The 68,821-nt window shown below is 46.3% G+C and overlaps 1 protein-coding gene and 1 long non-coding RNA gene across 2 annotated transcripts in view; both read right to left on the bottom strand.

Moving 5' to 3' along the window:
• LOC139272979 (deubiquitinase DESI2) overlaps positions 1-14,874 on the bottom strand; it is a 74,753-nt gene extending 59,879 nt beyond the window's left edge. The window contains exon 1 of the mRNA XM_070889195.1: positions 14,755-14,874. Coding sequence (XP_070745296.1) covers positions 14,755-14,793 — 39 coding nt within the window. The 5' untranslated portion in view covers positions 14,794-14,874. The remainder of the gene's footprint in view (positions 1-14,754) is intronic.
• Positions 14,875-36,360: 21,486 nt separating this feature from the next.
• On the bottom strand, positions 36,361-57,117 carry LOC139272978 (uncharacterized). The gene is made up of 3 exons (XR_011594984.1): positions 57,029-57,117; positions 50,078-50,143; positions 36,361-36,536 (listed from the first exon to the last, which is right to left on the bottom strand). It is a non-coding gene; the product is annotated as an uncharacterized lncRNA (long non-coding RNA).
• Between the last annotated feature and the right edge of the window lie 11,704 nt (positions 57,118-68,821).

The raw sequence follows: 68,821 nt of genomic DNA, 5'->3' as shown, positions 1-68,821 counted from the left end.
TTCTCGTTATCTGTGCACACTCTTTTTGTCTCTTGTTCTGTCATTGTTTCTGTGACCCGTTTTCTCCCCTTTCACTTCTGGGAGGTAAGGGCACTAACTGGGGGAGGAAAGGATGATAAGTTGGCAGAAGGCTCTGGCCAGAGCTGTAGGAAAGTTTTTGGTGGCAGGTGGGGTGCAGGATGGCTTTTTAATTTGTATTTGTTTTCTTCCCCCAAGGCCTTTGCTCTCAACATCTGGTCCATCACTTCTGCGTTCCATCAGCAGCTCATGCCTGCACACTTCTCTCCTCTTTCAAGTCCCTCACTTCCCATCCTCTCGCCCTACTTCCTCATCTGCTTCTCTTGTTTCCAGGTGCTTTTTTGGCCCATCCCCAATTCGCTTCCCCCACCATGCACCCAAAGATCTCTTGCCCCTTAGTCACTGCAGAATTTACCTGCCTTTGTTGTTTTCGTCTTTAAGGCTTAGAGGGAATTCCAAAGAGTAGGATCGAAGATGCTGAAGGCTCTACCGTTGAAGGTGGAGCAGTAATTGAATGTTGACATATTTTCTGCTAAACTACTAACCCTTGGAATTACTTCCACAGCTGCACAACTCGAGTGGTTTATGAACTTTATCTGAACCTCACGATGAAATATTGCCTTGTAATTCACAGCTTATTAGTTTGGTTTTTAAAACAAGTTTGTATAACATAGAAACATAGAAAATAGGTGCAGGAGTAGGCCATTCGGCCCTTCGAGCCTGCACCGCCATTCAATGAGTTCATGGCTGAACATGCAACTTCAGTACCCCGTTCCTGCTTTCTTCCCATACCCCTTGATCCCCCGAGTAGTAAGGACTACATCTAACTCCTTTTTGAATATATTTAGGTGAATTTCTTACCAAGGAATAGAGGGACTGCTGCATTGCCACAGGACAGCCATGCAATATCAACAGGGTGCTACACACTAGCACCTCACAAGATGGTTTCACTCCCCCATGCTAGGAAGCAGTCTAAGCTCCAGCCTACATTTGCCAGATTGTTGGTCTGCATGGCCTTTCCCCGTAAGAAAGGTCCACGGTGTAACATGTGTCTTTTGCGCAACTACACATGTGCAAGATAGTGCATTTGCACCCAACATCTGTTCCATCACTTCTTCGTTCCGTCAGTAACTCATGCCTGCACCCTCCTCTCCTCTTTCAAGTCTTGAACAATTTGTGGGACTGGAGTCATAAATAGGACAAATCAGTTCATAAAAGTACTTTCGATCCAACACTACCATCCTTGAATTCCCTCAACACCACTACCAGTTAGCACCCAGCTAAATCCAACACGCTCAAAGACATGTGGCTCGAGATTTGAAGAATCACACAACAGATATGAGGTAGTGCAGTCTTACAGAGCAGCCCAAAGCTCCCTCTGTTCTATTATAGCTCCTGGATGTTTAAACCTTCTTAGATTACTATCACAAAACTATTTATGTACAATATAACCACAGCAAAGCTTTGGTGGCGTATAGTCATCTGTCCACACCTCAGGTTTGTTCATGGCAGTGTAAGAAATTGTAAATTGGAAGAAATAACTTGAGACCAAAAAGTCTCTTCAGACTGATGTTAGAATGAATGATTCATACCATGATACAATAGCTAAAGCTACTTGAACAGCATTAACATAAATAACTGATAACAGGCAGCTCCAACATCTGAAGGCCAAGAATGGCATGGCTGACTTGGGAGGATGTGAAGGAGGGTTTCACCTATGAGTTACAAAGAACTCGACATATTATAGATTAAATGGTCCTGTCCACATCCTACACCAGGCCCACCTCTAAAAAAAGAGAATAAAAGAAAGACCTAGAAGGCGTTTCAGGGCAGACAGTGAAGATAAGAACTGTTCGTGCCACCAGCCGTCTGTCCGATCGGGACTAATAACAGCTACTTGTCAAGGTCGCATGTCTACCATGTCTATCCTGACTGTGTTTTGTGTTTGACTATATTTGAACTATCACTCTTAATAAAACGCCTTATAACTCTTAAGACCCTTCGGGTATCTGTGTGACCCCTATGATCCTAATCTTACAGCAGTTCCTACCAGACCTTTCTTTCCTCATCAATATTTCTGTAATTATCAGCTATGTGTGTGTGCAGACAAGCCACCATCATCATCATAGGCAGTCCCTCGAAATCGAGGAAGATTTGCTTCCACTCAAAGTGAGTGCTCAGGTGACTGAACAGTCCAATACGGGAATTACATTGTCACAGGTGGGACAGACAGTCATAGAAACAATGGCCCCAAGTTTCCACATGATTTGCGCCTGATTTTTAGGAGCAACTGGTGGAGAACGGACTATCTTAGAAATCGCAATTCTCCACATTTTTTTTTCTGCAGTTCTAGTCAGTTAGAACAGTTTCACTTTGGAACAGAATTTTTTCTTCAAAAGGGGGCGTGTCCGGCCACTGACGCCTGATTTGAAAGTTTCCACAGTGAAAACGTACTCCAAACTAACTTAGAATGGAGCAAGTGAAGACTTTTGTAGAACTGAAAAAACCTTGTCTACACATTAAAAAAATCAGGCGCAGGTTACAAATTAGGCGTCCAGAACGAGGGGGGGGAGGGGGGGGGGGAAGGGAAGTAATTCAATTCTATAATAAATCCTTATTTATACTTATACAAATATTATACAAATAAATCCAACCTGAATAAAAATTTATAAGCAAAGAAAAGATTAAATGAACCATCTTCCTACCTGTGTGAAAGTGCTTCTCATCGATGTCTGCCCTTGCAGGCAAAGAAACGAGCGTGCGGCAAACCAGACTCCTCCTCCCCCCTCCTCCCCCCTCCTCCTCCTCCTCCCCCCTCCTCCTCCCCCTCCACCCTCCTCCTCCTCCCCCCCCACCCACCTCCTCCCTCCCCCTCCCCCCTTCCCCTCCCCCCTCCCCTTCCCCTTCCCCTCCCCCTCCCCCCTCCCCCTCCCCCTCCCCTTCCTTTCCCCCCTTCCCCTTCCCCTTCCCCCCCTTCCCCTTCCCCTCCCCTCCCCCCCTTCCCCCCCTCCCCCCCCCTCCCTCCTCCACCCCCCCCCTCCTCCTCCCTTCCCCTTCCCCCCCTTCCCCCCGCTTCCCCCCCCTTCCCCCCCTCCTCCACCCTCCTCCACCCCCCCTCGTCCTCCCCCCCCCCTTCCTCCTCCTCCTCCTCTCCCCCCTCCTCCTCCTCCTCCCCCCCCCCACCTTTTTCTTCAACGACCGGTCAGCCTGACATCAGTAGTGGGTAAAATGATGGAATCAATTATTAAGGATGTCATAGCAGTGCATTTGGAAAGAGGTAATATGATAGGTCCAAGTCAGCATGGATTTGTGAAAGGGAAATCATGCTTGACAAATCTTCTGGAATTTTTTGAGGATGTTTCCAGTAGAGTGGACAAGGGAGAACCAGTTGATGTGGTATATTTGGACTTTCAGAAGGCTTTCGACAAGGTCCCACACAAGAGATTAATGTGCAAAGTTAAAGCACATGGGATTGGGGGTAGTGTGCTGACATGGATTGAGAACTGGTTGTCAGACAGGAAGCAAAGAGTAGGAGTAAATGGGGACTTTTCAGAATGGCAGGCAGTGACTAGTGGGGTACCGCAAGGTTCTGTGCTGGGGCCCCAGCTGTTTACACTGTACATTAATGATTTAGACGAGGGGATTAAATGTAGTATCTCCAAATTTGCGGATGACACTAAGTTGGGTGGCAGTGTGAGCTGCGAGGAGGATGCTATGAGGCTGCAGAGCGACTTGGATAGGTTAGGTGAGTGGGCAAATGCATGGCAGATGAAGTATAATGTGGATAAATGTGAGGTTATCCACTTTGGTGGTAAAAACAGAGAGACAGACTATTATCTGAATGGTGACAGATTAGGAAAAGGGGAGGTGCAAAGAGACCTGGGTGTCATGGTACATCAGTCATTGAAGGTTGGCATGCAGGTACAGCAGGCGGTTAAGAAAGCAAATGGCATGTTGGCCTTCATAGCGAGGGGATTTGAGTACAGGGGCAGGGAGGTGTTGCTACAATTGTACAGGGCCTTGGTGAGGCCACACCTGGAGTATTGTGTACAGTTTTGGTCTCCTAACCTGAGGAAGGACATTCTTGCTATTGAGGGAGTGCAGCGAAGGTTCACCAGACTGATTCCCGGGATGGCGGGACTGACCTATCAAGAAAGACTGGATCAACTGGGCTTGTATTCACTGGAGTTCAGAAGAATGAGAGGGGATCTCATAGAAACGTTTAAAATTCTGACGGGGTTAGACAGGTTAGATGCAGGAAGAATGTTCCCAATGTTGGGGAAGTCCAGAACCAGGGGACACAGTCTAAGGATAAGGGGGAAGCCATTTAGGACCGATATGAGGAGGAATTTCTTCACCCAGAGAGTGGTGAACCTGTGGAATTCTCTACCACAGAAAGTTGTTGAGGCCAATTCACTAAATATATTCAAAAAGGAGTTAGATGAAGTCCTTACTACTAGGGGAATCAAGGGGTATGGTGAGAAAGCAGGAATGGGGTACTGAAGTTGCATGTTCAGCCATGAACTAATTGAATGGCGGTGCAGGCTAGAAGGGCCGAATGGCCTACTCCTGCACCTTTTTTCTATGTTTCTATGTTTCTAAAGGGAACACAATCAAGCAATATAGCATAAGTGACAAAGTACGATACAGCAAAGTCACTCATTTTAACCAATATCAAATTCAGTCTCAAGCACAATTTTGTTTTCAAGTACACCCAAAGCTAAATCCTGGTTGATCTCCCAGTATGTGCCAACAATGAAGAGGCTTATTACGATTTAACATCTTTCAGATGAGACTTTAAACTGAGGCCCTGTCTGCTCTCTCAGATGGACGCAAAAGATCCCAAGGCTCTATTATGAAGAGGAACAGGGGAGTTATCCCCAGTGTCCTAGATAATATTTATCCCTCAATCAACTTCACTAAAACAGATTATCTGGTCATTACCATATTGCCATTTGCGGGAGCTTGCTGTGTGCAAATTAGCTGCCGCGTTTCATAGTGTACAACAGCGACTACACTTCAAAAAGTTCTTCATTGGCTGTAAAGCATTTTGGTACATCTGCAGGTTGTGAAAGACGCTATATAAATGCAAGTCTTTCTTGTTTATTACACCACACAAGCAGCCTTGGAACAGAAGATTTATTTTTGTAAAACTAACAAAAATAAATCTTCTGTTCCTGATTTTAAAAAAATACAACGTATCTATATTAATACATTATAAAAAAATGCTTCTATCCAGCCTCAGTGCATGTCTCTGCTTTATGTGATCTCTTTAGTTTGTCCATCGCAAATGTCCTCCCAAATCATTGGTCCATCATGTTTCATTATCAGAGCTGTCGGCCTGTGAGGTGGCCAATTTGTCATAACCTTGACCAATAGGATATAGGTATGGGTAACGGATGTCTGGGTAATGGATGTCTGGTAGGGACTTGGTGTTTTTTTTTTTAAAAGTAATTGCGCTGGGCCGGTTGGAACTCCCAGCAATTTGCTTCAACAACATCCCTTGCCTCCAGCATCACACCTGAAGAGAAGGTGGAGTCACCAGACATGTGTACACAACTCAGAACTATGCCTGGGCCACCTGGATAAGGCTACAATTCATTCATGAAAACTTTGAGGTTAATGCTCTTTGAGACACCAAGAATTAGGAATAGGATCTGGTAGCACTTAGTGAAGCCTCCAATAACATTTATAAGCAGATAACAATATTCAAGTTGGTTTCTAATTATCACTGAATTTTTTTAATGAAATAATGTGTGTAGAGTGTAGTTATGTAACTGATTTGTGGCTGAGGTACCTTTGTCTATCCATGTACAAAAATACTATATCAGTGTTCCAAAACAAATGACCCTAATCTTTACCAAGAGCAATGCCACAGCAGGTCCATTAGTTACTGTAAATGTGCGCAATGGACGGTGTGTCACAAACAGCAGAATGAAATAACAAAGCACTCTATTCATTATTATTCACTGACATTTATCAAGCAGAAGTTACTCAGCCTGCCTCACTTGTGGAGATCGTCATCCCTTATTAGAACATGCCTAGACATACTCTACACCAAAAAGGAATGAACCCCAAGCTTTCTTTATAGTTTGAATTACAATGGCACCTACTGCATGCATTTGCGTATACAACGATCCCACCATTTTCCAGCTATTATAAACTGAAGAAAGTGGGAAATTTGATTTTAACTCCGAACACTGTTATTATTCAAATGGAGAAAGATTGCAAAGTGCAGCAGTACAGCGGGACCTGGGGGTACTTGTGCATGAAACACAAAAGGATAGTATGCAGATACAGCAAGTGATCAGGAAGACCAATGGAATCTTGGCCTTTATTGCAAAGAGATGGAGTATAAAAGCAGGGAAGTCTTGCTAAAGCTATACAGGGTATTGGTGAGGCCACACCTGGAATACTACGTGCAGTTTTGGTTTCCATATTTACGAAAGGATATACTTGCTTTGGAGGCAGTTCAGAGAAGGTTCACAAGCTTGATTCCGGAGATGAGGGGGTTGACTTATGAGGAAACGTTGAGTAGGTTGGGCCTCTACTCATTGGAATTCAGAAGAATGAGAGGTGATCTTATCGAAACGTATAAGATTATGAGGGGGCTTGACAAGGTGGATGCAGAGAGAATGTTTCCGCTGATGGGGGAGACTAGAACTAGAGGGCATGATCTTAGAATAAGGGGCCACCCATTTAAAACTGAGATGAGGAGAAATTTCTTCTTGGAGAGTTGTAAATCTATGGAATTCACTGCCTCAGAGAGCTGTGGAAGCTGGGACATTGAAGACATTTAAGACAGAAATAGACAGTTTCTTAAACGATAAGGGGATAAGGGGTTATGGGGAGTGGGCAGGGAAATGGAGCCGAGTCCATGATCAGATCAGCCATGATATTGAATGGTGGAGCAGGCTCGAGGGGCCATATGAACTATTCCTGTTCCTATTTCTTATATTCTTATGACTGTTCTGTGCAGTGCAACTGGTGCACACAGACAAGAAGTGGAGAAATTGAGCTGAGCTAGAGGGAACCAGCCAGTGTTGAAGAACCCAAAGTAAAGAGGAGAATTGACCCAGGCCAGGATTCGGTGAATATGTTCTGCAAAATGAGCTGGTGATCTTCTTGCTTTTGGTCCCCAGTGATCTAAATTGCTACTCTTGTATGCAGGTACATATAGTGTTAAAAATGTGAGAAATCACACTCAACCAGAACAGGAAAAACACTTCATGCAAGTGAGTTATTTCCTCAGCAAGCTCAGTTGGATTATTATACAAACAGGATTTTATTCAAATAGGTCCTTTAGGAAGGATGTAAAGGCTGTGGAGAGGTTACAGAAGAGATTTACTAGAATGGGACGAAGGAATACAATTACGTGAATAGACTAAAGGTGGTGGGGTTGTTCTCCTTGGAGCAGAGAAGGCCAAGAGAAGATTTGATAGCGGTGTTTAAAATCATGTGGGGTTTAGATAGAGTAAATGAAGAGAAACTGTTTACAATGGCTGAAGGGTCGATAACGAGAGGGCACAAATTTAAGGTGATCGGCAAAAGAAATAGAGGCGACATGAGGGGAAACTTTTTTTATGCAACGAGTGGTTAGGATTTGGAATGCACTACCTGATAGGGTGGTGTATAGAAACATAGAAAATAGGTGCAGGAGTAGGCCATTCTTGGAAAGAAAATTGCAGGGATTTGGGGAAAGAGCAGGGGACTGGGACTAACTGGATTGCTCTTCGAAAGAGCTGGTACAGGCTTGATAGACCGAATGACCTCCTTCTGTGCTGTACTATTCTCTGAACTGGTATAGCACTTGCATCTGATGCTACAACTTGAAATACAGTCACTTCTGCACACAACATCCGTGCTACATAGTAACATCCCAGAAACAACGCTCAGATGAATGTTCAGTTAAACTTTTGTTTTTAAAAGTAGTTAAGGAAGGAATGTTGCCCAGGACACGAGGAAAACTCCCTCTCCTTAAATGTTGCTGTAGGATTTTTACTATCCATCTGAACCCCTTTAATAAACATAGGCTTAAAATCTTATCCAAAGAACAGCACCTCGGACAAAGCACTGTACTGGATTGTCAGACTCGACTTGGAGCTAAAATTCTGGCATAGGACTTTAACTCTCAACTTATTTGATCCAGAGGTGAGAGTACTATCAACTATGTGGTCCAAGCTCAGATCACTTTCCTTTATCTGTATGAGCTGGCCTATACTTCGGTGAGACAAATTGAGAATTGAGTACATGAAACGCAAGAATATACAGGGAAAGGGACGTGAAATGGGATCAGATTAGATACATTCAGTTGAAGAGTTGGCACCAGCACAGACAGGAGGAATGGTCTCCTTCTGTGCTGTAACTTATGATTCCATGAAAGACTTCTTAATGTACTGTAATTTTAAGGAATTTCCTCCTCTACAGAACATTTATCTGCCCATACCATGGTTTCAGATGTCAGTATGCTGTACAGCAGATATTTGGTGGACTAATTGGAAGCACGAAAGCCATAACAAGTGAATGTTCTCATTTATACTATGGTTAGAATGCACATTTGGAACAAGAACGGCAATGTTGATGGGCAGCATATCCACCTAGGTTGGCTCTCAGACTGACCAAGCATAACTGATTTGCCTCCAGTTACAGTACAAGGGACAACCAACATGGGTTCCAGATCATGCATGACAGAATTTATTACACAATGCCAAAAGCAGCAAATAACCCACTCAAATATTGTAAAATGGTCATCTTCCCTTCCAATTCTTTCTCCTTATTTCTTTGCTCCTCATGAAATTGCAGACTCTTACCACAGTACATAAACCCTGGCAGCTTTCTGGTATTTTAGACAAATGCCCATTCATTTTGTCTGAGCATCAAGAATTTCTACAGGCTACTCAACAACTGTGGAGGGTATTACATCTCAACTCAATTCTAACCTCTCATGACTTCCATAAATACACACTTACCAGTAGACTTTCACTGTATTAAAAAAAAGCTCTCAGATAACAAGCTTTAAACAAATTCTAAAGGGACAATTGAATGATTCAAGTACTAAAATAATCAAATAGTGGGGTGAATAAACTTTTCATATTGCATAACCATTACTCAAGAATAAAATGGTAATCGAGATTTGCAAAAGCATTTGTAGCAAAATAGGTTCCATCCAACTTAATGAAAAAGTTTCCAAAAAGTGTTTTCAGTTTTAATTTGCACATGATTTCACTGCACATCAACCTGTTTGATATACAGTACTACAAAACTGTGTCCCATCTGTGACAGAGACTGTGGTTCTCGCATTGGGCTGTTCAGCCACCTAAGAACTCATGTTAAGAGTGGAAGCAAGTCCTCGATTCAGAGGGATTGCCTATGATGATGATGACGACTATTGTTTTTAATTGCAAATACTTATCACGGTTAGAGTTCAATATATGCAAAGCATTAATGTTTGTACACTAGACTGGATATCTGCTATTTGAATCTCACTGGTACCAAACTGGTACTGACAAGGTGCATTCTGAAACTGGCAGTAACACAAGATTAACATTTGCTTAAAAGTCGATAACTCAATGTTCATAGAACTGCACAACTGCGTTCTTCTGCATGTACATTTTCCCCAAATCACCATTGCAGTCTTGTATTTCCCGTCATGTTCATGGACCCGGGGACTGGGAGAAATTTAGAACTCAGCAGAGGAGGACAAAGGGTTTGATTAGGGCAGGGAAAATGGAGTACGAGAAGAAACTTGCAGGGAACATTAAGACGGATTGCAAAAGTTTCTATAGATATGTAAAGAGAAAAAGGTTAGTAAAGACAAACGTAGGTCCCCTGCAGTCAGAATCAGGGGAAGTCATAACGGGGAACAAAGAAATGGCGGACCAATTGAACAAGTACTTTGGTTCGGTATTCACTGAGGAGGACACAAACAACCTTCCGGATATAAAAGAGGTCGGAGGGTCTAGTAAGGAGGAGGAACTGAGGGAAATCCTTATTCGTCGGGAAATTGTGTTGGGGAAATTGATGGGATTGAAGGCCGATAAATCCCCAGGGCCTGATGGACTGCATCCCAGAGTACTTAAGGAGGTGGCCTTGGAAATAGTGGATGCATTGACAGTCATTTTCCAACATTCCATTGACGCTGGATCAGTTCCTATGGAGTGGAGGGTAGCCAATGTAACCCCACTTTTTAAAAAAGGAGGGAGAGAGAAAACAGGGAATTACAGACCGGTCAGCCTGACATCGGTAGTGGGTAAAATGATGGAATCAATTATTAAGGATGTCATAGCAGTGCATTTGGAAAGAGGTAATATGATAGGTCCAAGTCAGCATGGATTTGTGAAAGGGAAATCATGCTTGACAAATCTTCTGGAATTTTTTGAGGATGTTTCCAGTAGAGTGGACAAGGGAGAACCAGTTGATGTGGTATATTTGGACTTTCAGAAGGCTTTCGACAAGGTCCCACACAAGAGATTAATGTGCAAAGTTAAAGCACATGGGATTGGGGGTAGTGTGCTGACATGGATTGATGACTGGTTGTCCGACAGGAAGCAAAGAGTAGGAGTAAATGGGGACTTTTCAGAATGGCAGGCAGTGACTAGTGGAGTACCGCAAGGTTCTGTGCTGGGGCCCCAGCTGTTTACACTGTACATTAATGATTTAGACGAGGGGATTAAATGTAGTATCTCCAAATTTGCGATGACACTAAGTTGGGTGGCAGTGTGAGCTGCAAGGAGGATTCTATGAGGCTGCAGAGCGACTTGGATAGGTTAGGTGAGTGGGCAAATGCATGGCAGATGAAGTATAATGTGGATAAATGTGAGGTTATCCACTTTGGTGGTAAAAACAGAGAGACAGACTATTATCTGAATGGTGACAGATTAGGAAAAGGGGAGATGCAAAGAGACCTGGGTGTCATGGTACATCAGTCATTGAAGGTTGGCATGCAGGTACAGCAGGCGGTTAAGAAAGCAAATGGCATGTTGGCCTTCATAGCGAGGGGATTTGAGTACAAGGGCAGGGAGGTGTTGCTACAATTGTACAGGGCCTTGGTGAGGCCACACCTGGAGTATTGTATACAGTTTTGGTCTCCTAACCTGAGGAAGGACATTCTTGCTATTGAGGGAGTGCAGCGAAGGTTCACCAGACTGATTCCCGGGATGGCGGGACTGACCTATCTAGAAAGACTGGATCAACTGGGCTTGTATTCACTGGAGTTCAGAAGAATGTGAGGGGACCTCATAGAAACGTTTAAAATTCTGACGGGGTTAGACAGGTTAGATGCAGGAAGAATGTTCCCAATGTTGGGGAAGTCCAGAACCAGGGGACACAGTCTAAGGATAAGGGGGAAGCCATTTAGGACCGAGATGAGGAGGAATTTCTTCACCCAGAGAGTGGTGAACCTGTGGAATTCTCTACCACAGAAAGTTGTTGAGGCCAATTCACTAAATATATTCAAAAAGGAGTTAGATGAAGTCCTTACTACTAGGGGAATCAAGGGGTATGGTGAGAAAGCAGGAATGGGGTACTGAAGTTGCATGTTCAGCCATGAACTAATTGAATGGCGGTGCAGGCTAGAAGGGCCGAATGGCCTACTCCTGCACCTATTTTCTATGTTTTCTATGTTTCTATGACAGCGTAAGCTGTAGGCAAACTAAAAATCGCCCTTGCTGAACCTGCCCATGATCACCCACAACAAACTCCGCCAGCTTTGTGTTTGCGTTCAGTGGTACTTTGCTCGGAGACAAACAACAAACCAACTTGTGAGGAGGCAAGTAAGACACCTTTGTTTATTTTGCAGTCCTGCCTCAAAGTCAACTATATAATCACGAGTGGTATATTAGCTGATGCCAGCATCAAGATATTCGACTCATTTTGCCAACTTAATTCTTTCTGGACACTGGAAGAGAAAATATACTGGGGGCAGTAGAGCAAGTAAAGCCATTTCCATCATAGCTCAAAACATGGGCAAATACCTCCAACTAAAGCAGTTCAACCCATAACCAGATCACAATTAAAACTTGGTGTGAATACAATGTTCCTCCTCTTTGATATAGCATCCATCCATTAACTCGGATGGGAATTGTTAAAAGAAAAATTAGGTGATTAAACATTTCCAAATTATGTCTGTCTCCTTCCCTTTGAGAGTGAATAATCCCACTAAACATCCAAGTATGGAATAAATTCCATGTAATGCTTAAAATTTGATAACTACTGACTTTTAAAGCTGCAGTTGATCTTTGTGGGAAATTAATTCCTCTGCTCACTATGTGTAACAAAAGCATATTCACGTTCTTTACAATGTTGCTATACGTAGCAATCCAAGCACCACCACACCTACGCCGTGAATATGCAGTCTCCAGAGAATACAGCCACTACACCAGCAAAGACATGCTGATCCAGGCCGACTTTATCAACCTGCTACCAACCCGTCGCAAATCTCGAAGGCCATTTTGGACCGTCGCTAAAACCCTTCAGCGATTTCCCCTCAGCATTGATGACCAATGGTGAAATGCTTGCAAGGTCTGTGCATACGGAATGGATTCCTTCTAGACAACCCCACAGTACAAACTGAAGGATTAAACCTTCCTCGCAAACAGTGGACAACCATCGACCACCTCAGAACCGGTCATGGTAGATGCTGCCACCTTCTCCATACATGGAAGATCTGCCACCAAGCTCATGGTCTACAGGGCTGTAATAGTACCTGCCCTCCTGTATGGCTCAGAGACATGGATAATGTACAGTAGACACCTCAAGTCGCTGGAGAAATACCACCAACGATGTCTCCGCAAGATCCTACAAATCCCCTGGGAGGACAGACGCACCAACGTTAGCGTCCTCGACCAGACCAACATCCCCAGCATTGAAGCACTGACCACACTTGATCAGCTCCGCTGGGCAGGCCACATAGTCCGCATGCCAAATAAGAGACTCCCTAAGCAAGTGCTCTACTCAGAGCTCCTTCACAGTAAACAAGCCAAAGGTGGGTAGAGGAAACGTTACAAGGACACCCTCAAAGCTTCCCTGATAAAATGCAACATCCCCGCTGACACCTGGGAGACCCTGGCCAAAGACCGCCCTAAGTGGAGGAAGTGCGTCCGGGAGGGCGCCGAGCACCTCAAGTCTCATCACTGAGAGCATGCAGAAATCAAGCTCAGGCAGCGGAAAGAACGTGCGGCAAACCAGTCCCACCCACCCTTTCCCTCAACGACTTTCTGCCCCACCTGTGACAGGGACTATGGTTCGCGTATTGGACTGTTCAGCCACCCATGGACTTATGTTTAGAGTGGAAGCAAGTCTTCCTCGATTTCGAGGGACTGCCTATGATGATGACATGGAAGATTAAATCATCCCCATCATGCGACTATGGAGCTCCTAATCAGACCCTGGAGCACATCATTGAACACTGCCCTCAAAGGAATATCGCAGGCAGCCTACGAGAAATCTACACCGTCACACCGGAAGCTTGGATATCTGACTTAGATAGTGACATTTGATTTGCTTTGCTACTACCATACGAAAGAGCAATTCTTTCCTCAATGTTTACTTGACAAAAACTTTTGGGAGAGGGGGACAAAAAAGATTTGCAGTTAAACCTACATCACAACAGTAACTCAATCCCATTGAACCAATCTTCACAGAATAAGTGAAATAGTCCCATTAGGGGGCGGATGGGAAAGTAGATTTCGATCTTTCATGAACCTTTTTCCCCTTGGGCTTTACATGTTAACAAGACAGGTATCGTTACCCGAAGTGCTCAGTAATAGTGATACATATATTTGTAATCCCACAGGGGTTTAAAGACATATGGATTCTTTAAGTCATACTCAATAAAATTCACAAAGGACAAGCTTTAAACTTCATAAAAGCATCAGATTCCAGTTATTCAACGATCTAAAATTATCTAGATGCAAAATGGTATGACTGAATCTCACTTTTGACAAGTTGAACAAATTAATGCATTGTTGCTAAGAATTTAAAAAACATTTTAATTTACAAAGTAGTGCCATTAATTTTCAGACAAAGTTTTCGTTTAAAAAGTCTCCCCTTTCAGTTTGATTTCTACTATGATTTTACCACACATCAAACCATTTCATGATGTATACTCATCATCATAGATAGTCCCTCGAAACGAGGATGACTTGCTTCTTCATAATACATACTATAATGCAATTAATTGATACATTTACAGTTTAAAAGTAGAGTTTGTATCTTTTATTCTAACAAGTCCGCAGTAATGTGAGAAAATGTTCCACAACAATTGGTTTGCGGTTTTCATGCGAAAATAAGAATTCGACTCCCAACCCAGAGATAAAAGTCGCAAATCAAATTAGGGAATAACTGAATTTGAATTATTTAGTTAAGTCAAATTGGGTCCTTTTGGTTCAAAAGTGCAATGTTATATATATATTTTATACACACACACGCGTGTGTATTTTTATATATCAGGCGTTTGAATGGGTTTTCAGATGCTTCACTTTTTTTTAAATCCTAAATTTCTTTCGCTTCTGTTGACAGCAATGGAATATCTTGAAGTAGGGAAAACATACCAAAAAGCTCATTTTTAGTGATATATACACACATATATATCTACACACACATTATATAAAAGCACAAACATATACGAGCATCAGCCACGGATCTGAGCTACTTGAGCAAGTTGTGAGTGCGGCGAGGGTTACTGGGGCTGCTGCACTGTGGCGGAGGCGGCCCGCCGGCCGGCGCTGCTTCACTCACCATGTCGTAGACGTTGAGGATCACCGGCTCGTTGGCCATTCTCTCTCTCTCTCTCTCTCTCCCTCTTTCTCTCCGGCGGCCGGGGCTTTCCGTTTCTCTTTCCCCCCGCCCCCCTTACCCGGGGTTATCCTCTCTCACTTTCCCCCCCCCTCCCCACCCACCCCCGGGCCCTCCCCCGCCCGCGCCTCACTTGGCTCGGCTCCTCTCCTCCGTCAGGTCCCGTTGCTCTTTCTCTCTCTCTTTCTCTCTCCCCTCTCGGGCGAGACGCCGCCTGACTCGCCCGCGCCCGCGCCCGCGCGCGCCCCCCTCCAACGGCCGCCACTCACGAGACTCGGGCGCGCGTACGGGGTACTGCGCGCGCCGCATCCACTGTCCTCCCCGTCCCCGCGCGCCCGGTACCGCCGCCCAAAGGCGGGACCCTCTTCTCTTCCCTCTCACCGGGCGGTGGCGGTACAGGAGGAGGGCGATTCCCCGGGCCGAGCCAGGGGGAGCGACTGCGACGCACTGGCGCCATCCAGCGACCGCAGCAGTCGGGCGGAGGCAATCGGATGGGCGATTTCTGCCGATGTATCCGCCAGCCAGAGGAAATCGAGTGCTCGACCAACCACAACTGCTAGACTCCCCATCCATCATCATTGGCAGTCCCTCGGAATCGAGGAAGACTTGCTTCCACTCTTAGCATGAGTTCTTAGGTCCAATATGAGAGCCACACTCTGTCACAGGTGGGACAGATAGTGGTTGAAGGAAAGGGTGGGCGGGGAGCCTGGTTTGCCGCACGCTCCTTCCGCTGCCTGCGCTTGATTTCTGCATGCTCTCGGCGATAAGACTCGAGCTCAGCGCCCTCCCAGATGCACTTCCTCCACTTAGGGCGGTCTTTGGCCAGGGACTCCCAGGTGTCGGTGGGGATGTCGCACTTTATCAGGGAGGCTTTGAGGGTGTCCTTCTAACGTTTCCTCTGCCCGCCTTTGGCTCGTTTGCCATGGGCAAGTTCCGAGTAGAGCGCTTGCTTTGGGAATCTCGTGTCTGGCATGCAAACTATGTGGCCTGCCCAGCGGAGCTGATCAAGTGTGGTCAGTGCTTCAATGCTGGGGATGTTGATCCCCATCCAGACCCTCATCGTCACAGCATTGATCCAGTCAGCTGTAGCACAGTTGGTAGCACTCTAAGTCATGAAGGTTGTGGAGTCACGAGTCCCACTCCCGAGACTTGACCACATAAATCTAGGCTGACACTCCAGTGTAGTGCTGAGAGAGTGCTGCACTGTTGGAGGTGTCGTCTTTTGGATGAGAAGTTAAACCAAGGCTCCGTCCACTCTCTCAGGTGGACGTAAAAGATTCCATGGCACTATTTCGAAGAAGAGCAGGTGAGTTATCCCTGGTGTCCTGGCCAAAAAAAGTTGGCAGAATACAGCTAACATAAGAACATAAGAAATAGGAGCAGGAGTAGGCCATACGGCCCCTCGAGCCTGCTCCACCATTTATTAAGATCATGGCTGATCCAATCATAGACTCAGGTCCTCTTCCTGCCCGCTCCCCATAACCCTTTATTCCCTTATCAATTAAGAGCTAAACTGCATATGCTGACTCAACCAAGACAAGACAGTCATGGAGCCAAGAGCAGAGGTGAAAGTAGCTGTTTGTCGCTACCTGAGCAAAATTGAGGTCAATAAGGGTCAATGGAAAACCTGCCAATGACTGGAATCATACCTGAAAAAAGGCAAGATGGTTGTGCTTGTTGAGGCCAATCATTGTAGCCCCAGGACTGGAGTTCATTGGGAAGCTTCCTTGGCCTAACCATCTTCAACTGCTTCATCAATAATATTCCCTCAGTCATTAGATGAGGAATGGGACTGTTTGCTGTTGATTTCACAATGTTCAGCTCCATTCACAACTCCTCTGATAATGAAGCAACTCATGTCAGCTTACAGAAGAACCTAGAGAGCATCACCCAACATGCTATCTTTCCAACCTCCAGTGGCTCTCCATCCCCCAAGACAAGGGATTCAAATCCTCATCATCATTTACAATCTATCTTTTGAACCCTATCTCTGCAACCTCTGACAACTGTATATCCCCGCTCACATATTCCAGTCCTCTAAATCTCATTTTATCCCTCCATACCACCATCACTGGCAGACCCTGCCAGCTAGAACTCTCAGTTGAAATCATTACCTTGCCAACTCTCCACTTTGAAAAATCTACTCAAAACCTATCTGTTCAAGCTTGCCTTAAGTCATATTACCTATAAAAGCACTTTCTAAATTAAAGTTGTTATTGTTGTTGTTTGATGACATTTCAAGCTATGTGAAATGAGTCTTGGTTTCAACAGAATGAGAATGAAGGGAACAGGAGCATCTTATAGAGCACCATGGGGGGGGGATCAAGGTATGAATGTTTAAAGTAACACTATAGATGAATTAGAAACGAAAAAATATCGGGGCTGAATTTGCGGCCCCTGAATTTGCGTACAAGGTGCTCACATGCCCGTAGTGGCCCCGCAAGTTCCAGATTTAGGCATGCACTGCATATGTGCTGAAACCCGGAACTTGCAATCTGTCAACAATCCTCTTGACAGATCGTACAAATCTGAAAGAAAAGGTCATTCGTGGACAGACAGTTGGGCTAATTGCCCAACATCCGCCCAGGGAATGCCCTTGAAATTCTTAAGCCTGGTAAAAGCAGGAGTAAGGTCTGCTTTTACTAGCATGAGTTTTCAAAAATATAAAAATAAAATGTTACCACTTATTTATACATGACAAACCCTGTCCAATAAGGTAAGTTTATTTTTAGCCCCGTTAAAACATTGTGGGCTGGATTTTGGGGTTTTTGGGATTCGCCCGTTTCTGGACACAAATTGCGGTGAAAATTTTTTTTTAGCACCAGTTTAGCGTTAGCGCCAGAGCGTGTAACTTGCGCCAAATGAAAAATCTACTCAAAACCTACGAGCGTTAGTGCTAACTCCGGCGTTGCACAATAGATTTTGTGCAACGGAGCAGAAACCTCCACCCTGAAAAATAATCAGCCGTTCTGCGCATACCCAGATTTTTTTGTTTGTTTCTTCCCGTGCTTCTGGTCTGCTGTCTGATTGCAAATGCAGATGCAGGGAGCGACCGCACGCATGCGCAGTACAGCTGGGGCTAAATCAGCCATTTTACTTTTGGATTTTGATGATGGAGGACGAGGAGTTGGGACATCGTGGCAGGCGATTTAGCCTAGAGGCAAACAAAGCTCATGGTGGGGCTGTGGAATGGAGATGGCCTGAATTGTTACAGGAGGGATGGATCGAAACCCCTCCCATCAATTTTCAACAGAATCTGGAGGCAAATTGCAGAGGAGGTCTCTGCCTCCGACACTGTTGTAAGGAGTACAACACAGTGCCGAAAGAAATTCAACGATCTTTCGAGGGTTGTTAGATTGAATATAAGAACATAAGAACATAAGAATTAGTAACAGGAGTAGGCCATCTAGCCCCTCGAGCCTGCTCCGCCATTCAAAAAGATCATGGCTGATCTGGCCGTGGACTCAGCTCCACTTACCCGCCCGCTCCCCATAACCCAATTTTTATTGATGCACTCCTTCATTACTTAATTTATAAATCTGACACACTTTGTTAGTGTGCCACCCTATTTGCCATGAATGATTTTTACACATTATTAAGATTGCTTTCTGAGATCTCAAAAGATGTTTCCGCACTTTGATGTCCTCCTGATGAACCACGTGCAACTTTCAAGGCCATTAAACAGAGGACTGTATTACATTCACACAGGATGGTATAAGTGCTTTGGTGGCTATCTGTGTGTGCCACAAGAGCAGATGGACCCTCTTGTAATCATTCCCATTTTCATCTTTGCAGGCCAAGAAGTCACACAATCGCTGGGAGCAGCAGCGGACAGGTGGTGGTCGCGCTCACACCCTGCCATCACCGACCTGGAGGAGCGAGTGGCAGGTCTCATCGACGTCTCAGGTCGGGCTACTGCCCTGGGGATGTTGACCTCCGCTTGGAGACTGAGGGCAAGTCCTGCACATTCCCTGGGCTGAGTTGGGGCAATGTGATGCAGTGTCTCCTTCCGGGGGAGGTGGGGGTGGGGCGGGAGGGGCAGATGCACTCTGTTGTGTATCTGTAAAGCATGCACTCCCATGTTCCGCCACCAGGGAGTGCATCCTCTGAAGTCCCAAGAGATCCCAGCATCCCTTGGGAGCACTGTGTATCGGCCGGCCCCGAGGCCTGTTCCTTATTCTGGAGTGTCTTAATAAAGACTGAGGTCACTGTTACTTTAACCTCCCTGTGCGCAGTCTCATCTGTGTTAGGAACACAACAACTGGCAACGAGTATACGAATCCAACGCAAAGATGGACAAACTGTGGGCATCCTGGAGAAGTTCTCGGAGGGTGAGGACTGGGGAGCCTATGTTGAACGGCTAGACCAGTACTTTGTAGCCAACGAGCTGGACGGAAAAGGAAGCGCTGCAAAAAGGAGAGCGGTCCCCCTCACGGTCTGCGGGGCACCGACCTACAGCCTCATGAAGAATCTTCTGGCTCTGGTGAAACCCACAGATAAGTCGTATGAGGAGATGTGTACACTGGTTCGGGAGCATCTTAACCCGAGGGAGAACGTGCTGATGGCGAGGTATCGGTTCTACACGTGCCAGCGATCTGAAGGTCAGGAAGTGGTGAGTTACGTTGCTGAGCTAAGGCGACTTGCAGGACAATGTGAGTTTGATGGTTACCTGGAGCAAATGCTCAGAGACTTTTTTGTACTGGGCATTGGCCACGAGACCATCCTACGAAAACTTTTGACTGTAGAGACACCGACCCTCAGTAAGGCCATTGTGATAGCACAGGCATTTATGTCCACCAGTGATAACACCAAACAAATCTCTCAGCACACAAGTGCTAGCAATGTTCATAACTTAACTGGAACTGCGTTTGCGAGCAGAAATTACGAGTCTGCAACTGTCAGCAGGCCGCAGGTTCACACCTTGTTGGCGTTGTGGAGGCTTCCATTCAGCCTATGGGTATGTTTGCAAAGCTGTGGAACAAGGGGCACCTCCAACGAGCATGCAGACGAGCTGCAAGCTCTGCAAAACCTGATAACCACCACGTGGCAGAAGAAGATCGGTCCACGGTGGATCAAAGCAATTTCGAGCCTCAGAGAGAGGAGGCAGATGCTGAAGTACACGGGGTGCACACATTTTCTACGAAATGTCCACCTATAATGCTAAATGTAAAATTGAATGGCTTACCCGTAGCCATGGAACTGGACACTGGCGCTAGCCAATACATCATGAGTAAAAAGATGTTTGAGAGACTGTGGTGCAACAAGGCACTCAGACCAGCCCTGAGCCTCATCCACACGAAACTGAGAACGTACACCAAAGAGCTTATCACTGTCCTGGGCAGCACCATGGTCAAGGTCACCTACGAGGGCACGGTGCACGAACTGCCACTCTGGATTGCCCCACACTGCTTGGAATATGCTGGCTGGACAAAATCCGCTGAAACTGGGATGACATCCGAGCGCTATCACATGTCGATGAGGCCTCATGTACCCAGGTTCTAAACAAATTTCCTTCCCTTTTTGAGCTAGGCATTGGAAATTTTTCAGGGGCGAAGGTGCGGATCCACTTCGTCCCAGAGGTACAACCCATTCACCACAAGGCGCGGGCGGTACCTCACATGATGAGGGAGAGAGTGGAAATCGAGCTGGACAGGCTGCAACGCGAGGGCATCATCTCCCCAGTGGAATTCAGCGAGTGGGCCAGCCCAATTGTTCCAGTACTCAAATGTGATGGCACGGTCAGGATTTGCGGTGATTATAAAATAACTATTAATAGTTTCTCGCGACAGGACCAATACCCGCTACCTAAGGCAGACGACATATTTGCGACGCTGGCAGGAGGCAAGACATTCACCAAACTCGACCTGACTTCGGCCTACATGACGCAGGAGCTGGAGGAGTCTTCGAAGGGCCTCACCTGCATCAACACACACAAGGGACTGTACATCTACAACAGATGCCCATTTGGAATTCGGTCGGATGAAGCGATCTTCCAGAGAAACATGGAGAGCCTACTCAAGTCGGTACCACGCACGGTGGTTTTTCAGGACGACATAGTGGTCACGGGTCGGGACACCGTTGAGCACCGACAAAACCTAGAGGAGGTCCTCCACCGACTGGATCGCGTAGGGCTGCGGCTGAAGAGGTCGAAATACGTCTTCATGGCAACAGAAGTGGAGTTTTTGGGGAGAAAGATCGCGGCAGACGGCATTCAGCCCACAGACAGCAAGAGAGAGACTATCAGGAATGTGCCCAGGCCACAGAACGTCACAGAGCTGCGGTCGTTCCTGGGACTCCTCAACTATTTTGGTAACTTCCTACCAGGGTTAAGCACCCTCTTAGAGACCCTACATGTGTTATTGCATAAAGGTGAGAACTGGGTATGAGGAAAAAAACAAGTAATTGTTTTTGAGAAAGCCAGAAACATTTTATGCTCCAACAAGCTGCTTGTATTGTATAACCCGTGTAAAAGACTTGTGCTAGCATGTGATGCATCGTCGTACAGAGTCGGGTGTGTATTACAACAAGGTAACATTGCGGGGAAGTTGCAACCTGTCGCCTATGTCTCCAGGAGCTTGTCTAAGGCCGAGAGGGCCTACAGCATGATTGAGAAAGAGGCATTAGCGTGTGTGTTCGGGGTAAAGAAAATGCATCAGTACCTGTTTGGCCTCAAATTTGAGCTGGAACCCGATCACAAGCCCCTCATATCCCTGTTCGCTGAAAACAAGGGGATAAATACTAATGCCTCAGCCCGCATACAACGGTGGGCACTTGCACTATCAGCATATAACTATACCATCCGCCACAGGCCAGGCATCGAGAACTGTGCAGATGCTCTCAGTCGGCAACCATTGCCTACCACGGGGGTGGAAATGGCGCAGCCTGCAAACTTATTGATGGTGGCGCAGCCCGCAGACTTGTTAATGGCCATGGAAGCGTTTGAAAATGATAAATCACCTGTCACGGCCCACCAGATTAAGACTTGGACCAGTCAAGATCCTCTGCTGTCCCTAGTAAAAAACTGTGTACTGCATGGGAGCTGGGCCAGCATCCCCGTTGAAATGCAAGAGCTAATCAAGCCGTTCCAGCGGCGAAAGGACGAGCTGTCCATTCAGGCAGATTGCCTGTTGTGGGGTAACCACGTAGTGCTACCCAAAAAAGGCAGGGAGACGTTCATCTCAGATCTCCACAGCACACACCTGGGTATAGTAATTATGAAAGCGATAGCCAGATCCCACATGTGGTGGCCCGGTATCGACTCTGACTTAGAGAGTCCTGTGTACGGCAATGCAGTGTGTGCTCAGTTGAGCAACGCGCCCAGAGAGGCACCACTAAGTTTGTGATCCTGACCCACCAGACCATGGTCGAGGATCCATGTCGACTATGCGGGCCCGTTTCTCGGTAAAATGTTCCTGGTGGTGGTGGATGCTTTTTCAAAATGGATTGAATGTGAAATAATGTCGGGAAGCACCGCCACCGCCACCATTGAAAGCCTGAGGGCCATGTTTGCCACCCACGGCCTGCCTGACATACTGGTCAGTGACAACGGGCCATGTTTCACCAGTGCTGAATTTAAAGAATTCATGACCTGCAATGGGATCAAACATGTCACCTCGGACCCGTTTAAATGGCAGGCAGAGCGGGCAGTACAAACAATCAAACACAGCCTTAAACGGGTCACAGAAGGCTCACTCCAAACCCGCCTGTCCCGAGTACTGCTCAGCTACCGCACGAGACCCCACTCGCTCACAAGGGTGCCCCCAGCTGAGCTACTCATGAAAAGGACACTTAAAACCAGACTCTCGCTGGTTCACCCCAACCTGCATGATCAGGTAGAGAGCAGGCGGCAGCAACAAAATGTAAACGATGGTCGTGCCACTGTGTCACGAGAAATTGATCTGAATGACCCTGTGTATGTGCTAAACTATGGACATGGTCCCAAGTGGATTGCGGGCACGGTGATAGCTAAAGAAGGGAGTAGGGTGTTGTCGTCAAACTAGACAATGGACAAATTTGCAGAAAGCACCTGGACCAAACGAGGCTGCGGTTCACAGACTGCCCTGAACAACCCACAGCAGACACCATCTTTTTCGAGCCCACAACACACACCCAAAGGATCAACGACACCATCCCGGACCAGGAAATCGAACCCATCACGCCCAACAGCCCAGCAAGGCCAGGCTCACCCAGCAGCCCTGCAGGGCCAACAACACGCCAGCCCAGCGAGGGCACAGCCAACACACCAGAACAGACATTTGTACCGAGGCGGTCCACCAGAGAAAGAAAGGCTCCCGACCGCCTCACCTTGTAAATAGTTTGCACTTTGACTTTGGGCGGGGGAGTGATGTTGTGTATCTGTAAAGCATGCACTCCCATGTTCCGCCACCAGAGAGTGCATCCCCTGAAGTCCCAAGGGATCTCAGCATCCCTTGGGAGCACTGTATATAAGCCGACCCCTAGGCCTGTTCTTCACTTTGAGGTGTCTTAATAAAGACTGAGGTCACTGTTACTTTAACCTCCCTGTATGCAGTTTCATCTGTGTTAGGAACACAACACATTTGTCAGCGGCAAGCACCTTGTCCGAGGATGATCTTGCATTCCCACACAATGCGATGCAGTGTCCATGAACTAGGGTTGGGGCAATATGATGCAGTGTCTGTGGACTGGGGTCGGGGCATTGTCATACAATGTCTGTGGACTAGGGGTGGGGCATTGTCATACATTGTCTGTGGACTAGGGTTGGGGCATTGTCATACAATGTCTGTGGACTAGGGTTGGGGCATTGTCATACAATGTCTGTGGACTAGGGTTGGGGCATTGTCATACATTGTCTGTGGACTAGGGTTGGGGCATTGTCATACAATGTCTGTGGACTAGGGTTGGGGCATTGTCATACATTGTCTGTGGACTAGGGTTGGGACAATGTGATGCAGTGTCTGTGGACTACATATAATGATATGACATCACAAGGATGGAGGATGGTGATTGGTTCTTCCATATTAATTGAATCACTGGACAGGGAATGAATCTTGAAGAAAACTAATTAATTTGAATTTACTTCAATTGCTGATTTTCTCATTTTAACTTCATTAATGTATATATTGTTTAATTTCGTTTAATTATAATTAATTTTTATTATGCTGATTTTACTATTATACACTCATTGTATTATTTACAATGCAATTTGAATTTCTTTTTTTTTTCATTTTTCACCTGTGTCTATCTGCGAGTGCATTTTGGCTGCTGTTTCAGACCCGAGCCTTTAATCTTTTTTTACACTTCCTTCTCCCGCTTTTTCTCTCTTTCCCTCAATGTGCAATATCTAACGTGTTGTAAATTGTTGTGAACATAAGAACATAAGAATTAGGAACAGGAGTGGGCCATCTAGCCCCTCGAGCCTGCTCCGCCATTCAACAAGGTCATGGCTGATCTGGCCGTGGACTCAGCTCCACTTACCCGCCCGCTCCCCATAACCCTTAATTCCCTTATTGGTTAAAAATCTATCTATATGTGATTTGAATACATTCAATGAGCTAGCCTCAACTGCTTCCTTGGGCAGAGAATTCCACAGATTCACAACCCTCTGGGAGAAGAAATTCCTTCTCAACTCTGTTTTAAATTGGCTCCCCCGTATTTTGAGGCTGTGCCCCCTAGTTCTAGTCTCCCCGACCAGTGGAAACAACCTCTCTGCCTCTATCTTGTCTATCCCTTTCATGATTTTAAATGTTTCTATAAGATCACCCCTCATCCTTCTGAACTCCAACGAGTAAAGACCCAGTCTACTCAATCTATCATCATAAGGTAACCCCCTCATCTCCGGAATCAGCCCAGTGAATCGTCTCTGTACCCCCTCCAAAGCTAGTATATCCTTCCTTAAGAAAGGTGACCAAAACTGCACGCAGTACTCCAGGTGCGGCCTCACCAATACCCTGTACAGTTGCAGCAGGACTTCCCTGCTTTTGTACTCCATCCCTCTCGCAATGAAGGCCAACATTCCATTCGCCTTCCTGATTACCTGCTGCACCTGCAAACTAACTTTTTGGGATTCATGCACAAGGAGGGGACTTGGCCTGGAGGGTGGTGCACGGAGCAGTGCCGTGCAATAAATTTTTAAGCCGGTTCACTGACTCCCAGGCCGCCTGCAATTTCTGCGGTCTGGAGGAGTCCGTGTTCCATGTTTTTATTGAATGCACAAGGTTGCAGCCCCTGTTCCACTATTTGAAGGGGCTGCTCCTGAAATTCTGGCTGCACTTCAGTCCCACTCTCCTGATCTTTGGGCACCCTGTGCGGAGGGGAGCGGGTAGGTCCGAAGGCCTCCTCGTAGGACTGCTCCTGGGCACGGCCAAGGGTGCCATCAGCCGGTCCAGGCAGCGGGCGGTCGAGGGGGTCGTTCAACCTGACTGCCTGCCTCTCTTCCGCTCTTACATCCGGTCCAGGGTGTCCTTGGAGATGGAGCACGCGGTGTCCACCGGTACGCTCGCGGCCTTCCGCGAGAGGTGGGCACCGGAGGGACTGGAGTGCATCATCACGCCCGGCAACCAAATTTTAATTTGATTTTACGTTTTTTAAGTTTAATTTGTTTTAACTGCCGGTGCTTTTAGTGTCCCCCTTCCCTTTTATAGGGGGCACTGGGGAAAATTGTGATTTTAGTGCCCCAAAAAAAAAAACCAAAAAAAAAAAGAAAAACACAAAAAAAAACAAAAAAAAAGGGGGGAAAAAAAGGGCCTTGAAAATGTCTGGAGTGTCACCCAGGTCGGGTGGCACCGTTTATTGATTTTATGTTTTCACAGGTGAACTCAAAAGAGTTTCATGCACAAGGACCCCCAGGTCCCTCTGCACCGCAGCATGTTGTAATTTCTCCCCATTCAAATAATATTCCCTTTTACTGTTTTTTTTTCCAAGGTGGATGACCTCACATTTTCCGACATTGTATTCCATCTGCCAAACCTTCGCCCATTCGCTTAACCTATCTAAATCTCTTTGCAGCCTTTCTGTGTCCTCTACACAACCCGCTTTCCCACTAATCTTTGTGTCATCTGCAAATTTTGTTACACTACACTCCGTCCCCTCTTCCAGGTCATCTATGTATATTGTAAACAGTTGTGGTCCCAGTACCGATCCCTGTGGCACACCACTAACCACTGATTTCCAACCCGAAAAGGACCCATTTATCCCGACTCTCTGCTTTCTGTTAGCCAGCCAATTCTCGATCCATGCTAATACATTTCCTCTGACTCCGCGTACCTTTATCTTCTGCAGTAACCTTTTGTGTGGCACCTTATCGAATGCTTTTTGAAAATCTAAATACACCACATCCATCGGTACACCTCTATCCACCATGCTCGTTATATCTTCAAAGAATTCCAGTAAATTAGTTAAACATGATTTCCCCTTCATGAATCCATGTTGCGTCTGCTTGATTGCACTATTCCTATCTAGATGTCCCGCTATTTCTTCCTTAATGATAGCTTCAAGCATTTTCCCCACTACAGATGTTAAACTAACCGGCCTATAGTGACCTGCCTTTTGTCTGCCCCCTTTTTTAAACAGAGGCGTTACATTAGCTGCTTTCCAATCCGCTGGTACCTCCCCAGAGTCCAGAGAATTTTGGTAGATTATTACGAATGCATCTGCTATAACTTCCGCCATCTCTTTTAATACCCTGGGATGCATTTCATCAGAACCAAGGGACTTGTCTACCTTGAGTCCCATTAGCCTGTCCAGCACTACCCCCCTAGTGATAGTGATTGTCTCAAGGTCCTCCCTTCCCACATTCCCGTGACCAGCAATTTTTGGCATGGTTTTTGTGTCTTCCACTGTGAAGGCCGAAGCAAAATAATTGTTTAAGGTCTCAGCCATTTCCACATTTCCCATTATTAAATCCCCCTTCTCATCTTCTAAGGGACCAACATTTACTTTAGTCACTCTTTTCCGTTTTATATATCGGTAAAAGCTTTTACTATCTATTTTTATGTTTTGCGCAATTTTACTTTCGTAATCTATCTTTCCTTTCTTGTGCCACCATTTAGTCTGTGTTTCCAGTCTACTTTAGCCAACTCTGCCCTCATCCCACTGTAGTCCTCTTTGTTTAAGCATAGTATGCTCGTTTGAGACACTACTTCCTCACCCTCAATCTGTATTACAAATTCAACCATACTGTGATCACTCATTCCGAGAGGATCTTTTACTAGGTGATCGTTTATTATTCCTGTCTCATTACACAGGACCAGATCTAAGATAGCTTGCTCCCTTGAAGCGCCTTGGGATGTTTTACTACGTTAAAGGCGCTATATAAATAAAAGTTGTTATTATTATAATGGAGTAGCGGCAGTCCTTCAAATGAGCCAGTGCTATGTGACCTTGCTCATGTCACCCTGCCCCCTCCCCTGCTGCTAACCACTTGTCTGTTGCTTTCTACTTCCAGATGACCAGTCACAGGCGCCGCATCCCTCACATCAACTCTCCATGTCGGGCCTTCATGTGGGGGAGGAGGAGGAAGAAGAAGAGGAGTTTATCGATCAGCCTACTCCAGGGTGGGGGGATGGGGGCAGATGCACTCGACACCTCTTTTGCCACAGCAAGCACCTTGAGCGAGGATGATCTTACATTCCTGGGCTTTGAGATCTCTGAGGCTCCTGGGACTAGTATGCAACAACGCAGTTCAGGGGTCGAATCCCGTATGCCATCTCTCCCTGGGGTGAGTCGGCAACGTCGGTCTGCTGGCAGGCAGGCAGGCAGACGCGTAACTGGACATGGTGGGACTGTCCAGGGAGAGCATCCAGCTCACCCGTCAGCACCTGTGACTGGCGATGTCGATCAAGAGGCTTGCCAATCAGATGCTGGGCTTTGCATTCCACGAGCTGATCCAGCGCGTCCCCAGATGGCGTCGCCAATGTCTCTCCCTCCAATTCAGTAGGACTCTGGCCATCTTGCTGCACGAATTCTTGGTGCCACTTTGGGTAGGGGCATCAGGCGAGGGAGGGGACTAAGGGGCGGGGGGGGGGGTGGGCAGTGTGGGGAGAGCTGGTGAAAAAAGACAGTGGGGCAGGGGTTGTTGTTTTGTTATTTTATTATAAAGTTTTCAAAGTTTCCCAATTCTGTTCAGAAAGTTATAAAAGTTCACAATGTTTAATAAATTTTAATAAAGTTCCACAATTACATTTATAAAGTTTACAATGTTTAATAAATTATTTTGTTCACCTTAACCATTCCTGTCTAGTGTCTCATTTGCAGAATAAGAGGGGGAATATTCAACATTGTGGGATAGAGTGGCCAGTTAACGATCAAACATGCCGTTCACTCTTCAAGCAAAGCATTCAATTATGAGCTGCTGACATAAGGCTTTTGCAGCGGCGAAAGCTCCATGAGGCCTCCCCTGTGATGGTGGTTGTGGTGGTGGTGGTGGCATGGGTTCCTCACTCGGCTCCTCTTCCTTGTCTTTGAGAGATCCTGAGGTGGTTCTGCAATCCCCATCGGCAAATCCTGTCCCCTCATGATGGCTAAGTTGTGTAGCATGCAGCACACCACAATGAACTCAAAGACCTGCTGAGGGGAGTATAGCAGGCAGCCTCCAGAGTAATCCCGGCATCAGAAGCGCTGCTTGAGCACTCCAATTTTCTGTTCGACGATGTTGCGTGTGGCTGCATGGTTCTCAGTCTCTGCCGTCTTCTGTCTGAGGGTTCCGGAGGGGAGTCATGAGCCAGGTGGCGAGGCCATAGCCTTTGACCCCAGCATTCAGCTCTGGCCTTGTGATTGATGCTGGAACATACCTGAGACAGTGCTCTCATGCAAGATGAAAGCATTATGGATTCTCGCTGGATATTGGGCATTGACTACCATGATACGCTGATTATGGTCGCAGACGATCTATACGTTCTTGGAGTGGAGTTTCTTTCGGTTTCGGTAAACTTCTGGATTGTGTAAAGGTGCTCACAGGGCGATGTGCGTACAGTCAAGGGCACCCTGAACCTTGGAGAAGCGAGCGAATCGTCCAAAACCTACAGACCTCTCATTTTGGGACTCCCTGGTCATTGGAAAGTTTATGCAGTCCATCCGGTGTGCGTACAGTGCAGTCATCATCATAGGCAGTCCCTCAGAATCGAGGAAGACTTGCTTCCACTCTAAAAATGAGTCCTTAGGTGGCTGAACAGTCCAATACAAGAACCACAGTCCCTGTCACAGGTGGGACAGATAGTCGTTGAGGGAAAGGGTGGGTGGGACAGGTTTGCCGCATGCTCTTTCCGCTGCCTGCGCTTGATTTCTGCATGCTTTCGGCGATGAGACTCGAGGTGCTCAGCGCCCTCCCCATAAAAGGTTACTGCACAAGATAAAAGTTCACAGGGTTGCAGGTAATATATTAGCATGGATAGAGGATTGGCTAATTAACAGAGAACAGAGAATCGGGATAAATGGTTCATTCTCTGGTTGGCAATCAGTAACTAGTGAGGTGCCGCAGGGATCAGTGCTGGGACCCCAACTATTTACAATCTATACTAACGACTTGGAAGAAGGGACCGAGTGTAACGTAGCCAAGTTTGCTGACGATACAAAGATGGGAGGAAAAGCAATGTGTGAGGAGGACACACAAAATCTACAAAAGGACATAGACAGGCTAAATAAGTGGGCAAAAATTTGGCAGATGGAATATAATGTTGGAAAGTGTGAGGTCATGCACTTTGGCAGAAAAAAATCAAAGAGCAAGTTATTATTTAAATGGAGAAAGATTGCAAAGTGCCGCAGTACAGCGGGACCTGGGGATACTTGTGCATGAAACGCAAAAGGATAGTATGCAGTTACAGCAAGTGATCAGGAAGGCCAATGGAATCTTGGCCTTTATCGCAAAGGGGATGGAGTATAAAAGCAGGGAAGTCTTGCTACAGCTATACAGGGTATTGGTGAGACCACACCTGAAATACTACGTGCAGTTTTGGTTTCCATATTTACGAAAGGATATATTTGCTTTGGAGGCAGTTCAGAGAAAGTTCGCTAGGTTGATTCCGGAGATGAGGGGGTTGACTTATGAGGAAAGGTTGAGTAGGTTGGGCCTCTACTCATTGGAATTCAGAAGAATGAGAGGTGATCTTATCGAAATGTATAAGATTATGAGGGGACTTGACAAGGTGGATGCAGAGAGGATGTTTCCACTGATGGGGGAGACTAGAACTAGAGGGCATGATCTTAGAATAAGGGGCCACCAATTTAAAACTGAGATGAGGAGAAATTTTTTCTCTCAGAGGTTTGTGAATCTGTGGAATTTGCTGCCTCAGAGAGCTGTGGAAGCTGGGACATTGAATACATTTAAGACAGAAATACACAGTTTCTTGAACGATAAGGGGTTATGGGGAGCGGGCAGGGAAGTGGAGCTGAGTGCATGATCAGATCAGCCATGATCTTATTGAATGGCGGAGCAGGCTTGAGGGGCCGTATGGCCTACTCCTGCTCCTATATCTTACGTTCTTATGCACTTCCTCCACTTTGGGCAGTCTTTGGCCAGGGACTCCCAGGTGTCCATGGGGATGTTGCACTTTATCAGGGCAGCTTTGAGGGTGTCCTTATAATGTTTCCTCTGCCCACCTTTGGCTCATTTGCCGTTTGAAGGAGTTCTGAATAGAGCACTTGCTTTGGGAGTCTTGTGTCTGGCATGCGAACAATGTGGCCTGCCCAGTGGAGTAGTGCAGTAGTCACCTGGAAAATGCAGCAATGTGTAGCATGCTACGAGAAGGAGCATATATCCCCCGCTGATGTCTGAAAGGAGCCGGAGGCACAGAAGGCAAGTGCCGCAGTCACCTTCACCTTGACGGGCAGTGCAGTCCTGTTGCTGCTGGTAGGCTGTAGGTCTGCCTTTATGAGTTGGCATATCTCTGTCAGCACTTCTTTTATGAAGCGCAGCCTTCGAACACACTGTGTCGCAGGTATGAGCGATATTCCTTGTAAGCTCATGGGGGGTAAGGCCTCCTCCCCATATGTCAGCGACCTTTTCAATTACATTGAAAATGCTCATCAATAAGCCTTCTTCCAGCTCGATGCCATATAAATATAGCAGCCAGCATTAATGGCTGACATAGTATGGGCCCCATCTTTTAAAATGTCCTTTAATGTCCTTTAAAATGAAATATAAACTCACACAAAACTTCACTATGAAAAATGCAGCCTTCTTCTCCCAATCCTTTTATGCACTCAACTTCTCCTCCATTTTAAAGATGGCACCGTTAGCGCCGGGTGTGTCCTAGGTGTAACTGCTTTTTGCTGGCGGGTTCCCGGGCGGACGCTAAATCGGGCGATATGCTCGAAAGTTCCGATCGTGGCAGTAGCGCAGCGTTGCACACCGATTGACATCATCCAAATGGTGAAAACATTGGGCGGGCGCTAAGTTTTACACCGCCACAAAACCACTGCCGAACGTTCTGCCTGGGCGCAAAATGTTGTGTGCCTCATTTCGCATCAAAAAAATTGTTTTTGTGTCCCCGCCCAGGCGCTAAACGGGGCACAAATGAGCCGAAAATCCAGCCAATTAAAAAAATCGTTAATGAGCAGCGCAGAGTCTGAACCAGGAAGTGTCAGTTAGAATATTTAACTCAATTTCAAATAAGGTACAGAAATCAAAATAAAGAGAGGGACAGAAAGATTGGATTGCGAGAGAGAAATAAAAGAGACAGAAAATTAAAAAATGTATTTACATTTTAATTTTTATAATTCTCCAACAATAATTAAAATCTGAAGGACTGAGGCACCACATTTATTAAAAGTTAATTTTCAGTACCAGAGAAGTTGTTTGGTTGTAATTAAAATTTACCATGGCGTTGAACGTTGAATGGACAAGGCCTATTTTTTTCTGGAGAGTTTAGTGTGTACATATATCAGGTACATACAGCAATTTTATGCTGTTCAATTTATTTCAATGGCAAGTCTCTCAGCGAGATACCATTCTCGAGCAGCTTCTGGAAGAATAGGACATCTCAGACAGCAACTTCCTAATTTAAGAATTTAACTGTGCATTTGCGATCTGGAAGTTGCTGCCTGATTTACACTTTAATAGCGGTTAGTGCTGTTAGCCTCGCCGTTATATTTACCACAAAATCCGACCCAATGTGATGCTCATGCTAGTCAGATTTAATTCCCAACTACAATACACACTTTTCTATATTAACAAAATGAGGGAATAATCAATGCTTGCAATATATAAGTATCCTTTTTGATTACAAATGACTGAGGAACTTCGGATCATAGGAACAGGAATAGGCTATGCAGCCCCTCGAGCCTGCTCCACCATTCAATTAGATCATGACTGATCTGCACCTCAACTCCATTTACTCACCTTTGCTCCATAGCCCTTGATACCCTTACCCAACAAAAATCTAGCGATCCCAGTCAACTGACCTCAGCATCCACAGCCTTTTAGGGGAGCAAGTTCCAGGACCCTTCGTGTGAAAAAGTTAATTACTTAGCTGATTTAAAACAGAAGTCGTTAGCTGATTGAAATCATATGAAGCAAACTCTCCTGGGGGTTTGATAAATCCACTTCCCTGTATGGTATTGAACAGATGTAAGGAGATCAGGAAGACCACAGCTTTGCTAGCTGCTCTATACTGAATTAACTGCTCTTAGCCAGTGGCAGTAGCAATGGCTTCAGTGCCCCTTGTCTCAGGAGGAGAATGCTACACAGCTCCTGTTCCAAGGACCCTCTAAAATACTTTGCTTTGAAAGTGCTGCTTGAAAGTTTTACATTCCATTCTTGTAGAATTTCTCTGAATTGTTCTAATGTCTCTACCAGAGCAAGCCATACACTACTTTTCAGGCAAAACATGTAGCTACCTCAGCTACAATACTGAAGTGACTAGTCGTAACCCAATCTTCCTTTCTGTTAAGCTCAATGAGCTTGTTATAATTCCTTTCACTCTGTCAAGAAAGGAGGATCAAGGCGCCGAGTCGAAGTCTGTATCAAGATCATAAAGCCACTCGAAATAACTGCCCCACCACCATAAGTAATAAATGCAAAAGGCCCCTCTCATTTCCTTCCATCACTTGCTGCATTCCCCTCCACAGCTTCCATCAAACTTTATGTTCATTCTGACTGGCCACAGTCATCAAAATAATCGACAAACAGATGATGAGAAGTGCTGCATAATATTTCGACAAAATGTTTGGAGGCCACTTAAAAGATTGCTCAGTGTTGCTGGTGGATCTGATGCCAAGAATTTATTTTTGAAATCAAAACTCCTCTAGTTCCTCTAATCAATATAAACACATCTCTGAGTGTCGGTAGATAGGATGTGTCCCGAGAGTGAAGAACGTATGTACTCCATGTTGGACAAACAGAAACCTTACTGGAATGGATTTTGCACTAGCTTGGTTTGAAGTCTCCTAAATTTGGTGACGGGTTTCTGTAAGTGTCAAGACAATTGGCTGACAAAAAAACTCTACTGTCATAAAAACAGAAAATGCTGGAAATACTCAGTACTCAGTGGAAAGGGAAACAGAGTTAACATTTCAGGTCGACGACCTTTCATTCAAACTTCTGTACTGTATTCAAAACAGACGGTTATAGTGTACATATTATAAATTAGCATTACAATTATCATTAACTTTGTTGTCTATTGTATATTATCTTATGCCCAATGTAGAGGAAGACTTCCAGTACCACTAGATGCACATGTAAGGCTGTAGATCTTGTATATGTAATTGAAGGTAAGCTTTTTTCTCCAAATATAACATTCATAGCATTCACTCCAGGTATACCAAAGGATCTCAGCTCCCCTGCAATTGCTTAGTTGCTAATGGCAAGTGTACTGCCACTCAATTATTAAGGATATCATAGCAGCGCATTTGGAAAATGGTGACATGATAAGTCCAAGTCAGCATGGATTTGTGAAAGGGAGATCATGCTTGACAAATCTTCTGGAATTTTTTGAGGATGTTTCCAATAAAGTGGACAAAGGAGTACCAGTTGATGTGGTATATTTGGACTTTCAGAAGGCTTTCGACAAGGTCCCACACAGGAGATTAATGTGCAAAGTTAAAGCACATGGGATTGGGGGTAGTGTGCTGACGTGGATTGAGAACTGGTTGTCAGACAGGAAGCAAAGAGTAGGAGTAAATGGGTACTTTTCGGAATGGCAGGCAGTGACTAGTGGGGTACCGCAGGGTTCTGTGCTGGGGCCCCAGTTGTTTACATTGTACATTAATGATTTAGACGAGGGGATTAAATGTAGTATCTCCAAATTTGCGGATGACACTAAGTTGGGTGGCAGTGCGAGCTACGAGGAGGATGCTATGAGGCTGCAGAGTGACTTGGATAGGTTAGGTGAGTGGGCAAATGCGTGGCAGATGAAGTATAATGTGGATAAATGTGAGGTTATCCACTTTGGTGGTAAAAACAGAGAGACAGACTATTATCTGAATGGTGACAGATTAGGAAAAGGGAAGGTCCAACGAGACCTGGGTGTCATGGTACATCAGTCATTGAAGGTTGGCATGCAGGTACAGCAGGCGGTTAAGAAAGCAAATGGCATGTTGGCCTTCATAGCGAGGGGATTTGAGTACAGGGGCAGGGAGGTGTTGCTACAGTTGTACAGGGCCTTGGTGAGGCCACACCTGGAGTATTGTGTACAGTTTTGGTCTCCTAACTTGAGGAAGGACATTCTTGCTATTGAGGGAGTGCAGCGAAGGTTCACCAGACTGATTCCCAGGATGGCAGAACTGACATATGAAGAAAGACTGGATCAACTGGGCTTGTATTCACTGGAGTTCAGAAGAGTGAGAGGGGACCTCATAGAAACGTTTAAAATTCTGACGGGTTTGGACAGGTTGGATGCAGGAAGAATGTTCCCAATGTTGGGGAAGTCCAGAACCAGGGGTCACAGTCTAAGGATAAGGGGTAAGCCATTTAGGACCGAGATAAGGAGAAACTTCTTCACCCAGAGAGTGGTGAACCTGTGGAATTCTCTACCACAGAAAGTAGTTGAGGCCAATTCACTAAATATATTCAAAAGGGAGTTAGATGAAGTCCTTACTACTCGGGGGATCAAGGGGTATGGCGTGAAAGCGGGAAGGGGGTACTGAAGTTTCATGTTCAGCCATGAACTCATTGAATGGCGGTGCAGGCTAAAAGGGCTGAATGGCCTGCTCCTGCACCTATTTTCTATGTTTCTATGTTTCTATGAACTACAGCTGACACTTAGTTTCTACAGTCAGCCAGAGCAAATTAATCTTAAGACTCAAATACTGGAAGGGCCACAACAAGTAAGACAGTATCTGAAAAGATGAATTTTCAGGTGCGTCACACTTCATCAGTTCTGACACAGCACCTCTATCTGAAATGATAATCTATCTTTCTCTTTCAGATACTGAATCTTGGCTGTGCATTTCTGGTCTTATCTCTGTTATTTCAGATTTGCATTTTTTAAACCATGTTTCCATTTCCTGCAACGGCAGTGACTAGTGGGGGTACTGCAAGGTTCAGTGCTGGGACGCCAGCTATTTACAATATATATTAATGATTTAGGTGAAGGAATTGAATGTAATATCTCCAAGTTTGCAGATGACACTAAGCTGGGTGACAGTGTGAGCTGTGAAGAGGATGCTAAGAAGCTGCAGGGTGACTTGGACAGGTTAGGTGAGTGGGAAAATGCATGGCAGATGCAGTACAATGTGGATAAGTGTGAGGTTATCCACTTTGGTGACAAAAGCAGGAAGGCAGATTATTATCTGAATGGTGACAGATTAGGAAAAGGAGAGGTGCAACGAGACCTGGGTGTCATGGTACATCAGTCATTGAAAGTAGGCATACAGGTACAACAGGCATTTAAGAAAGCAAATAGCATGTTGGCCTTCATAGCGAGAGGATTTGAATATAGGAGCAGGGAGGTCATGCTGCAGTTGTACAGGGCTTTTGTGAGGCCACACCTTGAGGATTGTGTACAGTTTTTGTCTCCTAATCTGAGGAAGGACATTCTTGCTATTGAGGGAGTGCAGCGAAGGTTCACCAGACTGATTCCCAGGATGGCAGAACTGACATATGAAGAAAGACTGGATCGACTAGGCTTATATTCATTGGAATTTAGAAGAATGAGAGGGGATCTCATAGAAACATATAAAATTCTGACGTGATTGGACAGGTTAGATGCAGGAAGAATGTTCCCGATGTTGGGAAAGTCCAGAACCAGGGGTCACAGTCTAAGGATAAGGGGTAAGCCATACAGGACCGAGATGAGGAGAAACTTCTTCACTCAAAGAATTGTGAACCTGTGGAATTCTCTACCACAGAAAGTTGTTGAGTCCAGTTTGTTGGATATATTCAAAAGGGAGTTAGATGTGGCCCTTATGGCTAAAGGGATCAAGGGGTATGGAGAGAAAGCAGGAATGGGGTACTGAAGTTGCACGATCAGCCATGATCATATTGAATGATGGTGCAGGCTCGAAGGGCCAAATGGCCTACTCCTGCACCTATTTTCTATGTTTCTATGTATATCATTTTACCTTCACTTAGCTTGATGTGGCTGCCTGTGAGTACTTTGGTGCAACAACAAAAGAATAAAGATACTGGCAATTGAGTAGGTTATCACATAAATAAATGGGGATTTATTTCATTTTTTCACTGTTGTGATTTTCAGTACCCCCATCACGACGACTACAGTCACCATAGAAGTTGCTAGAATGATCCACGGCAGTCTGCCTGTGTAAAACGTTCTTGAACGGTGACGCCATTTTTGAGGTCCCTTTGCAGAGGACTGCCATGAATAAAAACAGGAAGTTAGGAGATCAGGGTACAAAACAGTGCTTCATTATTATTAAATGCACAAACTGGAACTAATGGATGATCAGTTGAACCAGTGATTTGTTGCAAAAAAATTATTTGTTAAAGCTTAGCAGTTTCACAGCCTTTGGGATTCTTGTTTGTGCAATGACCGGTGGATAAAGGCAGCAATTTGCAGGGTATTGTGCCGTTTCACTTGCCCTAACACTCAATTGTATCAGGGAATTGAGGATTAGCAGGTTGGTCAGACAGTAAAGGACACAGTTGTCACCATAAGAACATAAGAAATAGGAGCAGGAGAAGGCCATTTGGCCCCTCAAGCCTGCTCCACTATTCAATAAGATCAAGGCTGACCTGATCCTGGCCTCAACTCCATTTCCTCACCCGCTTCCCATAACCCTTGACTCTCTTATCGTTCAAAAATCTGTCAAAAATTCACCTTAAATAAATTCAATGACCAAAACTGTACACAGTACTCCAGGTGTGGTCTTACCAACACCCAGTACAGTTGTAGCAGGACTTCCCGACTTTTATACTCCATCCCCCTTGCAATAAAGGCCAACATTCCATTTGCCTTCCTAATTACTTCTCGTACCTGCATGCTAACTTTTTGTGTTTCATGTACAAGGACCCCCAGATCCCTCTGTACCACTGCATTTTGTAATCTCTCCCCATTTAAATAATAATTTGCTTTTTTATTTTTCCTACCAAAGTGGATAATCTCACATTTTCCCACATTATACTCCATCCGTCAAATTTTTTGCCCAGTCACTTAGCCTATCTATCTATATCCTTTTGCAGATTCTTTGCGTCCTCCTCACAACTTGCTTTCCCACCTATCTTTGTATCATCAGCATATATGGCGACATTACACAGTCCCTTCATCCAAATCATTAATATAAATTGTAAATAGTTGATGTCCCAGCAGTGATCCCTGCGGTACCCGACTAGTTAGTTTGCCAACCTGAAAATGACCCATTTATCCCAACTCTCTGTTTTCTGTTAGTTTGTCAATCCTCTATTCACACGAATGTATTACTCCCAACCCTGCTCTTATCTTGTGCAGCAACCTTTTATGTGGCACCTTATCGAATGCTTTCTGGAAATCCAAATACACGACATCTACTGGTTCCGTTTTATCCACGCTGCTCGTTACATCCTCAAAGAACTCAAGCAAATTTGTCAAACATTATTTCCCTTTCATAAAACCATGCCAACTCTGCTTGCATTATGATTTTCTAAATGTCCTGTTACTGCTTCCTTAATGATGGACTCCAGCATTTTCCCAATAACAGATGTTAACTGGTCAGTAGTTTCTTGCTTTCTGTCTCCCTCCTTTCTTAAATAGGGGGATTACATTTGCAGTTTTCCAATCCGCTGGGACCTCGCCAGAATCCAGGGAATTTTGGTAGATTACAACCACTCCTGTCTGCTCTCTCAAGTGAACGTAAAAGATCCCATAGTGCTATTTCGAAGAAGAGCAGGGGAGTTATCCCCGGTGTCCTGGCCAATATTTATCCCTCAAGATTATCTGATCATTATCACATTGCTGTTTGTGGGAGCTTACTGTGCACAAATTGGCCGCCGTGTTTCCTACATTACAACAGTGACTACACTTCAAAATACTTCATTGGCTGTAAAGTGCTTTGAGACGTCCGGTGGTCGTGAAAGGCACTGTTTAAATGCAAGTCTTTCTTTCTTTTCTTTTCATTCAATCTCTTATCCTCAGCCCTCCAATACCACACAGACTGGGTTCATGGTTGCTATTCAGTCATAGTTCTTGTAAAGTCCTTACTCTACAATATGAAACCACACGAGGCACATTCTGGGGACAAGGTCATCTGTGACCTTAACTCTTTATTCACAGGACTCCAAAGACAATGACCCTGCGTGGGACATCCATTTTTATACCTGTGTGATCAGGTAAGGAGTGTCTCCCACAAGTTCACCCCTTGTGGTCAAGGTTTGCATCTAGGTTGAGTATATACAGTAATACAGTGGTGTTACATTGTGGTTACATACATGACATCACCTCCCCCCCACCCCCCACCCACCCCAAAGTCTTATTGGGATCATCGGTTTAATCTTTCAGGTGGTCTACGTTCCCTCGTGGAGCGCCGCAGTCGGGGTTCTGGTTGTTGGACACTGACGTGAGTGTCTGTCACCTGTGGTGATTCCGGCCTGTCCGGGCTGACCGTAGGGACTGTGCATTCTTCTGATTGCTCTTGTTGCTCGTTCACTGGCGGTGTTATGAGCACCATCTCTTGGTCTTCTTCAGATTCCTCCATGTCGATGCTGAACCTTTTTTTTACTTGGTCCAGATGCTTACAGCATATCTGAACATTGTTGAGTTTTACCGTGATGACCCTATTCCCCTCTTTGTCAATTACAGTGCCCTCAAGCCATTTGGGCCCCATGGCGTGATTGAGGACGAATACAGGACTAGTTATTTGTATACATCTCCCCCTCAAATTACGGTCATGGTACTCGTTTTGTGACTTGCGCTTGCCCTCAACTATGTCGGTGAGGACTGGGTGAATGAGGGACAACCGAGTTTTGAGTGTCCGTTTCATTAGTAGCTCTGCGGGCGGGAGCCCCGTGAGCGAGTGCGGTCGGGATCTATAGGCCAGCAGGAGACGCGATAGGCGGCATTGTAGGGAGGGTCCTTGAATCCTGAGCACACCTTGCTTAATGATTTGGACCGCACGTTCCGTCTGGCTATTGGAGGCCGGCTTGAACGGCACAGTCCTGACGTGGTTGATGCTATTGCCCGACATAAATTCTCGGAATTCATAGCTTGTGAAACATGGGACATTATCACTAACCAGGATGTCCGGCAAGCCATGGGTTGCAAAGATCGCACGTAGGCTTTCCACGGTGGTGGATGACATGCATGAATTCAGAATGATGCACTCTATCCATTTCGAGTACCCATCTACCACAATAAGGAACATCTTACCTATGAACGGGCCCATGTAGTCAACATGAATGCATGACCATGGCCTGGTGGGCCAGGGCCACGGGCTGAGCGGGGCCTCTCTGGGGGCATTACCCAGCTGGGCTCACGTCGTGCACCTGCGAACACAGTGTTCCAGGTCGAATCAATTCCAGGCCACCAAACGTGTGACCGGGCAATGACCTTCATCAACACAATGCCTGGGTGCTCGCTGTGGAGTTCCCTGATGAATGCCTCCCTGTCCTTCTGGGGCATAACTACCCGGCTGCCCCATAGTAGGCAGTCGGCTTGGATGGAGAGCTCATCCATCCGTCTATGGAACGGTCTGACCTCCTCAGAGCATGCTTCGTGTGCGGGCGCCCAATCCCCAGTCAGGACACATTTCTTAATCAGGGAAAGGAGGTGATCTCTGTTAGTACAGATTTTGACCTGGCGGGCTGTGATGGAGGAGCCTGTGCTGTCAAAGGCATCGACAGCCATGACCATCTCAGCGCTTTGCTCCGCTGCCCCCTCAGTGGTGGCCAGTGAAAGCCTGTTGAGCGCGTCAGCGCAATTTTCAGTGCCGGGCCAGTGCCGGATGGAGTAGTCATAAGCAGCCAGCATGAGAGCCCATCGCTGTATGCGAGCTGATGAGTTGGCATTGATCGCCTTGCTGCCTGACAACAGGGATGTTACTGGATTGTGGTCTGTCTCTAATTCAAACTTCCGATCAAAATGTGATAGGGAACTCTATTGTAAGGGCAATAGATAGGAGTTTCAGTGGCCACAACCGAGACTCCAGGATGGTATGTTGCCTCCCTGGTGCAAGGGTCAAGCATGTCATGGAGTGGCTGCAGAGCATTCTGGAGAGGGAGGGTGAACAGCCAGTTGTCGTGCTACATGTAGGTACCAACAACATAGTTAAGAAGCGGGAAGAGGTCCTACAAGCCGAATTTAGGGAGCTAGAAGTTAAATTAAAAAGTAGGACCTCAAAGGTAGTAATTTCTGGATTGCTACCAGTGCCACATGCTAATCAGAGTAGAGGGAGCAGGATAGTTATAATAAATATGTGGCTTGAGCAGTGGTGCAAGAGGGAAGGATTCAAATTCCTGGGACATTGGAACCAGTTCTGGGGGAAGTGGGACCTGTACAAAAGGGATGGTCCGCACTTGGGCAGGACTGGAACTGATGTCCTGGGGGTAACATTTGCTAATGCAGTTCGGGAGTGTTTAAACTAATATGGCAGGGGGATGGGAACCTATGCAGCGAGACAACGCAAAGTAATATGGAGTCAGAAACAGATGGTAGAACGGTAAAAAGCAATAGTGGAAGGCCGAGTAAACAAAGGCAAGAAACAAAAAGGACCACAGTGCATCATAATTCTAAAAGTATAAAGGGTGTTAAATAAACAAGCCTGAAGGCTTTGTGTCTTAATGCAAGTAGTATCCATAATAAGGTGGATGAATTAACTGTGCAAATACATATTAACAGATATGATGTGATTGGGATTACAGAGACGTGGCTCCAGGATGATCAGGGCTGGGAACTCAACATCCAAGGGTATTGAACATTCAGGAAGGATAGAATAAAAGGGAAAGGAGGTGGGGTAGCATTGCTGGTTAAAGAGGAGATTGATGCAATAGTTAGGAAGGACATTAGCTTGGATGATGTGGAATCTATATGGGTAGAGCTGCAGAACACCAAAGGGCAAAAAACATTAGTGGGAGTTGTGTACAGACCTCCAAACAGTAGTAGTGATGTTGGGGAGGGCATCAAACAGAAAATTAGGGGGTCATGCAATAAGGGTGCAGCAGTTATCATGGGTGACTTTAATATGCATATAGATTGGGCTAACCAAACTGGAAGCAATACAGTGGAGGAGGATTTCCTGGAGTGCAGAAGGGATGGTTTTCTAGACCAATATGTTGAGGAACCAACTAGGGGGGAGGCCATTTTAGACTGGGTGTTGTGTAATGAGAGAGGATTAATTAGCAATCTCGTTTTGCGAGGCCCCTTGGGGAAGAGTGACCATAATATGGTGGAATTCTACATTAGAATGGAGAATGAAACAGTTAATTCAGAGACCATGGTCCAGAACTTAAAGAAGGGTAACTTTGAAGGTATGAGGCGTGAATTGGCTAGGATAGATTGGCGAATGATACTTAAGGGGTTGACAGTGGATGGGCAATGGCAGACATTTAGAGACCGCATGGATGAACTACAACAATTGTACATCCCTGTCTGGCATAAAAATAAAAAAGGGAAGGTGGCTCAACCGTGGCTATCAAGGGAAATCAGGGATAGTATTAAAGCCAAGGAAATGGCATACAAATTGGCCAGAAATAGCAGCGAACCCGGGGACTGGAAGAAATTTAGAACTCAGCAGAGAAGGACAAAAGGTTTGATTAGGGCAGGGAAAATAGAGTACAAGGGAAGCTTGCAGGGAACATTAAGATGGACTGCAAAAGCTTCTATAGATATGTAAAGAAAAAAAGGTTAGTAAAGACAAACGTAGGTCCCCTGCAGTCAGAATCAGGGGAAGTCATAACGGGGAACAAAGAAATGGCAGACCAATTGAACAAGTACTTTGGTTCGGTATTCACTAAGGAGGACACAAACAACCTTCCGGATATAAAAGGGGTCAGAGGGTCTAGTAAGAAGGAGGAACTGAGGGAAATCCTTATCAGTCGGGAAATTGTGTTGGGGAAATTGATGGGATTGAAGGCCGATAAATCCCCAGGGCCTGATGGTCTGCATCCCAGAGCACTTAAGGAGGTGGCCTTGGAAATAGCGGATGCATTGACAGCCATTTTCCAACATTCCATAGACTCTGGATCAGTTCCTATGGAGTGGAGTGTAGCCAATGTAACCCTACTTTTTAAAAAAGGAGGGAGAGAGAAAACAGGGAATTATAGATCGGTCAGCCTGACATCGGTAGTGGGTAAAATGATGGAATCAATTATTAAGGATGTCATAGCTGCGCATTTGGAAAGAGGTGACATGATAGGTCCAAGTCAGCATGGATTTGTGAAAGGGAAATCATGCTTGACAAATCTTCTGGAATTTTTTGACGATGTTTCCAGTAGAGTGGACAAGGGAGAACCAGTTGATGTGGTGTATTTGGACTTTCAGAAGGCTTTCGACAAGGTCCCACCTAAGAGATTCATGTGCAAAGTTAAAGCACATGGGATTGGGGGTAGTGTGCTGACGTGGATTGAGAACTGGTTGGCAGGCAGGAAGCAAAGAGTAGGAGTAAATGGGTACTTTTCAGAATGGCAGGCAGTGACTAGTGGGGTACCGCAAGGTTCTGTGCTGAGGCCCCAGCTGTTTACACTGTACATTAATGATTTAGAAGAGGGGATTAAATGTAGTATCTCCAAATTTGTGGATGACATTAAGTTGGGTGGCAGTGTGAGCTGCGAGGAGGATGCAGAGTGACTTGGATAGGTTAGGTGAGTGGGCAAATGCATGGCAGATGAAGTATAATGTGGATAAGTGTGAGGTTATCCACTTTGGTGGTAAAAACAGAGAGACAGACTATTATCTGAATGGTGACAGATTAGGAAAAGGGGAGGTGCAACGAGACCTGGGTGTCATGGTGCATCAGCCATTGAAGGTTGGCATGTAGGTGCAGCAGGCGGTTAAGAAAGCAAATGGCATGTTGGCCTTCATAGCGAGGGGATTTGAGTACAGGGGCAGGGAGGTGTTACTACAGCTGTACAGGGCCTTGGTGAGGCCACACCTTGAGTATTGTGTACAGTTTTGGTCTCCTAACTTGAGGAAGGACATTCTTGCTATTGAGGGAGTGCAGCGAAGGTTCACCAGACTGATTCCCGGGATGGCGGGACTGACATATCAAGAAAGATTGGATCAACTGAGCTTGTATTCACTGGAATTCAGAAGAATGAGAGGGGATCTCATATAAACGTTTAAAATTCTGACGGGTTTAGACAGGTTAGATGCAGGAAGAATGTTCCCAATGTTAGGGAAGTCCAGAACCAGGGGTCACAGTCTAAGGTTAAGGGGTAAGCCATTTAGGACCGAGATGAGGAGAAACTTCTTCACCCAGAGAGTGGTGAACCTGTGGAATTCTCTACCACAGAAAGTTGTTGAGGCCAATCCACTAAATATATTCAAAAAGGAGTTAGATGTAGTCCTTACTACTAGGGGGATCAAGGGGTATGGCGAGAAAGCAGGAATGGGGTACTGAAGTTGCATGTTCAGCCATGAACTCATTGAATGGTGGTGCAGGCTAGAAGGGCCAAATGGCCTACTCCTGCACCTATTTTCTATGTTTCTAAATAGGTAATGATGCATTTTTTTTACACCATAGACACATGCAAGCGCTTCCTTCTCGACCATCCCATATCCCCGTTCTGCTTGAGCGCGCGACCTGGAGGCATAAGCCACAGGTTGTACTTGACCCTCAGCATTGCCCTGCTGCAACACGCACCCCAACCCCATAGGACGATGCATCACATGTCAGAACCAATTTTTTTACAGGGGTCGTACAGGGTCAACAACTTGTTTGAACAAAGTAGGTTACGTGCCTGATCAAAATCCCGTTCCTGACAGTACCCCCAAAACCAATTGCAACCCTTACGCAGGAGCACGTGTAGTGGTTCCAACAACGTGCTCAAGTTCGGCAGAAAATTCCCGAAATAGTTCAACAGTCCCAGGAATGAACACAACTCCGATGTGTTGCAGGGCCTGGGCGCTCGTCGAATCGCCTCTGTTTTGGATTCGGTGGACTGAATCCCATCTGCAGCAACCCTCCAACCCAGAAACTCAACCTCAGGAGCGAAAAACACACATTTAGACTTCTTGAGTCGCAGGCCTACCCGGTCCAGTCGGCGTAGCACCTTGTCCAGGTTGTGGAGGTGTTCCTCAGTGTTTCGACCCGTGATGAGGATGTCGTCCTGGAATACGATCGTTCCAGGAATGGATTTAAGCAGGCTTTCCATGTTTCATTGAAAAATCACGGCCGCTGATCGAATGCCAAATGGGCACCTGTTATAAATGAACAGTCCCTTGTGCGTGGTGAGGGTGGTCAGTAGTTTAGATTCGTCGGCCAGTTCCTGGGTCATATCGGCTGAAGTGAGGTCCAACTTGGTGAACAGCTTGCCACCTGCCAGCGTGGCGAAGAGGTCCTCCGCTCTTGGGAGCGGGTATTGATCTTGTAGGGACACCCGATTGATGGTGGCCTTGTAATCGCCACAGATCCTGAGAGAGCCATCCGCTTTTAGGACGGGAACGATGGGACTCGCCCAGTCGCTGAATTCAACAGGCAAGATGATGCCCTCTCTCAATAGCCGGTCCAATTTGCTGTCAATCTTTTCCCGCATCACATACAGGCACCGCTCTGGCTTTGTGGTGCACTGGCCTGGCATCCGGGTTGATGTGTATCCTTACTTTAATGCCTTTGAAAGTCCCGACGCCAGGTTGGAATAGTGAATCGAATTGTTGTAGGACTTGTGAGCATGAACTTCGCTCCACAGATGACACTGCATGAACATCCCCCCATTTCCAGTTCATCTCGGCTAACCAGCTCCTCCCCAACAGTGCGGGTCCATTGCCTGGGACAATCCAGAGCGGCAGCCGATTCACTAACCCATTGTGTGTGACAGCCAACATTGCACCGGAATGATTTCTTTAGTGTAAGTCCGTAATTGTGTCTCAATACATGCTAATTTGGGTCTACTGGCTTTAAGTGGCCATAGATTCTCAAATTGCTGAACGCCCATGAGTGACTGGCTGGCCCCAATGTCCAGCTCCATGCGTACAGGGATACCGTTTAATAAAACCCTCATCATCATTGGTGGCGTTCTGGTGTATGAACTGTGAGTATTCGTCACATGGACCAGCTGAACCTTGGCGTCCATCGATTCACCCCAAAAGTCATCCTGCCTCAAAGTACCCTCTTCTGGTCCATCCGCCTCATATCAGTCTGGTTGCAGACTTCCTGCACATTCGAGCTAAGTGGCCACTGAGATTGCAGTTCCTGCAGACAAACTGTTGAAATCTGCAAGATCTAGCTGAGTGTTTTCCTCCACACCTCCAGCATGAGTTAAAGTTTCCATTGTTGGGAACAAAGGGACTATGGTCAGGCATTCGTGCTGACTGTCCCTTTGACTGCTCTTAAGTACCCTATTGGTGGGTGTCAATGGCCCCATCCCGGGCCGCATTGTCCCTTGTGATGACGTGAATGTCCGTTCAGTCTGCCATTGTCTCTGTTGAAGTCCTTCTCTGGGGTCTATTGCTGCCTGGGGAGTGTCGGACTGCCCCTGCCTGCCTGCGGGGCTCTGAGTCGCATTGATGATGTTGACTCCCTGATCCATCGCCGCGTTAGAGGCAGAATTGCGCGCGTATATTATTTTCATCTCTTCCTCCCCCATGAAAGTTTGAGCCATCAACGCCGCCACTTCCAAGGTCAAATCCTTGGTCTCAATTAATTTGCGGAAAATTTCCGCATGACAGTGCCCTCGATAAAGAAGTCCCTTAGCATCTTCCCCCTGCAGGCGTCTGTGAACTTACAGAGGCTGGCCAAACGCCGGAGGTCCGCTACGAAGTCCGGTATGCTCTGTCCTTCACGGCGTCGGTGGGTGTAGAATCTGTGTCGGCCCATATGTATGCTACTCGCCGGTTTGAGGTGCTCCCCGATCAATTTGCTAAGTTATTCATAGGTTTTGTCCGCCGGTTTTTAGGGTGCTAGTAAGTCCTTCATGAGCGCGTAAGTCTTTGGTCCGCAGCTGGTCAAAAGATGAGCCCTTCGCTTGTCGGCCGCTGCATCCCTCAGCCATTCTTTCGTAATGAAGCTTTGCTGAAGCCTCTCGACAAAATCGTCCCAGTCTTCCCCAACACAGTACCGTTCCTCTGTGCAACCGGTGGCCATTCTCGTGGGTCGTGAATTTCCATTTCTCTTCGCCAATGTAAAGTCCTTACTCTACAGTATGAAACCACACGAGGCACATTCTGGGGACAAGGTCACTCTGTGACCTTAATTCTTTTTTCACAGGACTCCAAAGACGATGACCCTGCGTGGGACCTCCCTTTTTATACCTGTGTGATCAGGTAAGAAGTGTCTCCCACAAGTTCACCCCTTGTGGTCAAGGTGTGCATTTAGGTTGAGTGTATACAGTAACACAGTGGTGTTACATTGTGGTTACATACATGACAGTTCTTGGTGCTGTTTTAGCCTCTGTCCTGTTTTTATGGTGCCATGCAATTTTTACAAATGAGTAACGTGCTCAGTCGGAAAGTTTTTGCTTGCCACTAAACAAGTGACTGCTGACACCCCATCTTGAGCACCTCACGAGGAATTTGGCTTCAACTAGTTCAATACAATCTCTGTATTCTACTGAACAGCTCTCAAACACATTGAATATTGTATATAACAATACATAAATGGCAATGTGTTGCAGGGTAAAAATTCAATCTGTTGGTTCTGATGTCATCTTATTGTGGAAGAGTGAAACATCAGCAGTTTCTGAATATCAATGGAATTGACTGAATTTCTGTGTTAACATAGAAACATAGAAACATAGAAAATAGGTGCAGGAGTAGGCCATTCGGCCCTTCTAGCCTGCACCGCCATTCAATGAGTTCATGGCTGAACATTCAACTTCAGTACCCCATTCCTGCTTTCTCGCCATACCCCTTGATCCCCCTAGTAGTAAGGACCTCATCTAACTCCTTTTTGAATATATTTAGTGAATTGGCCTCAACAACTTTCTGTGGTAGAGAATTCCACAGGTTCACCACTCTCTGGGTGAAGAAGTTCCTCCGCATCTCGGTCCTAAATGGCTTACCCCTTATCCTTAGACTGTGACCTCTGGTTCTGGACTTCCCCAACATTGGGAACATTCTTCCTGCATCTAACCTGTCTAACCCCGTCAGAATTTTAAATGTTTCTATGAGGTCCCCTCTCATTCTTCTGAACTCCAGTGAATACAAGCCCAGTTGATCCAGTCTTTCTTGATAGGTCAGTCCCGCCATCCCGGGAATCAGTCTGGTGAACCTTCGCTGCACTCCCTCAATAGCAAGAATGTCCTTCCTCAGGTTAGGAGACCAAAACTGTACACAATACTCCAGGTGTGGCCTCACCAATGCCCTGTACAACTGTAGCAACACCTCCCTGCCCCTGTACTCAAATCCCCTCGCTATGAAGGCCAACATGCCATTTGCTTTCTTAACCGCCTGCTGCACCTGCATGCCAACCTTCAATGACTGATGTACCATGACACCCAGGTCTCTTTGCACCTCCCCTTTTCCTAATCTGTCACCATTCAGATAATAGTCTGTCTCTCTATTTTTACCACCAAAGTGGATAACCTCACATTTATCCACATTATACTTCATCTGCCATGCATTTGCCCACTCACCTAACCTATCCAAGTCGCTCTGCAGCCTCACAGCATCCTCCTCGCAGCTCACACTGCCACCCAACTTAGTGTCATCCGCAAATTTGGAGATACTACATTTAATCCCCTTGTCTAAATCATTAATGTACAATGTAAACAGCTGGGGCCCCAGCACAGAACCTTGCGGTACCCCACTAGTCACTGCCTGCCATTCTGAAAAGTACCCATTTACTCCTACTCTTTTATGTGAAGGTTACAAACATGACATCACCTCCCCCCCAACGTCTTTGGGTCAAAGATTGAGTCTTTCAGGCGGTCGACACTCTGTCGTGGAGCGCCGCAGTTGGGGCTCTGGTGGTTGGGCCTTGGCATGCATCTCTGTTGCCTGAGGTGATTCCGGCCTGTCCGGGCTGGCCGCAGGGACTATGCATGCTGGTGAATGTCCTTGTTGCTCGTTCACTGGCAATGGTGTGGGTAGCATCTCTCTCTGTTGCCTGAGGTGATTCCGGCCTGTCCGGGCTGGCCGCAGGGACTATGCATGCTGGTGAATGTCCTTGTTGCTCGTTCACTGGCAATGGTATGGGTAGCATCTCTCTCTGTTGCCTGAGGTGATTCCGGCCTGTCCGGGCTGGCCGCAGGGACTATGCATGCTGGTGAATGTCCTTGTTGCTCGTTCACTGGCAATGGTGTGGGTAAGATGTCACCTAAAGCCCTCCCTCCACAATGGCTCAGCTGAGGTAGGTGCACCATCACTGTGGAGTTGACCCATACAGAACAAGAAGATTCCAGGTCTGTGCTGAGTTAGCCGATCTCAGCGTGGGTATCGGCGAGGAAATTACTGGACTTGGCTGTGAGTGATGCCTGCACAGTCGGTCACCCTCGATAGTCAATGTCCCGGTTTAGACATGAAGGAGGTGAAACTCATCTGCAGCTGCAGTGAAAATAGTGAATCGGCAGCTCGCTTTACACTCCATCCAATTTTATTTTCAAATGGCTAACTGGTACACTATTACCCGTTTTGTGCTGCTGCGCAAGATGAATTTTCACTCTCCCCCCCCGCCCCTCCCACCACCGAAGAATGTGTGAGGCCCCTTTCCAAAGAATGAGTGAAGCAATCAGCACCTTATGGAATCTTATATAAGCATCAGATTAGTCCATATAGAGGAGAAAATGGGAGTTGGAATACATAAAATTGATATCTGGATCAATTGATAATGTGTTGCTGCTCCTAGGTTTCATCATTATATTTAATGGGATTTCTCACCTCATTTGAGAGTTTTAGACAAGTACACGTTTTTAGAACAACAGTTTTATCTGAAAACCTGACATGGGAGCAAAAGGAAGCCATCAGTCCCTCGGACCAGTCCGCCATTCAATACGATAATGGCTGATCTGTACCTCAACCCATATCCCTCAATACCCTTATCTAACAAAAATCTATTGATCTCAGTCTCAAAAGCTCCAATTTTCCCAGCATCCACAGCCGTTTGGGGCAGAGAATTCCAGATTGTCACTACCCTTTGCGTGCAAAAGTGCTTCCTAATTTCCCTCCTAAATGGGCCATCTCTAATTTTATTACGTCTCCTCATTTTGGATTCCCCCACCAAATGAAATAATTTCTCTGTATCTACCCTATTGAACCCTTTTAACATCTTAAACACCTCAATCTCATCACCCTCAATATTCTATCCTCAAAGAAATGCAACCGCTCCTCATAATTTAATCCTCCAAGCCCCGGTATCATTCTGGTCTGAACGCACACACGCCATTTTTAAATACTAACAGAGCTCCTTTGGCATTGTTCAAGGTAAGTCAGATGATATGCTGCTTTGTAAGGAAGGAAGTGTTATACCATGCAAAACACAATGTATTATTCTGTCAGGGTGGAGCTGTGTTTCTTTAAAACAATAGTCTACTTGTTGTATAGAAAATACATGATGAAATCACTCAGACTTTCAATGTAGTTTGGTCAGGGAACTTAAAAAAATTGTAAAGTGCTCGTCCATTCTGGCTCCAGGTCAGGAGCACCTAGCGTTCTGTAACTTCCTCTTTTTTCTCTCTTGTAAGTTTGTGTGCATCTGTAATAAGTCTGCAGTGTAATTTCTGCATGTCTGGATGTATTGTTTAATATATTGTAGATAGATGGGAACCTGAGGAAAATCAGTACAGTGAAATCTGTATCACATGGTTTTAACACACAGAACAAAATATTTGAATGACCTGGCAGAGTTGTGACGGCTTCCAGTCGTCTGTTGAATACACATCATCGTCAAGCTCGAGTCCAACCTGAAAAACATCACATGAATAGTTTTATACATGTGTGCTTGTGTGACACAGGGGCCTAGAAATTTGAGTGTGCCTGAATGGCGAGTCCTCACGTGCCTCCGACATTGGGCCTCATGTCAATGGAGCTGGCGAGCTGTGGAGAGCAACAGGCAGCTCGCTGGCAAAGCGCAACGGAAGATCGGGCACTGTTGGCATCGTAGCAGCCCTCAGTTAATAAGGAAGGAGGACCGTCGGAAAGGGGTGGGGGGCAACGAGGAAGTGGGGGGGGCAACCGAGTAGGGTTGTCACGGTCAGGTCGGGAGGTAGTGTTGACCAGGAGGGAGGTAGTGACGGCCAAGGGATAGAGGTAGTGGTGACCTGGAGGAGGGGGATCAGTGCCAATCGGGGTGGGGGGGGCGGGGGGGGAGTGGGAAGAAATGAAAATAATCGGTGGTCAGAGGCAGCTCCCGTCCTTTGAATGTGGGCTCGGGAGGAGCACTCCTGCTCCTCCGAGCTCTGCTTAGCTTGTTGGTTGCGGCCTATGTGGTAAGGACTAAGTTTAGCCCCAGAAATCTGCACACAATGTATTACCAATATCATATGTGTTGTTCAAGAAAGTTCGGGTGGCTCTGAGAATTCGGGGAAGTCCGTGAGTTCGGGAGGCCAGGAGTCCAAGGAACAGGAGGGCTGAAGGTGGGCGAGGAATTTACTTCTGACAAGGATCGGAGAGTCGGAGAGTCGGAGGAGTGGGCAGTTTGAAAAGAGCGGGAGCTGGAGGAGCGGAGGAGGTCTGAGCGGAGCAGGTCGGGAGCAGCGAGGCCCATAAAAGGGGGCCCAGCAGTCGGAGGAGGCCAGCTGGTTCAGGGGCAGAAGGTAAACAAAGAAGCAAAAAGAAATCAAAGTGTGATGTCACAGCCAAGCGGGTAAGAGATTGGCTGGTTGATTGGTACGTATTTAATCTTTTTCTTTTTCATTTCTGATCAGTAAGAAACCTTTGGCGTTGTTATCAATTAGGTTAATTTAAGGGTTAAGCAATGGCAGGAGAGCCCAGACCCGTGTCATGCTCCTCCTGTGCTATGTGGGAAGTCAGGGACGTTCCCAGTGTCCCTGACACTACATGTGCAGGAAGTGTATCCAGCTGCAGCTCCTGACAGACCGCACTGTGGCACTGGAGCTGCGCATGGATTCACTCTGGAGTATCGGCGATGCTGAGGATGTCGTGAATAGCACGTTTAGTGAGTTGGTCACACCGCAGGTAAAGGTTACACAGCCAGATAGGGAATGGGTGACCATTAGGTGGAACAGTGGAAGGAAGGTAGTGCAGGGGTCCCTGCGGTCAGCTCCCTCCAAAACAGATGCACCGTTTTGGGTACTGTTGGGGAGATGACTCATCAGAGGAAGGCAGCAGCAGCCAAGTTCATGGCACCATGGGTGGCTCTGCTGCACAGGAGGGTAGGAAAAAGAGTGGGAGAGCTAGAGTGATAGGGGATTCTATTGTAAGGGGAATAGATAGGCGTTTCTGTGGCCGCAAACGAGACTCCAGGATGGTATGTTGCCTCCCTGGTGCAAGGGTAAAGGATGTCTCGGAGCAGCTGCAGAGCATTCTGGAGGGGGAGGGTGAACAGCCAGCTGTCGTGGTACATATAGGTACCAACGATATCGGTAAAAAAATGGGATGAGGTCCTACAAGCTGAATTTAGGGAGCAAGGAGTAAAATTAAAAAGTAGGACCTCAAAGGTAGTAATCTTGGGATTGCTACAAGTGCCATGTGCTAGTCAGAGTAGGAATCGCAGGATAGCTCAGATGAATACGTGGCTTGAGGAATGGTACAAGGGGAAGGGATTCAAATTCCTGGGACATTGGAATCAGTTCTGGGAACGGTGGGACCAGTACAAACCAGTGCACCTGGGCAGAACCGGAGCCGATGTCCTAGGTGGAATGTTTGCTTGTGCTGTTGGGGAGGGTTTAAACTAAAATGGCAGGGGGATGGGAATCTATGCAGGGAGGCAGAGGGAAGTAAAAAGGGGGCAGAAGCAAAAGGTAGGAAGGAGAAAAGCAAGAGTGGAGGGCAGAGAAATCAAGGGCAAAGATCAAAAAGGGCCACATTACAACATAATTCTAAAAGAACAAAGTGTTAAAGAAACAAGCTTGAAGGCTCTGAGTCTCAATGTGAGGAGCATTCATAATAAAGTGGATGAATTGTCTGCGCAGATAGCTGCTCACAGATATGATGTAATTGGGATTACGGAGACATGGCTCCAGGGTGACCAAGGCTGGGAATTCAACATCCAGGGGTATTCAATATTCAGGAAGGACAGACAGGAAGGAAAAGGAGGTGGGGTAGCATTACTTGTTAAGGAGGAGATTAACGCAATAACTAAGGAAGGACATTAGCGTGGATGATGTGGAATCTATATGGGTGGAGCTGCGAAACACCAAAGGGCAGAAAACATTACTGGGAGTTGGGTACAGACCACCAAACAGTCGTAGGGAGGTTGGGAATGGCATCAAACAGGAAATTAGGGATGTGTGCAATAAGGGTACAGCAGTTATCATGGGTGACTTTAATCTGCATATGGATTGGGCTAACCAAACTGGTAGCAATACTGTGGAGGAGGAGTTCCTGGAGTGTATAAGGGATGGTTTTCCAGACCAATATGTCGAGGAACCAACTAGAGAGCAGGCCATCCTCGACTGGGTCTTGTGTAACGAGAGAGGATTAATTAGCAATCTGGTCATGCAGGGCCCCTTGGAGAAGAGAGACCATAATATGGTAGAATTCTTCATTAAGATGGAGAGTGACACAGTTAATTCAGAGACTAGGGTCCTGAGCTTATAGAAAGGAAACTTCGACGATATGAGACGTGAATTGGTTAGGATAGACTGGAGAATGATACTTAAAGGGTTGACGGTGGATAGGCAATGGCAGACATTTAAATATCACATGGATGAACGACAACAATTGTACATCCCTGTATGGCATAAGAATAAAAAAGGGAATGTGGCTCAACCATGGCTAACAAGGGGAATTAAGGAGAGTGTTAAATCCAAGGAAGAGGCATATAAATTGGCCAGAAAAAGCAGCAAATCTAAGGACTGGGAGAAATTTAGAATTCAGCAGAGGAGGACTAAGGGTTTAATTAGGAGGGGGAAAATAGAGTATGAGAGTAAGCTTGCAGGGAACATAAAAACTGACTGCAAAAGCTTCTATAGATATGTGAAAAGAAAAAGATTAGTGAAGACCAATGTAGGTCCCTTGCAGTTAGAATCAGGGGAATTCATAATGGGAACAAGGAAATGGCAGACCAATTGAACAAGTACTTGGGTTCTGTCTTCAGTAAGGAAGACACGAATAACCTCCCGAAAATATTGGGGGACCAAGGGTCTAGCGAGAAGGGGGAACGGAGTCAGGAAATGGAGTATGGGAAATTGAAGGAACTGAAGGCCAATAAATCCTCAGGGCCTGATAGTCTGCATCCCAGAGTACTTAAGGAAGTGGCCCTAGAAATAGTAGATGCATTGGTGGTCATTTTCAAACATTCCATGGATTCTGGTTTCGTTCCTATGGATTAGAGGGTAGCTAATGTAACCCCACTTTTTAAAAAAGGAGGGAGAGAAATCAGGGAATTATAGACCGGTTTAGCCTGACATCGGTGGTGGGGAAAATGCTGGAATCAATTATTAAAGATGTAATAGCAGCGCGTTTGGAAAGCAGTGACAGGATCGGTCCAAGTCAGCATGGGTTTATGAAAGGGAAATCATGCTTGCCAAATCTTCTGGAGTTTTTTGAGGATGTGACTTGTAGAGTGGATAGGGGAGAACCGGTGTTTGTGGTGTATTTGGACTTTCAAAAGGTTTTTGACAAGGTCCAACACAAGAGATTACTGTGCAAAATTAAGGCACATGGTATTGGGGGTAATGTATTGACGTGTATAGAGAACTGGTTGGCAGACAGGAAGCAAAGAGTGGGAATAAACGAGTCATTTTCAGAATGGCAGGCAGTGACTAGTGGGGTGCCGCAGGATTCAGTGCTGGGACCCCAGCTATTTACAATATACATTAATGATTTGGACGAAGGAATTGAATGTAATATCGACAAGTTTGCAGATGACACTAAGCTGGGTGGCAGTGCGAGCTGTGAGGAAGATGCTAGGAAGCTGCAGGGGGACTTGGACAGGTTATGTGAATGGACAAATGCATGGCAGATGCAGTATAATGTGGATGTGTGAGGTTATCCACTTTGATGGCAAAGACAGGAAGGCAGATTATTATCTGAGTGGTGACAGATTAATAAAAGGGGAGGTGCAACGAGACCTGGGTGTCATGGTACATCAGTCATTGAAGGTTGGCATGCAGGTACAGCAGGCAGTTAAGAAAGCAAATGGCATGCTGGCCTTCATAGCGAGGGGATTTGAGTATAGGAGCAGGGAGGTCTTACTGCAGTTGTACAGGGCCTTGGTGAGACCACACCTTGAGTATTGTGTGCAGTTTTGGTCTCCTAATCTGAGGAAGGACATTCTTGCTATTGAGGGAGTGCAGCGAAGGTTCACCAGATTGATTCCCGGGATGGCAGAACTGACATATGAAGAAAGACTGGATCGACTAGGCTTATATTCACTGGAATTTAGAAGAATGGGGATCTCATAGAAACATAAAATTCTGACGGGATTGGACAGGTTAGATGCAGGAATAATGTCCCCGATGTTGGGGAAGTCCAGAACCAGGGGTCACAGTCTAAGGATAAGGGATAAGCCATTTAGGACCGAGATGAGGAGAAACTTCTTCACTCAGAGAGTTGTGAACCTGTGGAATTCTCTACCACAGAAAGTTGTTGAGGCCAATTCACTAAATATATTCAAAAGGGAGTTAGATGCGGCCCTTATGGCTAAAGGGATCAAGGGGTATGGAGAAAAAGCAGGAATGGGGTACTGAAGTTGCATGATCAGCCATGATCATATTGAATGGTGGTGCAAGCTCGAAGGGCTGAATGGCCTACTCCTGAATCTACTTTCTATGTTTCTACGTTTCTATGACGAGCAGAGACCATGCTTTTCACACAGAGCAAGATAAGTAATTGAAGGGAGAGTCTCCTTGGTTTGCTGTCACAAACCACCTCGTTGCTAATTTCAGCGCAAAGAGAGCATTACCAGCTCACTCTCACTACTGAGGATATGTGGTCTGAACCGGGAGGCCCCCAAAAAAAACAGAAAGTATAGAAAAGGGAGTGTTCATCAGCAAAGAAACATTTCGTTATCTCTCTGTAATGTCCAGTATATATTATTTTTGCTTCAAGAATATTCTGGGATCACCACAAGCTGTCCATCTGCTCTGTATGTAATCTACATGCTTTGCTTAAATCATCATTATCATAGGCGATCCCTCGTATCGAGGATGACTTGCTACCACGCCAAAAAGGGATGAGTTCACAGGTGTTTCAATGAAGGACCTAATATTCCAGGTCCCGAACTACATTTTGAAAGGTGGAAGATCCGTGGATTTTTTTTAACGTGTGGTGGCCGTTGCACACCAGCCACCACATGGGCTTGACAGAGCTAGGTCTTGGTCCAGTGGCAAGGATTAACCAAGACGACACGAGACCAGCTCTGCTGCACGGACCTAGTGCGCACACATATTGCAGTGTGGGCTGGCCCCTGGGCCCACGCCTCTTCTGGGCCCCGAATTCACACCTCTCCTGGGCCCGGATCATGTCACTCCATGATTTCTCATCGCTCCTCCGCCCCGACCTCGTCGCTCCTGATGTACCTGCCCACGCTCCAATCAGCGACCTGGATTTTTGTACACAACCAAGGAAAACAGATGGAAACCAATGCCACAGGAACAGCAGAAAGTAAAAATTCTAATACTTGGCTCTGTGCTGTTTCTTTATGAAAACATCTCTACAAAAGAAATATATAGACATTATGTCCCTTTTGTTTTTTCCTCCCCTCTCCTTGCCTCTATACTTGCTTAACACCTGTACCATCTCTAACTTCTTCCAGTTCAGATGAAAGGTCATCGACCTGAAACATTAACTCTGTTTCTCTCTCCACAGATGCTGCCTGACCTGCTGAGTATTTCCAGCATTTTCTATTTTTATTACATACACAATACTCTATTACTAAAACTGCCTATGCAAAAACAAAGAGTACTATTCTACAATTTTTTTATTTATTCAGAATTTGATATTAGTTTTAACATTGGCAGAGGTGCCACACGTTATGCTGACGATTGATGTGAACATATATTTTTACAGTTGATCTATTGGTGTTAATCGTGGTATTAAGGGGCTAACCTACCTTGTCCGGCAGGAGAGTTGGTTTGGTTGCTGAGCTATTGGTGCCTGGGTGGGATAGGGTGGATCTCATTTGCCTTCTTGTGAAGAGCCCTGCTCCTGCCTCTGTTTGGGTGTGTTATGGTCCTTATGAGGGGAAGTCTTGTTGTGTTACCAAATATTAGTTGCGCTAGCTTTGTGATACATTTTATTCACAAAAATGTATCACAAAGAATGATTTCATGTTTTTTGAATTGTTCCTTACCTGCCTCTCGATTTGTAATACTAGCTCATTTTTGGTCGCGTTCCGAAATACTTTTGCTGCTTCCTCATGCAGTATATTAACAAGTGAAACTCCACCAGCCTAAAGACAGGAGGAGATCGAAACAGATACTATTATGTAGCAGTGCAGTTGGAATTGATCTGTTTATAATGAAATCATTAGATGGGGACTAGATTGTGCAATGGGTTAGCACACTGTCCTTTCACATTTAGAATGTGGTTTCTAATGGAGACCAGACATAAGACAAACATTTCCGTTCAATATGCTTTTCCTCTTCCCCCCACTGAATCAGCATGTGTTGAAATTCAGTCTCCTACAATAACTCATTCTTTAAAACTCTGAAACTACTTACCTCCTTTAGCTTCTTTTTTGTCCTACAATCTTTAGCATTTAAACCTGACCTTGGCATCTTCTAAACAGTTGTTCTTCACTTTACTTGCCTTTTACTCTCTTCAACCTTGGTTGTGCCACACCTTGATGGCAGAGCTGAAAACGACTATTGAATGGCTTCCAAGCACCCTGCCAATAGTTATAGTGGGAAATAATTGCAGGCTGTTGCCACATCATAATACCAAGGTTTCAATAACAATTGGAGGAAGCTTGTAGCGGCAACATCCTCATGGATAAGCTCCGAGATGACGATGGTTTCTAGGACAATTGTAAACAATTTGTTCATGGGATGTGGGCGTTGCTGGCAAGGTCGGCATTTAAGAGCATAAGAACATAAGAAATAGGAGCAGGAGTAGGCCAGTTGGCCCCTCGAGCCTGCTCCGCCATTCAATAAGATCATGGCTGATCTGATCATGGACTCAGCTCCACTTCCCTAACCGTTCACTCTCTTATTGCTCAAAAATCTGTCTATCTCCGCCTTAAATATATTCAATGACCCTGCCTCCACAGCGCTCTGGGGCAGAAAATTCCACAGATTTACAACCCTCTGAGAGAAGAAATTTCTCCTCATCTCAGTTTCAAATGGCTAGATCCTTATTCTAAGACTATATCCCCTAGTTTTAGTTTCCCTTATGAGTAGAAATATCCTCTCTGCATCCACTTTGTCGAGCCCCCTCATTATCTTATAAGTTTCAATAAGATCACATCTCATTCTTCTGAACTCCAATGTGTATAGGCCCAACATACTCAACCTATCCTCATAAGTCTGGAATCAACCTAGTGAACTGTCTCTGAACAGACTCCAATGCAAGTATATCCTTCCTTAAATACTGAAACCAAAACTGTGCACAGTACTCCAGGTGTGGCCTCACCAATACCCTGTACAGTTGTAGCAGGACTTCTCTGCTTTTATACTCTATCCCCCTTGCAGTACAGGCCAACATTCCATTTGCCTTCCTGATTACTTGCTGTACCTGCATACTAACTTTTTGTGTTTCATGCACTAGGATCCCTCTGTACTTCAGCACTTTACAATTTTTCTCCATTTAAATTATAATTTGCTTTTCTATTATTTCTGCAAAGTGGATAACCTCACATTTTCCCACATTATACTCCATCTGCCAAATTTTTGCTCACTCACTTAGCCTGTCTATATCCTTTGCAGATTTTTTGTGTCCTCCTCACAAGTTGCTTTCTCACCCATCTTTGTATCATCAGAAAACTTGGCTACATTACATGCGGTTCCTTCATCCAAATCATTAATATAGATTGTATTGTGTTCCTAACACAGATGAGACTGCACACAGGGAGGTTAAAGTAACAGTGACCTCAGTCTTTATTAAGACACTCCAGAGTGAGGAATAGGCCTTCGGGGCCGGCTTATATACAGTGCTCCCAAGGGATGCTGGGATCCCTTGGGACTTAAGGGGATGCGCTCCCTGGTGGCGGAACATGGGAGTGAATGCTTTACAGATACACAACATCACTCCCCCCAAAAGTCAAAGTGCAAACTATTTACAAGGTGAGGCGGTCGGGAGCCTTTCTTTCCCTGGTGGACCGCCTCGGTACAAATGTCTGTTCTGGTGTGTTGGCTGTGCCCTCGCTGGGCTGGCGTGTTGTTGGCCCTGCAGGGCTGCTGGGTGAGCCTGGACTTGCTGGGCTGTTGGGCGTGATGGGTTCGATTTCCTGGTCTGGGGTGGTGTCATTGATCCTTTGGGTGTGTGTTGTGGGCTCGAAAAAGGTGGTGTCTGCTGTGGGTTGTTCGGGGCAGTCTGTGAACCGCAGCCTCGTTTGGTCCAGGTGCTTTCTGTAAATTTGTCCATTGTCTAGTTTGACTACAAACACCCTACTCCCTTCTTTAGCTATCACCATGCCCGCGATCCACTTGGGATCATGTCCATAGCTTAGCACATACACAGGGTCATTCAGATCAATTTCCCGTGACACAGTGGTGCGACCATCGTTTACATTTTGTTGCTGCCGCCTGCTCTCTACCTGATGGGTGGGGTGAACCAGTGAGAGTCTGGTTTTAAGTGTCCTTTTCATGAGTAGCTCAGCTGGGGCACCCGTGAGCGAGTGGGGTCTCGTGCGGTAGCTGAGCAGTACTCGGGACAGGCGGGTTTGGAGTGAGCCTTCTGTGACTTGTTTAAGGCTCTGTTTGATTGTTTGTACTTTCCGTTCTACCTGCCCATTGGAGGCTGGTTTAAACGGGGCCAGGGTGACATGTTTGATCCCATTGCGGGTCATGAATTCTTTAAATTCGGCACTGGTGAAACATGGCCCGTTGTCACTGACCAGTATGTCAGGCAGGCCGTGGGTGGCAAACATGGCCCTCAGGCTTTCAATGGAGGCGGTGGCAGTGCTTCCCGACATTATTTCACATTCAATCCATTTTGAAAAAGCATCCACCACCACCAGGACCATTTTACCGAGAAATGGGCCCGCATAGTCGACATGGATCCTCGACCACAGGTCCACAAACTTAGTGGTGCCTCTCTGGGCACGTTGCTCAACTGAGCACACACGCTGCATTGCCGTACACAGGACTCTAGGTCAGAATTGATACCGGGCCACCACACGTGGGATCTGGCTATCGCTTTCATCATTACTATACCCAGGTGTGTGCTGTGTAGATCTGAGATGAACGTCTCCCTGCCATTTTTGAGTAGCACTACGCGGTTACCCCACAACAGGCAGTCTGCCTGAATGGACAGCTCGTTTTTTCGCCGCTGGAATGGCTTGATTAGCTCTTGCATTTTAACAGGGATGCTGGCCAAGCTCCCATCCAGTACACAGTTTTTTACTAGGGACAGCAGAGGATCTTGGCTGGTCCAAGTCCTAATCTGGCGGCCATGACAGGTGATTTATCATTTTCAAACGCTTTCATGACCATCAACAAGTCTGCGGGCTGCGCCACCATCAACAAGTTTGCAGGCTGCGCCATTTCCACCCCCGTGGTGGGCAATGGTAGCCGACTGAGAGCATCTGCACAGTTCTCGGTGCCTGGCCTGTGGCTGATAGCGCAAGTGCCCACCTTTGTATGCGGGCTGAGGCATTAGTATTTATCCCTTTGTTTTCAGCGAACCGGGATATGAGGGGCTTGTGATCGATTTCCAGCTCAAATTTGAGGACAAACAGGTACTGATGCATTTTCTTTACCCCGAACACACACGCTAATGCCTCTTTCTCAATCATGCTGTAGGCCCTCTCGGCCTTAGACAAGCTCCTGCAGGCATAGGCGACAGGTTGCAACTTCCCCGCAACGTTACCTTGTTGTAATACACACCCGACTCCGTACGATGACGCATTACACGGGTTATACAATACAAGCAGCTTGTTGGAGCATAAAATGTTTCTGGCTTTCTCAAAAGCAATTACTTGTTTTTTTCCCCATACCCAGTTCTCACCTTTATGCAATAACACATGTAGGTACCCCGGTAGGAAGTTACCAAAATAGTTGAGGAGTCCCAGGAACGACCGCAGCTCCGTGACGTTCTGTGGCTTGGGTGCGTTCCTGATAGCCTCTGTCTTGGCGTCTGTGGGCCGAATGCCGTCTGCCATGATCTTTCTTCCCAAAAAACTCCACTTCTGTTGCCATGAAGATGCATTTCGATCTCTTCAGCTGCATCCCTACGCTATCCAGTCGCTGAAGGACCTCCTCCAGGTTTTGTAGGTGCTCGACAGTGTTCTGACCCGTGACCAATATGTTGTCCTGAAAGACCACCGTGTGTGGTACCGACTTGAGTAGGCTCTCCATGTTTCTCTGGAAGATCGCTGCAGCTGACCAAATTCCAAACGGGCATCTGTTGTAGATGAACAGTCCCTTGTGCGTGTTGATGCAGGTGAGGCCCTTCGAAGACTCCTCCAGCTCCTGCGTCATGTAGGCCGAAGTCAGGTCAAGCTTGGTGAATGTCTTGCCTCCTGCCAGCGTCGCAACTAGCTCGTCTGCCTTAGGTAGCGGGTATTGGTCCTGTAGCGAGAAACTATTAATAGTTACTTTATAATCGCCGCAAATCCTGACCGTGCCATCACTTTTGACAATCGGGCTGACCCACTCGCTGAATTCCACTGGGGAGATGATGCCCTCGCGTTGCAGCCTGTCCAGCTCAGTTTCCACTCTCTCCCTCATCATGTGAGGTACCGATCGCGTCTTGTGGTGAATGGGTCGTGCCTCTGGAACCAAGTGGATCCGCACCTTCGCCCCGGAAAAGTTTCCAATGCCTGGCTCAAAAAGGGAAGGAAATTTGTTCAGAACCTGGGTACATGAGGCCTCATCAACATGTGATAGCGCTCGGATGTCATCCGAGTTCCAGCGGATTTTGCCCAGCCAGCATATTCCAAGTAGTGGGGGGCCATCACCCAGGACAATCCAGAGTGACAGTTCATGCACCGTGCCCTCGTAGGTGACCTTGACCATGGTGCTGCCCAGGACAGTGATAAGCTCTATGGTGTACGTTCTCAGCTTCGTGTGGATGGGACTCAGGGCTGGTCTGAGTGCTTTGTTGCACCACAGTCTCTCAAACATCTTTTTACTCATGATGGATTGGCTAGCGCCAGTGTACAGTTCCATGGCTACGGGTAAGCCATTCAATTTTACAGTTAGCATTATTGGTGGACATTTCATCTGCCTCCTTTCTCTGAGGCTCGAAATTGCTTTGATCCACCATGGACCGATCTTCCTCTGCCATGTGGTGGTTTGCAGGTTTTGCAGAGCTTGCAGCTCGTTGGAGGTGCCCCATTGTTCCACAGCTCTTGCAAACATACCCTTTGAAGCGGCATGAATAGGCTGAATGGAAACCTCCACAATGCCAACAAGGTGTGAATTGCCTTGCATTCATCCTTTGTTACAGACTCTGAGTCATCTGAGTCACCTGAGGCCTGCTGGCAGTTGCATACTCGTGGTTTCTGCCCTGTACATTTCTGCTCGCAAACACAGTTCCAGTTAATTTGTGAACTTTGTTAGCACTTGTGTGCTGAGAGATTTGTTTGGTGTTATCACTGGTGGACATAAATGCCTGTGCTATCACAATGGCCTTACTGAGGGTCAGTGTCTCTACAGTCAAAAGTTTTCGTAGGATGGTCTCGTGGCCAATGCTCAGTACAAAAAAGTCTCTGAGCATTTGCTCCAGGTAGCCATCAAACTCACATTGTCCTGCAAGTCGCCTTAGCTCAGCGACGTAGCTCACCACTTCCTGACCTTCAGATCGCTGGCACGTGTAGAACCGATACCTCGCCATCAGCACGTTCTCCCTCGGGTTAAGATGCTCCCGAACCAGTGTACACAGCTCCTCATACGACTTATCTGTGGGTTTCACCAGAGCCAGAAGATTCTTCATAAGGCTGTAGGTCGGTGCCCCGCAGACCGTGAGGGGGACCGCTCTCCTTTTTGCAGCGCTTCCTTCTCTGTCCAGCTCATTGGCTACAAAGTACTGGTCTAGCCGTTCGACATAGGCTCCCCAGTCCTCACTCTCCGAGAACTTCTCCAGGATGCCCACAGTTTGCTGCATCTTTGCGTTGGATTCGTATACTCGTTGCCAGTTGTTGTGTTCCTAACACAGATGAGACTGCGCACAGGGAGGTTAAAGTAACAGTGACCTCAGTCTTTATTAAGACACTCCAGAATAAGGAACAGGCCTCGGGGCCGGCCGATACACAGTGCTCCCAAGGGATGCTGGGATCTCTTGGGACTTCAGAGGATGCACTCCCTGGTGGCGGAACATGGGAGTGCATAGAAACATAGAAACATAGAAAATAGGTGCAGGAGCAGGCCATTCAGCCCTTCTAGCCTGCACCGCCATTCAACGAGTTCATGGCTGAACATGAAACTTCAGTACCCACTTCCTGCTTTCACGCCATACCCCTTGATCCCCCGAGTAGTAAGGACTTCATCCAACTCCCTTTTGAATATATTTAGTGAATTGGCCTCAACTACTTCCTGTGGTAGAGAATTCCACAGGTTCACCACTCTCTGGGTGAAGAAGTTTCTCCTTATCTCGGTCCTAAATGGCTTACATAGGATGGTTTCGTGGTTTCGTGGCCAATGCCCAGTACAAAAAAGTCTCTGAGCATTTGCCATCAAACTCACATTGTCCTGCAAGTCGCCTTAGCTCGGCGACGTAGCTCGGCGACGTAGCTCACCACTACCTGACCTTCAGATCGCTGGCACGTGTAGAACCGATACCTCGCCATCAGCACGCTCTGCCTCAGGTTAAGATGCTCCCGAACCAGTGTACAGAGCTCCTCATACGACTTTTCTGTGGGTTTCACCGGAGCCAGAAGATTCTTCATGAGGCTGTAGGTCGGTGCCTCGCACACTGTGAGGAGGACCGCTCTCCTTTTTGCAGCGCTTCCTTCTCCGTCCAGCTCGTTGGCTACAAAGTACTGGTTGAGCCGTTCAACATAGGCTTCCCAGTTCTCACCCTCCGAGAACTTCTCCAGGATGCCCACAGTTTGCTGCATCTTTGTGTTGGATTCGTATACTCGTCGCCAGTTGTTGTGTTGCTGACACAGATGAGACTGCCCACAGGGAGGTTAAAGTAACAGTGACCTCAGTCTTTAATAAGACACTCCAGAGTCTGGAAGAGGCCTTAGGGGCCGGCTTATATACAGTGCTCCAAAGGGATGCTGGGATCCCTTGGGACTTCAGGGGATGCACTCCCTGGTGGCGGAACATGGGAGTGTATGCTTTACAGATACACAACAGTTTACACCTAGATATTAACCTGTCTTTTCAGATACCGGCACACCTACTGTGTATTTCTAAGAGTTTCAGTTTTGATTTCCAGTTTTTTTTCTTTGCTGCCCAAAGTAATATGATTCATAATTCCCCCCAAAACAATGAATTTGTTTTTAATCAGAACAGTTGCACATACCTCCATGATCTTGTCACCCTCTCTGAGTCTCCCATCAAGAGCTGCTGATTCATTTTCCCTTATTTTAGCCACATAGATTCCAAAATTTCCAGGATGACACGGTTTATCTACTCCTCCCAAGATGTTAAACCCAAACCCTGCAAATGAGTACCAAGCATGAATATGAATCAAAATGATACTTTACCTAAATATTAAGTACAATAGAACTCTTTTATAATAATCTTGCCGCACTGGAGATGTCTATTATCATCTATTTACACTACATGAAATCATTAAGGCAAGTGAATCGAAATTGCCAAAAATCGTAGGGCAATTATTGGATATCATCATCATCATTGGCGGTCCCTCGAACAAGGATGACTTGCTTCCACACCAACAGGGATGAGTTCACTGATGTTTCAATGAAGGACCCGATATTCCAGTCCTGAACTCCAGGGGTGGAAGATGCCTGTGCGTGGATTTTTTTAACGTTTGGTGACCGTGGCACATCAACCACCACACGGGTTTGACAGAGCTAGGCCTTTATCCAATGGCAAGGGTAAACGAGGACGACTGGAGACCAATGTAGTGGTTATGTTACTGGGTTAATAATCCAGAGAATGAGAGTTCAAATCCCACGATGCCAATTTGTGAATTTGAATTCAGTTGAAATCTGGTCAGTAAAAGTGACCATGAAGCTGTCGGCTTGTCATAAAATCTCAGCTGTTTCACTAATGTTCTTTCGGGAAGGAAACCTGCCATTCTATCTGGTGACTCCAGTCCCACAGCAACTGCCACCTGAAGTGGCTTAGCAATCAGGTCAACCAGGGATGGCCAATAACTGCCAGCCTTGCCAGCAATGCCCACTTCCCAAGGATGAAGTTAAAAATGTGAAATTTGCTCTGCATTCTTGGGCAAATGGTGAAAACGCAGAGCATTAGGTGGGGAACTGGAACATAGGAACAGGAGCAGGCTATTCAGCCCCTTATGGATTAAGTGGCAAAACTTGCGGACATTTTAACTCGATACAATATATTCTTTTACAGATGTCGGTCAGTACCAGACAATCTCTCCCCTCACCGAACTTCAATTTTAAACACTACTATGTTTGAAGTGCAGCTGTTCCTGCTTCTCTTCGTCCATTTAACACTGAAGAAAGTTTCCAGTTGGTTACCTTAACAGCTGCTCTTCCAATCACCAAGCACACAGTTCAGTGGTTCTGCTTAAAATTTGTCCAAATTAAAATGCTGGCTTCCGCTCAACAACCAATTCACCATGAACTACTTTGTCACTCAACAACAACAACAACTTGTAGTTATATAGTGCCTTTAATGTAGTGGAACATCTCAAGGCTTTTCACAGGAGCATTATGAAACAAAATTTGACACGGAGCCACACAATATTAGGGCAGATGACCAAAAGTTTTAAAGGAGGAAAGAGAGGTCGAGAGGCGGAGAGGTTTAGGGAGGGAATTCCAGAGCTTAGGGTCTAAGCAACTAAAGGCACCGCCATCAATGATGGAGTTATTGAAATCGGCAAATGAGCCAAAGGTGGGCAGCAGAAGCGTTACAAGGACACCCCCAAAGCCTCCCTGATAAAGTGCAACATCCCCACTGACACCTGGGAGACCCTGGCCAAAGACCGCCCGAAGTGGAGGAAGCGCATCCGGGAGGGCGCTGAGCACCTAGAGTCCTGTCGCCGAGAGCGTGCAGAAATCAAGCGCAGGCAGCGGAAAGAGCGGACGGCAAACCAGTCCCACCCACCCTTCCCTCAATGACTATCTTCCCCACCTGTGACAACCACCTAAGAGCTCATGTTAAGAGTGGAACAAGTCTTCCTCGATTCCGAGGGACTGCCTATGATGATGATATTGAAATCGGGGATGCTCAAGAAACCAGAATGAGAGGAGTGCAAAGATCTCAGAGGGTTATGGGGCTGAAGGAGATTACAGAGGGGTAAGGCCATGGAGCGATTAGAAAACAAGGATAAGAACTTTGGAATCGAGGTGTAGCTTAACTGGGAGCCAATGTAGGTAAGTGAGCACAAGGGTGAACGGGACTTGTTGCGAATTAGGACACGGGCAGCAGAGTTTTGGATGACCTCAAGTTTACAGAAGGTAGAATGTGAGGGGCCAGCCAGAAGTGCATTGGAATAGTCAAGTCGAGAGATAACAAAGGCACAGATGAGGGTTTCAGCAGCAGATGATCTGAAACAAGGAGGGAGTCGGTGATGTTCCGGAGGTGGAATTAGGCAGTCTTAGTGTTGGCACGGATATGTGGTTGGAAGCTCACCTTGGGGTTGTAAACAGTCTGGTTCAGCCTCAGACAGTTGCCAGGGAGAGGGATGGAGTCGGTGGCTAGGCAACGGAGTTTGTGGTGGGAACTGAAGACAATGGCTTCAGTCTTCCCAATATTTAATTGGAGGAAATTTCTGTTCATCCACTACTGGATGTCGGACAAGCAATCTTTCAATTTAGATACAGTGCAGGGGTCAAGAGAGGTGGTGGTGAGGTAGAGCTGGGTGTCGTCAGTGTACATGTGGAAACTGACGCTGTGGTTTTGGATGCGGTTGCCATGCCGAGGGGCAGCAAGTGGATGAGAAATAGGAGGGGACCAAGGATAGATCCTTGGGGGACACCAGAGGTAAGGGTGCAGGAGAGAAGCTATTGCAGGTAATTCTCTTGCTCCAATTAAATAGATAAAAATGGAATAAAAACAGAAAATGCTGGAAATCTCAGCAGGTCAAGCAGCATCTGTGGAGAGAAACAGAGTTAATGTTCAGGTCTGTAACCCTTCCTCAGAACTGGAAAAGTCAGAGATGTAACAGATTCTTAAGGAAGTGCAGGTGCAGGGAAAGAGGGAGGGAAGAACAAAAGGTCTGTGATAGGGTGGAAGGCAGGAGAGATTAAGAGACAAAAGGGATGATGGGCAAAAATGAGATGTTAATGGGACAAGTTAAGAAACAAAAGATGAGTCTATATGGGGTGTAAATAGAGGAATCATCAACAGCTGCCATCGGAAGGAGAAAAAAAGGGGTGTAAAAAAAAAAAGGGGGGGAAATATGGGCAGAGGTTATGGTCTGAAATTGTGGAACTCGATGTTGAGTCCAGAAGGCTGCAAAATGCTTAAACAAAAGATGAGGTGTTGTTCCTTGAGCTTGCATTGAGCTTCATTGGAACAGTATTGGAGGCCAAGGGCAGAGAGATCGGAGTGGGAGTGGAACGGGGAATTAAAGTGACAGGCGACCGGAAGCTTGGGGTCACGCTTACGGACTAAATGGAAATCTTCTGCAAAGCGGTCACCCAATCTGTATTTGGTCTCCCTAATGTAGAAGAGACCACATCCTGAGCAGCGAATACTCAGCGTATACTAAATTGAAAGAAGTGTAAGTAAATCGCTGTTTCACCTGGAAGGAGTGTTTGGGACCCTGGACAGTGGGAAGGGAGGAGGTAAAAGGGCAGGTGCTGCATCTTCTGTGCTTGCACGGGAATGTGCTGTGGGAAGAGGAGGGGGTGCTGGGTGTGATTGAGGAGCAGACCAGGGTGTCGCGGAGGGAGCGGTCCCTTCGGAATGCTCAGGCGGGAGAGGAGGGGATGATGTGTTTAGTGGTGGGATCACGCTGGAGATGGCGGAAGATGATCCGTTGAACGTGGAGGCTGGTGGGGTGAAAGGTAAGGACAAGGGAAACCCTATCGTGGTTATGGGAGGGAGGGGAAGGGTGAGAGCAGAAGTGCGGGAAATAGAACGGACATGGTCGAGAGCCATGTTAACCACGTTGGAGGGAAATCCTCGGTTGAAGAAAAAGGAAGCCATATCAGAGGCACCATTATGGAAGGTGGCGTCATCAGAATAGATGTGACGGAGACGGAGAAACTGGGAGAATGGAATGGAGTTCTTACAGGATGTGGGGCAGGAGGAAGTGTAGTCCAGGTAGCTGTGGGAGTCAGTGGGCTTATAGTGAATATTTGTCAATAGTCTATCCCCAGAAATGGAGACAGAGAAATCGAGGAACGGAAGAGGCGGAGATGGACCATGTGAAGATGAGAGAAGGGTGAAACTGGATGCAAAGTGAATGATATTTTCTAGTTCAGGGTGAGAGCAGGAAACGGCATTGGTTCCAGATAAAAATGGAACCAGGTGATGCAGTCCCACCCAGCTGGACGATGGCAGAGAGATGTTGGAGGAGGATAGTGTGGTTAACCATGCCAAAGGCTGCTGACAGGTCAAGAAAAACGAGGAGGGATCGTTTACCTTTGACACGGTCACATAGGATGTCAGTTGTCACTCATGAATTATGAGACCAGCTTCAAATGTAACAAACTTGCATTACCCCATTTTTGTCACTTATCTTCTGTTCCATTATTAGAAAGGGCTATTTATTTAGCACCTTACCACATCCTCAGGATGTTCCAAAGTGTCTCACAACAACTGATTTACTTTTGAATTGTAGTACTGTTGGATTTGCAACCCAGATGTCAAGACTTAAAATTCTACATGGCAAATTGAATTCAATAGACCTGTGAATTCGTGGTCTAACTCAGACCAGAAAATGACCACAAAAGCTGGCTTGTTATAAAAATCCACTGATTCACTAATATCCTTTTGTGAAGGAAACATGTCACTCCTACCTGCTCTGGCTTACATGTGTCTCCACTCCCACAATACAGACTTGTTTCTTAATCCCCTCATGGAAATATGGTTGGACCATAAAAACTGCCTTCCCAGTGCTGCTGACAGCCAAAGGGCTCTGTGCAGCATGAAGCTGACAAGTACTAGGTGAGAGATTGGTGCAGGCCGGAGCATTTTCCCCACATCAATGACCCCTTTTTGCCTCAAATTCATCTCATAACTTGGTCTTGGAACGCACAAATTTGAAACCGGTTTATAATACATCATGCAATGAAA

This window comes from Pristiophorus japonicus, chromosome 9 (assembly GCF_044704955.1).
Source record: "Pristiophorus japonicus isolate sPriJap1 chromosome 9, sPriJap1.hap1, whole genome shotgun sequence".
In the NCBI taxonomy this organism is placed as follows: Eukaryota; Metazoa; Chordata; class Chondrichthyes; family Pristiophoridae; genus Pristiophorus; species Pristiophorus japonicus.
Note: the sequence above shows the minus strand (reverse complement) of the source record. Positions and strands in the feature narration are given on the sequence as shown.